We start from the raw sequence: 72,089 nt of genomic DNA, 5'->3' as shown, positions 1-72,089 counted from the left end.
GGTTTTCCGGGTTCTTCCTCCACCATTAATACTGGCCGCCATGTATAGCCTATCTTGTGCTGAAAAATGGCGTTACACCCTACAACAACAACAACAACTACATTCTATACGACCATTTTGAAAATATTTCTTTCGGTACATCTGAGTTGATGGTTAGACCAACATACTGTTTTTACTAAGTCTTTTTATTGTGTCAAGTTGATGCTCTCTGACAGTGATTTTGACCTGAAGTCGAGTATGACCTCCTTGGCAGCAGTATACTCATCCTAAACGGACTGTATTAAAAGACTTCTTCGTATGTCTTCTTGGCTCCAAAAGAAAATTGTGTAGATCTGGTATCCAATATGGCCATCTACATGTCCGTCTTGAAAATGTTTGTTTTCTTACTTCTACTAAACGGAAACTCATATTCACATTTTTCACACCAGAAGACTTATGTCTAGTCTAAATAAAATGGAGATCTGACCGTCAGTGTAGGTGTCGCAGTGACATCTTGAAAATGTTATTATTGCTATTTATCCTGGAGGAATGGTCATATCTACATTGTCCTTCCACCAAACGACATCTTGTGATGTCTAGTTGGTTCTAAATGAAAATGTTCTCAGTCTGTCTTTCAATATTACTACGATTACCGCCATCTTGAAATCTTGTCATTGCTAATCATCCTAAACGGAAAGTCATTTTAACATGGGGCTTTTACAAGAAAACTTATGTCTAGCTGGTCCTGAAAAAATGAAACAGTTGATGCTCACTATGGCTGCCATCAGCTTAATATTGTTATCGCTGCTTCTCCAGGAATAAGATTCGTACAAGATGTGTGGTTTTCATCAAATGACTTCTTGTAATAAGTACTTGATTCTAAATGAACATTATGCCAGTCATACATATACCATGGATGCCACGACAGCTATCTTCACAATCGTGTTGTTGCTAGTCAGCTCGACATGAGATTGTCAACAAAATAATCGTATTGATATTTACTTGGTTCGAAATTAAAATGCTACCAATCTGACTTCCAATGTATCCGCTACAGCATCTAATCTTATTGTCACTGCTTAAGAATGGAATGGAACACTCGGCGGATAAAAGAAAGATATCACCTTATATTGAACTTCTGGAAATTCTTTTCGGGCAGTAGAACGTCAGTCTGTTCTAGGGACTCATGTTTTTATTTTTTAAGCCTTTTATATCTGTTAGGAATCTATGGTCTCAAACTATGTATAAGAAATATACAAAAAGGACAAGCTTGTTAAAATAACCAAATACATTTATTTTTCTTGGTTAGAAAGTGAAAATTTAAGAGGAAGTTAAAGCATTTTGATTAAATCCTGACTAATCTTAATTGTTCTATCATAAGTCGAAACATATAGAGTGTCCCGAACGAATTTAGTATTTAATGTGTTGATGCATCAATAGCTTAAGTGATCTGATGTGCCAACAGTCAAATTAATATAAGCCATAATGTCCTCGAATGAATTTACAACAATACCACAATAGGGGTTTTGTTCAAAATATCAATGAGTACTTTGTAATTCAAATGAATAATTTTGAAATAAATAATTACTCTCAAATTACATCTGAACACAACAGTAAATAAATTTACAGACTGAACTTAAAAGAGGAATGAATAATTTTGTTTATCAGAAACTTACATAAAAAGTTAAGACACTAATATATCCAAGCTGTGGGACATAGACTCGCTTCCAGAACTTTATCATGTATAAACGCCATGTCAACATGTTTACAAGATTATATTTACAAATGACCATTAGCTTAAACTGCAACTTACAATCATGGATAATAGTTAAGCATACAATACAGATATACATATAATATATGAACAATATTACGCTAACTTCATTTGTTGGCTTTAAAAGTCGTCTAAGTATAGCATGGTCTTGCAATAATTTTGTACTTGAGACTGTGAAAAAATTTCTCAAATAAATCTTAAATTAATTTACAGAGAAAACTCATTTTATAACATCAATCATGCTATTTTGATTGCAAGACAAAATTCAAAATACATGTATGATCAAAGGGGAGAATGCTGACGTAATAAGTTATCATGATTAAATGCAACAAATATTATCCAGGAAAGCGAGTGGGTGCAGCGCTACCATTATACAGTTGTATACCGATTATTAGTTATCTCAAATATCACTAATTTTTATTAAACGCCTGTAATGCTACAGTATTTTTTTTTACAAATATTAATTTTAGGTTTGATGACATGAGATCTTCGTTTATGTGACAAGCAGGGATCGCTGTCAACGTTAACAACGGAATCCAGAAATAGTAATGTGAGACCAATAATATTCTACCATATGAGGCCCAGACTTCAAATGGAATATTATGAAACCGCTTACATCTTCTTGACATGAGGACCGCGCTATGGCTATATGAAACATTTAATATGGCATGCCATAACTGTCATTACATATATACCTGTTTGGAAACTTCTATAAATTAAAGAAGGATACTGCCGTGTTGTATTTGCAATGGCGGAGAAGAAAACTCAAAGTAATGAGACACTCTCCCTCATGCTTTGTGATGCACTGAATGACATGGGCTATGCCGATAAGGATGTACAATATCGTGTACATTTTTACGAGCTCTATGACTTTCTGTTAAATGTACCGGAAATAAAATGTCGACATATGAAATCAGTCGAAGTATGATCACAGGATTATCTACTTTTAGAGAAGGAGATATGGACTGGATGATATGTGCGGAGAAAACTGTGATTGCAGACGACCTTGCAATATATTTTCCCGAAGACAGTGTCGTGCTTCAGATGGAGCATACAAATTGTCCTCCGGGATTTTGCAAACTTCGGCTTGAATCTTATTTTAGTTCAGTTGCACAAATCGACATGATTTTAAATACACATGAGATTATTTTTGTTTTCCCCACAAACATTTATTTTCATCCGAATGGGGAAGTGTACCTGTCCAGCGAGAAAGTAAAATCACTTGCATCTGATGTTCATGACTTAGAGAACCCCTACCTCGGTAGGAAGACTATCAGTGGTAACGGACCAGCCATTACTCGTACAGATGAACCAATAAGACTTAACACGGACTATATGTACTCCATACCATCTCGTAGTTTACCAAGATCTATGAAAAACGGTTTTTAAGAAATAGACATTGACCGACTAAGAGTATGGTTTTAGACATAACTAAGGCGGGATGTGAAGTTGTAACCGTTGGATTTCCCGGTAGTGAGGAAGAGCACCTTCAGTGGAGACTGTCATTCTCGACAGCAGAGAAAATGTTAATGCAAAGTTTGAATAGTATACAAAGAAAGACCTATGTCCTTCTTAGGATTTATTTTAAAGAATGCTTAATGAGACTCTTTCAAACTAAAGTTCTTTCCACATACATTGTAAAGATGCTGACATTTTGGATGTGTGAAACACAACCCCAGGAACTCTGGAAAGATGATCTTCTGGTTGAGAGATTCGTTGATAGTTTAAAATGGCTAAAGCAGCGTGTGGAAGAAAAACATTTTCCCCATTATTTTATTAAAGAAAGGAACATGCTGGCAAGTCATATGACGAGCGAAGATAAATCACCTCTAAAGAGCCTCTTATCTGAATGCATTGACTTGGTTTTTCCATGTTTGCTTGACTGCCCGTCTCTTGCCATGAAACTTGGGAAAGCTCCCTATTTGGACTGTGGTGTTGCACAGGGCCCTAGCGAAATATTGTTATATAATGGCTTCACAGAAAAAAACCATCTGTATGAAATTATTTTGAATGAGGTTAATCTAGTTTCGCCTTATTGCGGACTTTCAAAAGCAACTTTGGATGCATACAAAGAGTCTACAGTCGAAAGAGATATTTTGCAATATCTTTTCAATGAGCAAAGCATCAGGGAAAAATGTGATGCAATCGTCAGGATAGTAAAAATGTCAAAAACTAATTGGGATAATTCGCTGGCGGTGGCATTTCGTGATATTTTGTCAAGCTTAAGAGACAATCCAAATATGTTGAGTGTATCAGGAACAGTGAAAACTGCATTATTGTATCGTTATATTCAACAGCCTCTGTATCCTATGGCAAACAACATTTTCACTTACGGAATTCTTCATAGACTAATCACATTGGTGGAATCGCAATCGGTTTGGTTCGTTCGTAATGAAAAAGCGAAATACACGAAATCGATACGTGTCCTTGAAGAAAGAGATGACATTCCAATATCACATGTACTAAATGATTGGTGTCTTTGTGAGATTGTATTCACTGGTGATAACTTATTATTGCTACCCAGAGGATTAAAGTACACTTTGTATCGTTTTCTAAAGATATTCAAAATTGGATAAAAATTGACTGCATGGCATCGGTGTACTATCTGCAAACTCTGGTTTGTGAACAGCTCGGGAAAGAGACAGAAGCTAGCGAAGCATTTGAAAAACTTCTTCTCGGGTCGATAGGAAGAATAACTAAATGTTTCTTAATCTTTGAGGACAGAGAAACGACATTGAGTGTGGCAGGCCATGTGTATATGGAAAGAAAAAACTATCGTTCAGCCTTCATTGCAATAAAACAGTCTGTATTCTTTGGGAAAAGGGTGATGGCATCGGTTGATCCAAGTTTTCTGCTCTTAGCAGTTTTGTTTAACAAGGCATTTGAGGCAAGGAAACTTCTGAGGCAGCTAAATGTTCGTGTGTAGTAAACTTTCTAGCCGGAAATTGGATTGCAGAAATTCAGGTGGAGTCACCTTTTCATCTGGGCAGAAAGAGACCCGAACCTTTATTGAGGACCAGGGTTTAAATTGAATGATTTAGAAACTTAAAATATATTCCCCGACCTTAACGACAGAATTAAAATAAACGAACGAACGGAGAGAGAATGGATAGAAAGATATCAGAACGAGGGATGCTAAGATTTAGGTTCACTTAAATACGAAATCTGCTGCGTCGATAATTCTAAAATTGTAAAAGTAATCACTTGACATGTATACAGGAAACTTTGGACTGTGGCGTTGATCTGTACATAGAGAGTTTAAATAAATCAGTTCGTCACTAAAATGACCATGGATTATAAGCTGTTTTACTTAGTACCTAGTTGCTAATAAGTGAGGAAAAACCTACATTGGCAGCATATGTATAAAATGCATACCTAAATCTAAATATTTGCAACAAATCTTTAAAAGAACGTTGTCACCTTTATTGTAAATTTACTAAATTAAAATTTATGGTCATAAACTATTTATTCGAGAAGAAAGACAACCAGCAAGTGTTCTAAACTTCAGCAAATACTGTTTTATACTAATAATTAAAGTAAATATTTAATAAGGAACTTACAGTATTGCGAATTAAATCCCAAACGAGTCCCCAGAGTTCTATAACAAGCCTAAAGGTGTAGATTATTCCAAATGGATTCTAGTTGTGTTCCGAATGAATTCCAAACCTGAATAAACTCATGTACCAGATGCCTGGAATAGTGCTGATGTGCTTACAATATTGATGTATCACACTGACATAATCCAAAATATCCTGTAATGAATTCTTAATAATTGCAAAATAGCAATGTAGTCCATAACTCAAAGAACACTTTGTAATTCCTATTACAAATTTCAATAAATAAGAATGACGTTAAAATGTGGAATAAATCTGAAGTAAACATTAACATAAAATGCAAGGACACGATAACAGTACCAGGATAATGGTAATTTTCCCATGACAATCATATACAGCTTGCTTCTAAAATATTCCTAATTTTTAAAACAAACCAAATCTTTAATTTAACACCAGTAAACATGTTTACCTCTAAGTAATAATTATCTTAATTTTTAAACAAAATTCATCAACAAGTATTAGCTAAGTAATAGGTTTCTAAAACAACAACCAAACGGATGTGAGTAGCCAGGTAGTTCTCTATACTCAATACTGACCAATGTCAATCACACAATACATATCTAATATATATATATATATATATATATATATATATATATATATATATATATATATATATATATATATATATATATATATATATATATATATATATATATATATACACATACATACATACATACATACATATTATGTATATGTGTATGATACATATTATGACAGGCAAATCCACTGTATTTTAAATTCAGCTTTTGATTAAATTACATATTGTATGTTCATTATCTGATTCAATATGTGTAGTTTATGAATTTAGTTTTATGACCAGTCAGTTATTGAATTCCAAGTTTACGAAGTGTGTGTAAAATAATATCTGTCCAATTTGTCTTTTAATTTTTTTTTATTTGATATGGCTTTAGCTGTAATAGTTTCAGTGACATTAGATAAATAAAGTTTCTGCATATATATGTTCTCTTTTATAGCTTGCATGCTTTGGTGTCCATAAACAGCTTCTTTTTTATTTATTCTTAATGTGTGATTTATAGGGTGGAATCGATGCTATACTGGGAATACGTGACAAATATTATGTATCAATTAGGTTTTCCCAGTGAACTGACTCACATCCAGGCATCTGTTTTGCGCATTAATCAGGTTTTATACCGATGTTTAGAGAAATAATCTCAGTTTGGGCTTTTTACCTTCGACACTGAAAGATGTTTTGTTGTGGCAAATTTGAGTTATATTTTAAATTTTCTTCAAATTATTTGGATTCTAAAAGATTAATTCGTTTCTCTGGAATATTTAAGTGCTCATACATAATTCTTGGACAAAGACATTTATTGAAATTTTATTCGGAACTTAAACACCAGAACATTATTTTCCGTGGTACAACAGAGAACTGTACACACCAATATATATATATATATATATATATATATATATATATATATATATATATATATATATATATATATATATATATATATATATATATAATGGATAATTCCGGAGGTATTATTAATATTATTAATATTGCTGCTACAGCAGTTGTCACTGATGAAGGTCTCAGCATGTCCAGTCATGCTTCGTTGAGTAATGTTGATAATGAGGGAGATTATGACATGTACACAATGCATGGTCATGAGGAACTTTCCTTTGTAGAAGTGATTTCTACTATTAGAAGTCGCCTCTTTTCAACGTGTAAAGCCCTGGAAAGAAAAATGAAAGAATTGGAAAATACATTTTTGCCGACACTTGCTGATTGGGAAATATGCACGGCATCAGGAATGAGACAGTAATGATCATGTTCGACAATCCAGTGCTGCAGTTACTCAACACTGTTGTACGCAGGGAAACAGCAGCAACTCAAATGCTAAATGTCAACCATACCTAAAACACATTTCTAGTAACACACAAGAAGTTGCGTCTATTCACAGTGTAAACACCTCGCCATCACCTGCAATACCTATAACATGTAGTAGTCTTAACCAGTTCCCTCAGGTGTTTCCAAGTCACATGTTGGTAAAATGCAGTTCAACTTATCTCAAAATGGTTCTATGATTGTCAAGATGACCTTGAAGAATACTTTGAACAATTTGAAATCTTTTCATAAATAAATGGTGGCAATTATCAAACCTATCTTGTACTTAGCTGGTAGCCTAGAAGGTAGTGCGTTTTCGTTGTTCAGATAGTTAGAAAGAGACCAGAGGCTTGACGTTTAATTGCTTGGTACGTGCTCTACACAATTTATTTGGTTCAGAGAATAAAACGGAGCTTTACCGAGCTCATCTTCAAGCCAGAGTTAAATCAAATGAGGAGAGTATGGCAGAGTTATCCCAGTCAGTTAGTAAATTGACTAGACAGTCGTGCCCTAATGCTCCACAGTCACTAAATAATATTTTATCCCTTGATCAGTTTATTGATGCTATACCCTATATGGACATGCGTTTGAGATTACGAAAGGTCAGGCCTAGAGATAGTAAAGATGCAGACTATCATCAGACTATCAGATTAGAATCATTCAAGCTGACATAAGGGACACTGTCAGTCTTGTAGATAAAAATGATCGGATAAATGATCAAGACAGGGATATGAAAAACAAGTTGCAATCTGCGAAAAGTGAAATCTTGATCTTGACACAAACGCTGTGTGAATTGACAACAAAAGTGACAGATCAGGGACAAAACCAGAGTCTTGCTGCACAAAACGAACAATATAAACAGTTCAATTCAGGCTCTAAAAGTGGTTTTAACAATATCGGAAATCATAGAAATAAAAATCAGAAATGGAACAAAAACAAGGGGCAGAATGGTCAGGGAAACCAGCAGATGTCGATATTAGGGGCCAAATGTCGACAAACACAGATTTGGGGCCCCAACTATATTACCTGTAAGCTCTTTTACAAGTAATGAGGGTTTATTTGTGGGTAAACATGTAAACCTCTTCCCTGGAAACATGATGGTGGATACAGGTGAATATGTAATCATAATTAAGAAAGAATTGATTGACCAATGGTCTCCCTCGTCACATCCAGAACTAAAAAATGTTCTTGTTACTCTGGTTACTGCCACTGGTGAGACATCCCTATTTTATGCGAAGACTTTAGCATGAGTCACTGTTGGAAAACATACCTTTGTTGATACATGATTGGTAGCAGATACTAAGAACGCTGAGCTTTTAGGCATGGACTTTCTCTCTGTTTCACGTTGTGGGGAAAATTTGCTGATGCTTCATCCTTCATGTATACTCATATCTTCTTATAGTTAATTCGTAGTTAAGAGCACCTGGGATAAAACGATAGTACAGAGAAAACCTGTTTATATTTTATTTAGTGGGAGAGTTAATATTATTGAGCCTTGCCCTGGTTTCATGGAAAGGAAAGGTTTACTTGTTCTAAAGAGAGTAGTAAATATTTCTAAAGGAACCATACCTTTGCGTGTTGCAAACTTAAGTAGTGAACCGTGTAAGGTTATAAAGGTACCATAGCTGCAACCTAAGAACCAATAGATGAGCACTATTTTCATACTGTTGAAAGTGTCAGTTCTATTTACCAAACTTCAGTGCCAAATAACGCCGACTCCAACAATACCTGAACATCTGAAAATGTTGTTTCATAAAAGTAGTCAGAGCTTAAATTCTGATCAGAAAACGCACTGAAGGCTTCGACTGATGATATTGGGTGTACCCATCTTATACAACATGCTATTGATACTGGCAAAGCACGCCCAATCAAGCAAAATCCAATACGGATGCCACTACCTGAGAAAGAAATTAAGGCTTTGGCTAAGTATGGTATCATTGAACTCTCCTTTAGTCCATGAGCATCGCCTGCATGTTTAGTGAAGAAACGTGATGGTAGTGCACGTTTTTGCATTGATTTTCGTTAGGTGAATGAGGCCACGGTGAGAGATAGTCAACCTTTGCCACGCTCTGATGACACTTTGAATGCTTTGTCTGGTTGCAAGTGGTTTAGTACTTTGGACTTAAAAAGTGGGTATTTGCAAGTCAAAGTTGCTGAAAAATATACGCCTAAAACATAACAGTTCCTGGTTGTGGTTTATGGCAGTTTTGTGTTATGGCGTTTGGATTATGCAATGCACCAGGTTCTTTTGAGAGATCGATGGAGCATGTTTTGTCTAGTTTATCCTGGAAGATTTATTTGGACAGATGCATGTAGTTCTGCTTTTCAGAAATGGAAAGACGCCCTAACAACATATCCTATTTTAGTATGTCTACCACTAATTATCATTTTATTATTGACACTGATGTTAGTAATTGTGGATGCAGTGTTGTCCCAGTTTCAGAATGAGGAAGAGAAGGTGATAGCCTATTACAGTAAAACTTTCAGTAGATCAGAAGGGTATTATTATGTTACTCGCAAAGAGTTACTTGAAGTTGTTTCCGCAGTTATACACTTACACCATTATTTGTATGGTCGACTCTTCACAGTGCGCACAGACCATATGCACTTCGCTGGCTCTTGAATTTAAAAAATCCTGAAGGCCAAAATGGCCACGTGGCTTGATAGTTCGTTTGTTTATGATATGAAAATAGAACATCGTGCTGATCGCATTCATTCAAATGCTGACCCCTTGTCTAGGCGTCTTTGTCATCAAGACTGTTTATTCTGTTTGCGTGCAGAGCAAAGTTCTGAAGTGATGATTTAGTCTGAAGCTTTTAAGCAAGTTGGATCACAAAGTGTGTGTGAACCCAGGGTCACACTGATGGTCAAAGTTTTCCTTGATTAGTCTAGAAATGACACATCTTTACTCTCCTCAAATTTGAGAGTGAGCGTGATTCTTGTCTAGATATCCTTTTACTCCGATATACTGTTAGCTAGAGAAACCCCATAGGTTTACAACACATTACGGAGAGATACAATTACTAAAGTGCATGAAATACCAATTGAGATGTGTACTGTGAATATTGCTGACTGTTTAGATATGCCATCTTACATGGAGTTAACAACATAAACCTCATGGAAAGCAGGGTATATAACTCCCAGCAGACAGATGTGACGGCTGACAGACACACTAAGTGCAGTTGTTGAAAATGTTTTGATTGATTCAACAACATTCAGTGAATGGATCGATATGAACACACAAGATGAATTTTTGTCAAGAAATATTCAAGATGTCACTGTAAGATACAATTTAGATGTACGATCCGTCAAATATACAAGTAACTCCTTGGTGAGGGAATCTGAGAAGTATTCGCAAGAGGGTAGACTAACAAAGGAGAGTATGGCTGCATTACAAAAGACAGATCCTGAAATTGGTCAGATTCTAGCAAAGAAAGAGTTTGGACCTAAGCATCCGTGGTCTGAAATAGCATTGTAATGCTGCTATGAGATGCTTTTGGCATAGATGGAGAAATATTGTACCGAAATTGTGAAAGTGATGTAGGGAAGATAGTAGATTGGAAAATAGTTTGACTAAAATGTTTGAGATCATTAATCCTGCATGAATTGTATAATGTTCCCACTGCAGGACATTTAGGCATAAAGAAAACTTTGAATAAAGTTAAAAGTCGATTCTTTTGGTATGGTCTATCTGAAGATGTTCGTCACTGGTGTAAAGTCTGTGATATCTGCATATCAAGAAAAGGTCCAGCTAAAAAATTAAAAGCTCCTTTTAAACTGTATCAAGTGGGAGCCCCGTTAGAAAGAGTTGCGTAAGATCTTCTGGGTCCTTTACCAAAAACTCAAGCTGGTAATACATATTTGCTTGTAGTCTGTGATTAGTTTTCAAAGTGGGCAGATACTTACTTCATGAGAAACATGGAAGCAACAACTGTGGCGAATAAATTGGTTGAAAGGTTTGTTAATATTTTTGGAGTGCCAAAACAACTACATTCAGATCAAGGTCCAAACTTTCATCACATGCATTCAAAGAAATGTACAATATTATTGGCATTGAGAAAACTGGAACCTTCCCACTAAGACCACAGTCTGATGGTTTAGTCGAAAGAGAAATCTATAGAATTTATGTTTTCAACTTTTGTCTCTAAAAACCAAAGGGACTGGGATACCTTCATTACCTTGTTGATGATGGCTTATAGAGCTTCTGTGCATGGGTCCACATGTGTCGCTCCATCTGCTATGATGTTGGGTAGAGACATTGCTTTACCAGTTGATGTTATTTTCGGTAAACCTGAAAATGAATCAGAAAGCTTTAGTTCTGTTTATGCCTATGATCTCGGGAGAGAATTTCACAAATTCATGGTTATGCAAGAAAACATTTACGGATTGCTGTTGTAAGAATGTTGATAAACTATGATAAAGGAATAGTACTTAAACACTTCGTGTGCTTGATTACTACATAGTCCTGCAGGTAAAGTCGTTTCTTCAAGAAAAGTGAAACAAAACTGGAAAGGTCATTTCATTTTGATTAAATGTAGCAATGATTTTCTTTACAGAGTTCAAGATAAACCTAAAATGAAACCTAAGGTGGTGCATCATAACAGATTAGAAGAATATCATGGAGAAAATAAACCTCTTTGATTTTCATTGCCATTACTGAATAAAGTTGATACTGATGATAAACCTGATATTAAAATGGTACTGCTTTAACGTTATATGTAAACATACCTCTGTATCTTTCTGGACTGATGTGTTGCTGTCTCGCAGCAGGATGTGCATTCTTTACATTCAGAGTCCACTTAATTTTGTACATATTTAGATCGGGCTAAGTCCATATTTCAAACCAGGCGTGTGGTTTTGATTATTGGTGGCAAAACCTCCACGAATACCATGTGTTCTAGTGATTCTAGTGCTTTTTTGTGTTTTTGTTTCATTTGGTGAACATTGTGCCTGAGAATGAATCTTAATTGTTATCGACAATGATTGTCCATTTTCGCATCATCTTGAATTATCTTCGCCAGGGAACATTGTCCCTTGAAGTCCTTCCACGGGAGAGAAGATATTTACGACAGCTTCCTGCAGAGTTTGTATTGTGTACACGTCTTTTTAAATCCAACTTCTCCACCTCCATAAAGTTCGGTAAACTTGACCAGGAACTGTTATGACAAAATGTAACACAGTTTGGTATGCAAACGATGTTGATTGAAAATACAGTTCTGCATTCTCTTCAGCGTCCGTACTTTGCTTACTAAATTCCCCTTTGATAACCTTAACCGAATTTTAACAAGTTTACCGAGAACTTTACCCAGATCACCGAGAACGCAGCTCAGTTTTACCGAGCTCTCCCAGATTTATTTACCCATATTGGGATGCCTTTATTTCAATTCCAATGCGTGTTTCTAGCGAAATGGTTACGTTTGGTAGCTTTAATCCGTTTGGGGTTCAGTGTATTACAATGGTAGGGAAATCCCAACCTAGTTTTCCGAGCTCTATCATATATTTATAAGGTTCCTTAGCAGTGTGTTCCAATGATGTAGGGGGATTTTCCATTCTATTAATCTATATGGTACTTTTATATATATTAATGTAGATTAGTAGGGGATCTTCCATGTAGTAAACTCGCTACTTGCTAAATAATTTTACATATATTGAAAATTCACGTGAGAGCAAAATAATTTGAATGAAACACACGAATAAACAAGTTATTTAACCTTAATTCACTATTTCTCTTCATTATTATCCCTCGCGCCCAATATCTTTGTCAATGTAATTAACTATTTTTGTAGCGTCAATTCCTGAAACAGTTTTTGTGCTCTGTGTGTGCCGTTTTTCGAAGAACACCATAATACTATACGTACAGCTTTAAACATAAACTCGAAACGGTATTTGTCAAAAGCTGAAAAGGGATGGTAGAAAAATGTACACAATATTTGTAATAAATGTATATAGGAATAAACATTTTTCTTCGCCAGTGAACATATTTGGATTTTACTAGAAGTTAACAATTCAATGTACATCTGCACGGATGATTTATTCCAGAAGTACTTTTGATTAATGTTGATACGCGAAGTAAGTCTGAACATACCTCCACGTTTGTTTGTACCCCGTAAAAATTTAAAAGACGAAAATCACAAATGAGATAAAAGATGGCAAAACTTAGTCAGTTCATTTACTGATTTATGATTTCAAACCTGATGATGCCCAGTAGGGACCCTAACACCATATCGTCTGTGAGTTTCATTCCAAACGGAAGTTTTCAATGTAAATGACGCACTATTCGCCAGTCATTTCCAGTTCCTGGACAAGTCCATTTTCAGCGAAAGGGTGTATGTACGACTGCATATGTACGTAGAAGGAAAATACTATGTTGTCTGTTTCCGATATTTACAATGTCGAATAAAGCAAAAGAAATGAAAGACAATTACAAATTTGCCTTTCACGTGGGTTTAACAAGCAAAGTAATTTTTATGTACATGTGTGCAAAGGATATAACTCTAAACTCTCAACAATATGGTAATTTACGGAATTATCCGGCAGTTACCGAATAGGATGAACTACGTCACAGTGTTGTCTGAGGAAATCAACATTCCCGTAGTGTACGCAACATGGCGTACTATGTTTAATAATTGTAAATACTTAACATATGCACTTATTTATCCATTCTACGCAGTCTATACTCTCAATATTTTAAAATTGAACCTGTACCCGTGTACAAAGTTTTACATATAGATTGTGACTATTCTTTACAGTCATGAATACAAATTAAAACAAAATATAGATATACATAAGAGAATAACAAAAAAAACATTGTAAAGTTCATAAAGAAGTCCGTTTTGATTATGACCATGCAGCACTCATACACAAAGATACATAAATGTATATTAACCTTTGATGATAGAAGTACATACCCCACCCGTTCTACAAAGATTAATATAACTTTAAATTCCTTTTTAACTCCTTTATCGATACACGGTTGATCTTGAAACATTAGATTTACATATAAAACGTCACAATAAGACAATTTTAAAAAGGTCCTATAGTTTTGATTTTAGTCATCCATGAAGTGTCCGGGAACATTTCAATACTGATAGAGCAATCAACTTAAAACCAAGGTTTGTTAAAATTAGGAACTATGCCTTAGGATAGGAACAAATATATTTAAAATGCATTTATTAAACAAATACAAAGCAGACTGATATTCTGCACATACAATAAACAAATTCATTCTTAATTACTGAAAAGTCCGAGAACAATTAAGGAACTATTACAATGAATATGCTTCTTTCTCATACAATGAAAACAATTAAGAATTGTTTTCAAAGCACGCAGATGAGGTGTAGTCTTTCTAGTGAAGGTTGAGTGTGTGGATGAGTGAACATAATATAGCTGAGTGAACATAAGATAATCCATAATGGTCACTCCCCCGATCCAACAGCCGCTATGCCTTGCAGAAAGGCTGGAGGTGGCATAGTCCATTCTGGATTAGATTATGTGCCGCAATGTGGGCCTGCGTTAGTCGGGAATGCATGTCATCGTATCTGATTCTGGCTAAGTTGAGTTTGGGGCCGTGGTTGATATGGTATGTGCCCGACTAACGTCCGGTTGAGGACTCTGTTGCTGAAGTTACCGAATCCGCCGTTTTGACGATAGCTTGTGACCCAAGGCAATATTATTTAAATTGGGTGGAGCTTATCGTTTGACAGAAAACTATGCATTCGCACCAATCCTTATATTTGAAAGAAAGACAATCACGCCTAACTTCTGACTGTTCGAGCAGACAATATTCTTGCACTATTATCAGCATAGATTTTGTCTTAGTATGACTGGATTTGTGAGCTAATGGAACAACTCATAATGAACCATGACGAAGTAGTGTACGCAGAGAAAAGCATAATCGAACATATGTTTTTGTTCGGGATAGGAACGTCTATTTATTGGGTTCATAATTTCTAGGCATTAGCTCGAAAGATCCTCATTCTAGTGAAAGAATTATACCACCACCCACAGTGGGATGTCCCTGTCCCACATCTATGCATGATAGATTCAATTAATATTGAATATCCCAAGAAGCTAAAGTATATGCTCCAGAACAAAAAGTATAGAATTACGTTTTTTATATACTTTATATAGGACATATATAAATACTAGAGGGATGTACAATTATTTTCAGGATTTGAGACAGAATTAAAGCTGATAAAAGTTCTACGTTTCCCATTCCTCTTTGTGAGGTGAGAGGGATTGTTGATTGGTTCAGTTCCGTGTGTAACTGATAGTGTTTGTGCTAAGCAAGACAACAAAATAGAATCTGAAACTGAAATCAATTCATATTTATTTGTTTGTGAGCTTCAGCAAACCTAGCAAAATTCAAAACGAGACTAAAAGTATTCTTTATTTCCAATCCACTGTTTTTACATAATCAACCCAGTCACAATTCATATCCAGTGATCAATTTATAGGATGTTTTCAAAGTCGTCATACAAAAGAATTGTACAAATAATAGTCTTCCTTACAAAGTGACTCTGATAAGAAAGCACGAGATTCCTTATGGCTTAAAATGAACTGTCCTTGTATAGTAGTTTCACTAAAACATGTCCTGTAAATTATTTAAAACACTGGGAATGATGCTACATGTGTTAGTATGTAGAATGCATTCGTTGCCTTTCATAAAATAGTTTTTCAATCTAATTCATAAGTAATAGAGAATCAACAAGTATTTTGGATAAGAAATGCACCCTAAGTCTTTCTATGTAACACATTAAAAGGTTGCCAGATATGCACAAAGTAGTCAATCATCACAATGCAAGCTAAATCTCTTGTGCCTTTGTTATTTATATTAACAATGATTATCTTTATTACAACTTTCCTGCTGCGGAAAATTGTCAAAGATTGTCACAAATCAAATATTCAATAATAATCTTATCATATGTGTTCTGACATATGTGTTTGTAATTGTTAGGTAACAAGTTTGCAGTTTGCATTTTAAGTTCAGTTTATTTTATATATTTTGACTAAAATTCAGAGGTCTGTACAAAACACACAAATATAAACAGAAACCAAGTATAATAAAAAAAAGAAATTCCACTTAAGCATCAATACAATCAGTTCATTACATTTCTTTCCAATCTGCTCCATTAAGTCGCAATAGAAATGACCTAGAAACATTATAATGTCAGGATCTGTAACCTGTGAATGAAGGTCCACTCCTGAAATAGAAAGTACAGGAATTTTTCAATATTTTAGAATATTTTCCCATCTTACTGCTGACTGCGCCTTTGACTGTTCAAATCCTATGAATTCGTTCAGTTTTCTTGGTAATACGATTGCTGTGTTTCTGAAAAGTGGCATGTTTATTGGTACACACATGGAGTGAAGTCAATTTGTTAAGTGAAGGATCATTTGTTTGCTTGTTCTTAAAAGTCGTCTTTTGTTTCAACCCCTAACTCTTTGGAAACTGGTACTCTACAAAAATTAGCAACTTGCAAGTAAACTAAAAATCATGATCATTCTGAGTTGACAGCTGTCATATTTACCCAGCATAATGTGCAACTGACTGCACAACGGTTTCGTAACCGACGTTGCATAGCGTGTCTGCAGATGCCATTCTCTTGAGGATTTTTAGTGCAAATTTCAGTCTACATTGTTTGATGTTGGCCGTATATTACACATGGGTAACGCATGGTGGTGGTGGTAGTAATTTTATATAAACGGTAACAATTTATCAAAATAAAAGCAAACGAAACAAAGCAGATATCCCGCTTTTTAATAAATGTCAGTCTGATGAAATTGACAATCATATATGGTTCTTTAATTTTGACTTCCGTGAGGCGTCAGTAATTTAAAGTTGAATAGTTTCTATTGTGAATACACCCTCATTCAACTAATGAAAGTGCTGACGAATCAATCTCGAATGTAAGATTGTGAATTTGAGCATACTAAACTGATGCATACTTTAATTGCATGATTTCAGCATCATGTACATGCATCGGACATCATGCTTATGCAATATATGGGATCACAATTCAGTATACCGCATGAGTGATATTTGAGATATAAAATATGGCTTTTTAAAAGTGCTAAATATTGTAAGATATTTTAACTGTAATTTCAATATTCCAAAAAGTAGACTAGACGACATTCGGTCCAGGTTTGAGCCCATAGTGATGTAATTCTAAAGCTATTTTGATGCTATGGTAATTATAATTTGCCTTTATAATATTGAACGCAAAATACCAGAAGTGTAAAAAACATGTCATACCCAAAGGTGCTACCTCCTGATCCTGAAATGAAATAAAGGCATAATGGAAATAAGAAATGAAAGATGACCTCATATAATATAGCCATGCTACTAATATCATGAGGAAATAGGCCATTGATATATAAGTCGTCTCATGAGGTTTTTTGTTGTAGTCGATACGCAGCTGCCTTTAAACCAACTGCCAGAATACTCGTGCTCACTGAAATGATATATTCTGTCTCAGCATAAAACATGCTGTTGTCTGCCACGTCAAAGTTTTGAACAATCAGATTGTTTGAAAACACACATCGCTATTGCTGACCAGTTTGTATAAGTCCTAAAGATTCAAAGAGTTGTACGGATTTAAAATATTCTTTTAAATGTGTGGAAGGCATGTCAGATCATTGATATTGCTATACAGACATGCACAACAACATTTTGCTACCTCGGGTAGTTTTTGCTTTATTTTGATGACAGTTTGTTCTGACTAGGCCCACTAATACCAAATAGGAACCCCCTAAAATTAAACAAATATGATAGAGTCATCTACGGACGTCGGCTTGGTTTTGCAAGGTTAACAAGGTATAAGCCAGGAAAAGCTCTAAGTCTCAGAATTAAAGAGTTTTAAAACATAAATTACATAATCAAAAGAAACAAATATTACGTTGTTGTCTGTAGTTAAATTCATTGATATTGGGACCGGTCATATTGTTTACACAAAAGGTAATTAACTGTTCGTGGCTTCTTAAATTCGTGGTTTGCATAAATCACGAGATCTACAAAAATTCATACCCCATTAACATTATGAAAAGATAAGAGTGTCCCTCCAACCAGTTTTGCTTCATAAATGCGTAATATCAGTTCTATTCATCTAAACCAACTGGATGTACCTAACCTGTTAGAAATATTTTTTCTCCAGTCAGAACGGAAAAGAGCTTTCATCTCTCATGTATACTCTTTAGCTTGAGAACGATAGTCAGCTGGACAGATCTAAGGAAGCACATATATCTTATTCCTAGCATTTAAGAAAAAAAGGGGTAAAAATATAAATTGGGCTTTGGTAAAGAAACCAGTGCTCGCCGATTGCTTACCACTAGGGTTTTCAGATCCCGATGTTCCAAATGTTTGAGTTACAAATGTTGATCCACTAGACTGAGCCAGATCGCCAAAGGATTGCAAATCAGAGGCTTGAACTAGACTTTCAAATCTGGGGATGCTGCTACTGCTGACATAATAAAGAATTTCAGATATTATTACCACCCGTGTCTCATTGCTGGTTTAAAATTGCTGCAGTTAAATATAAAAGCTGTTAATATTAGGGTATGTTTACTAAATTTAGGCATACATAAAATAAGCAGAAAGCTTGATTGTTCAGTTGAAAACAATTGCTTTATATTTTCAATACAACGGGATAAATATTGCTACAATAGCTTTAAAAAGATATATAATTTCCTGATGTCAGTCAATTTGTATTCGGTATCGTTGGCGGACCAGTGCTAGTTGTACGTAGAATATAATAGGAGTAAGCCACAAAAACTGACATAACATGTATCTTTAACCCAAAGATTTGCCAGGAAGCTGACATCTTGGACAAAACAAAGAAAGGAGAAGGGAAAAAAGCACCAAATAAACTAGACCTCTATTCTAAAACATATTAGCCCCAAAATAAGAAATTCGAAAACAAATTATACTTTGATATATTTGCAGTTAAATATAACCAAGCTTTCTACAAGGAGAATTAACACACACTTTCCAATTTCTTTGCCTACTATTATTAAAATTTATGCGATGACGATGTCACAACTTACAAACGTTATTTCAAATTATCAGAATGTTTGCAAAGATAATTAATACGTGTCTGAAATTCCAATAATGTCATACAAATATTAATAAAATAGGCCTATTAAAAGTTTGAATTCGTCTGTATCAAGTGTGTTGTGTTAAAATGATGATAACAAGAATTGTGTAAAAGGTCCAAAAAGGAAACCAAAGAAAAGGATTGAAAATATTGCTAACATTTCATCTGCATTGAAATTGTACTATACCCATCAAAGTTAATTTGTCAGCTGTATTGGTGTTTGTCTAAATGTCTAAAAGTCTAGTTAAAAAAGTAATGATTTTGTTAAAAGATTTGACAATGATCATGTATCTAAATTTTAAAAATACACGAAACAAACCAAATTTAGTTCATCTTACGTGATTTTTTTTTCAAACTTATTTACATGGCTTGGTCAGAAAAATCTAAATAAAAAAACAAAAAAAACCCCAAATGTGCATAGTGTCTCGACTCTTGAGTCTAAAACAACGTAAAAAAGAGAAGTAATAATAAACAAACTTTGCATAATTGAAAATATAAATTTATTTCCCTAATATACAAAGTGAAAGAATTAAACATAACCTTAAATATGGTGAATGAATTCTTAATATCCTAAAAGGTTTAGCGATTAGAATAGTTCATAACAATCCGAATAAGTCCGAAAGGTGTTCCGAATGATGACTATATTGTACTGATGTACCAATAATGCAAACTATTCACTACGATATTAATCCAAATGTCGTTGAATGTTTCACAATAATTCTGTACAGATACTATATATTCAAATAGTCTTTAAATGAATGCTACAGCAGAATAATTCCAACAAATTGTTAAAATTGAATAAATGAATCAACCTCCCCAATAAATCTTCCATGATCAGAATCACTATTAAGAATGCATGAGTCCGCTTAATAGTTCTTTATATATCATGCAAACACTCAGTAGCAACAAACTGCAATACAATACTGAATCATTCTACAGATGTCGAAATTACTTTACAGTAAACAAGGGTCACGTGGTTTACTCTAGATAATTAGGTCAGTTGGCTTTTTCATAAAACCCATGACCTCCATTCTAAGATCTCGTATCACTGTTGGACCACTTGATGTTTATTTCACCTTAAGACACAGACTCATTCATGTGATATTAGCATTACAAATGTTGGAAACTAAATGACCCTTACCTATCCTATTATTATGACAAAAGGCATATTCTACAGATAGCGTAACAACAGAAAATTGAAACACGAATGAAATGGCCTGACAATTCAATTCCGTCATTGAATATAGATGTCCATTACCAAAATTCATATGTCTGTCTAATGTAATTTTGCAAACTTGTGCTCACAAGTTGTACGTCAAAAAGTCCATCAATTTTAAAATGTATTGATATAATGGGCAATATGTTGAATTATATTAATAGTTGCAAACGGTTGCGCCAACAGTCAAACATATCTCACAACTGGAGTGAGCATTGTGCGATCATTTGACAACTATTCTTGTAACTATAATGTCTGTCTACTGTGTACTCACAAATTATATATGGAGTACCAATGCTATTGTTATAGCGTTTGCTGTAATATAGGCAATTGAAGAAGCAACAAACAGGTATCAATCTAAAACACAATAAAACATCCTTTCCAATCGTTGGAATATAAACGAAGTTTTGTAGTACCTCTGAAAATATAATTTCTGAAGCTTCAATAACTGATTCTCACAAAAATAAATGATTTCACAGTTTGATATCTGACCTAGCAGGTTGATGTGGGGTGGCAGCCTGCCCAAAAAATGGGCTGTCCAAAGCCAGAATTTAAACCATTCGCTGTTCCCTGAGCGGTGGTGGTATTGGTCGTGGAGTCCTCCTGCACAATATATTTGTCAGCTTGCTTCTCATCTTCTGTCAAATGTCTCAGTATTGTCATGTTGAATGACTCTGCTGTAGGGTTGCTGTTGTTTAATTGGACAGCATCATCAACAGACATGCTTGTCGATAGTCGCTGCATTGACGATATTGATGAAGTTGTTCTCACCTGACCAATGACTAGAAATTTAAAATCAATCCATTTAGGTTATAGCCATTAATGATTATGATCATGTAAATTACTCAGATGAGTTAATCACAAGATACTGATTCCCTTGCATTCAATGGAAAGTGATTGCTTTGACATTCGCTATCATGTCCCTCAAACAAAATTCTGGAAATACAAATTATATTTCTGGAGTATATTCATGCTTTGTTAATGAATTAGGGATTATTTAAAATATTATATCCTGTATGCTCGCAAGAAATATAGTACATTGATAATAGAACTGGAATATCGTGCATATTTTCAATTCTGAACATTATGCTAGGATTTGGTCCTATGCACATGTAAACATTTACACCAATATTGAATCCACCGTGTATAATATATAACACTGAAAGGTAGTCTGTTACATTCTCTAAGGGCAACGTAATTATTTACATTACGTAAAATACTATCATATCGTTTACATAAGAGACTTTAAACACTTTCAATATATTCCGTCACCTAAATTCAGAACCACGACGTAATTTTAGATCTATCATATTATTACATATTTTAAATGAAGCCTTACAACTAAAGCATCCAAATTTTTAAAGTGTCCCTGAAGTTACTCCATTGTGAATTACAATTAATTTTCTCTTTTCCAAGCCACCATTTAAGTGGTATTAGAAAATCGTTCTATTATATGCATCTGTTGTAATGCTATCGCTGTATCGGCGCGATTAGCTACATCATCAGCAAATAAGAATGATAAAATATGAGTGTCATTTTCTCATACATAAATACCACTACTATAATTATATATCAGTAACCAAATCAAATTATAAATAAATAAAGGAACCAATAGGGGACTAAAAACACAAGCGGGTATAGTCTTAAGTTATTGGATTTAAACATAATCTCTAGTTAGATTACATTTAATTGAAAATGGTTCCAAATTCTCATCGATTCTTCTTGATTCAAGATACATAATCATTCAGTTCCTTATAATTGCATTTGAACGCATTATTTACTGTGAATGCAATACGTATAATTTTGTTTGGTGGCCTTTTACAAACTATTAACTGTGAACTTCAAGACCTTACGAACAAGTATCCTTCTACAGAAACAATAGGAACCTTAATCTATTCCATTAATTTATGAACCAACGAAAATGACATTGCTTTTTATTATCCACCACTTTTGTATATACCACGGGTTAATACAAATGCAGTTGAGTTGAAACTTTTCAATACATATAATTCCACTATTTAACCCACTAATAACTTGCTTTTTATCCAATCAATTTCATGCAAAATTTCTCAAAAAAATACTTCTAACGCCATTTGTTCTTGTATACAAATACACCACCGAAAATAAAATTGATGTGGATGTTACTAGCTGCAATGAGCTTTAAGTCCTAATAAATATTGATCCTTCTATAGAAACAATAAGAACTATTAAATTAATTTATGTACTCATGAAAATTTCATTGTTTTGCTTTAACCGTTCTTCCACAATGTGGCCATTCAAATGCAGTTAATGCAAGTGAACCTTTTAATACGCGCAATTCCACTATTTCCTCCACTAGTAAACAGTATTTTACCCAATTATTGTTATGCAGCATTTCTGAAGGAAATAGTGTTAACCTAATTTACACATAAATAAAAACACATCACCACAAAAAGTATAAACCCAGATACGGCGGGACAAAATGCTCAGGTAGATTCAGTTCTTTACTGTTCTTTTTGAAAACAGAAGTAGAAGTAAAATTATAGAACCTAATATGCTAGCACATTAAGCAACTGCAGATCAAGGCCTGCCATAACTACTATTAGTTTAGTGTTATGTACGAATAAGCAGAGTATTGATTTGGGGATATAAGTAATACACGCCTGAGGTCGATTGTTCTTGATGCTGCGAAATACCGAATCCTAGATAGCCAACTCCTCCAATTGTTTCGCTGGAGAATTTCCCACCAGAAGACGATGCTGTCTGAGAGGATCCATCGGAACGGAAACTTTTGGCACCTTGATTTCCAAACAAAGCTGAAATTAGACGAGTCTGCATCAAAATCAACAACTCCGCTCCCCCTGTTGATTACTGGCAAACCCGGAATCCCGTAGCCATCAGTGCGACATTTGGAGCAGCCGACAAAATAATGAATGGTATGGACGATTGATTGCAAAATATAGGGATACACCATGACGTCAGACCCGGGTGTGGCTTGACAGGATTCACCTAATGGCTGAGAGACTATTTCTAGCAACCACCATTTTGATGAAAGAAATATTGTTATATTCGAATCTCACACAAGCTGGAAAATACAACCAGACTTAAGTATGTTTAATTTACTAGAATTACCCTCCTTGATGTGCATTATCATGCCAGTTTTATGAGTGTATTTTATTTATATCTGGTTGCATATAAGGAGAGTTAAACAAACGGGTAGCAGAAATCACAAACTTCATCCAAATGTGACAATTAGATTACACTGACCTATATTATATATAATCGAGCTATTCTGTTTGCGATGCATCAACATATCATTAATATGAGTGTTGAATATATTTAGGTCATAAGAACCAGGATGCTGAAATAGCATCAAATATGTCACTCAACAAGAATCTTACCTCAGTGATCTAGTATTTTTTCGTCTGCTCTCAATGAGATGCATCGACATAATTTTTTATATATGTATATTTCGTTTGTATCGTGTGCTTGATCTTTGACTGTAAATGAGGATATACGTTTGGCCTGTATGGCTATTTTCATGCCATTGTCTTGTTCGTAAGTTAAAAATAAGTCGTCTACTGATATCTGTGGTAAAAGTTAAGCCTTATTTACAAGACTTAGAATTATTTGCTTTTGTGTTCAGATATAATCGACAGGAGTTATTTATCTAAATTATTTATTGGATTATTTATTATTTATTGTGAATTGTTTCAAGGATAGTCTGGATAATAACATTATGATACAACAAGACTGTTGGTATTTTCACCTATTCAAGACTATTGGTATCTTAGCATTTTCAATATCGGTATTCATTTGGAACATTCTATACCTTTTGACTTGTGATCTGGCGTTTATGATTATTTGGGATTTAATTCACAATCGTGTTAAAGGTTCACTTTTATTTCTACGGAACAAATGTTGAATTTTACGAATTGGTTTTGCTTCTTTCTATTACGCAGTTTAATACTGTAGAGTCACAACACTGTCTATCCTGAGTATATATGAAAATGGACCAATTTAATTTGGATGTAACAAGTGAATGATGATACAAAAGTCCCTTAAACGCAAAACGGACGTCGGAGTGACTGGTATGCCTTAGTTTATCTTACGGAACGACATCAACATTCCAATTTGTATACGTACAGGGTAAATATGGTCACGTATATTATGGCATCAAACATGAATAGCTTAATATGCAAATGTTTTCAAGCTTGAACATTAGAGTATAATTGAAAACATGCTATGTATTCACACACTAGAAAATGAACCTATTTTTGTAACTGTAAATTAAGCTTAAGTGCTTGATATTTTAGACAAAGTCGTATTTAAATTTCTTTACAGCGGGTGGGGAGTTTAATGACTTAAAGAAAGGCCATACATATGTCGCTGTGTAGTATTTTCTATATCTACAGCCACTTACGTAATAGCTTAGCATTAGTGATTGTCCAATCTTGTAATGTGTGAGCCAAACTGGGAGGTTTATGGCCTGGGTTCAAATCTTCAAGAGAGTTGTATTTTCTACGTTACGGTTACAGATTTCCTCACTTCTAAATTATCCATTAAAGTGAGATATATAAGAGTCGTATAAACTATTTGGCCACTTCATAAACCTAATAGCTAATGGATCTGCATTGAGTCAAACAAATTGAAATTGTTGAAAGTCTCAGTAGTAAGGCCTATGTAAAATTGAACTTATTGAAAGTCTCAATATTAAGGACGATGCAAAATCGTAAAGAGTTTTAAAGTACACTGATTTCAAACTTTGTAAACTGGTGAAAGAAAGAATATGTTAAAAGGCGTTCATGTTTCCAAAACATGTCTAAAAGAAACATGTCATCTGCAATACTAGTTTGCAACGATACTCGAATTCATGACGATTTACCATTACCATGACTTGCAGCATCACTGAAGACATGGGGGGAAGCTAACACATTCTGTCGTACGTTTTCTTTACCGGGGATTCTATCGGCACCTTCATATCTAATCCTGCAAGAAGAGGAAAATGGAAAAGGTTTTGATGATGTACTAGTGTGATACTGTCCAAACCCAAAGCCAGCATATGGTGTCTCTGAACGCCTGTACGATAACACGGATCCTGATGTACTCTTCTGTTATCGACAAGTGGGTTCGGCAAATGTGTGTGGATAGGAAAATTTCACAAGAAACCGTTTGGATGATAATTTATTTTCCTTCAAACAGACCACCATCCTATCATGTATTTAAATAAATGGAAAGACACCAGCTCAAGAATGGTGGGTAATGTATATTAGTGTGTTCGTACATAACCCTGTCACATTTACTACACACCGCTGACTCATTATATTTGTAGCTGTTTTTATAGGCAGTCGTAACATTTTGTTGTATGTTTTCTAGCTGGCCGAAGAGTTTGATTAACGGTTGAAATTACAGTGGTTTCATAAACACAAGTGTGGATTCATATATATATATATATATATATATATATATATATATATATATATATATATATATATGCAGATTTAATAGACACATATCTATTTAGTTTCAATTCTACAAGACCGTTGAATTTCATGTTCAGGTGGAAAATATAGTGCGTATTGAAACTATAAATACCAGACAGTTTGACAACAGATGGTTATGGTCCAAAATGTGAAAATTCATAAAGTGTCTGTTTATGCTCTATGCAGGTCTTACAATTCCCCGTGCGTTCATAGACTTTGCACATTGGCAAGTCAACATGTAATTTCGAATGTAGACTACCAGACATAAAAGACGCAAGATATATATATATATATATATATATATATATATATATATATATATATATATATAGTTAGGAATAAGTTGGTGGTGTAATTATGAATCTTACCATGTACAGATATGTGTCCAATTTAAATGCTAACTTAAAGATATGCATATAAATAATCTTTCTTTTCATTCATATTCTTCTTTCTTTACCGCGCTTTCATCTTTCATCTAAAAGGGACACAAAATAATTGTTTAAACTGCCTACATTGTTTATATTAATAACAATTGTTGAACTAGTGGTACATTGTTGAATGTATCAAATTAATGTATCAGTTAAAATTAAATATGAAAACAAATTAATAATTGAAAATATCTAGACCTTTTGAAATTCTATCCTAAGTTGTGCACTAGATTTCTAATGTGTTTCCCCAAAATGCATTAATTGTGTTAATATAGGAAGCAGAAGTAGCACAATAATATGAAAATTGAACATTTTGGGTTTTGTCACCATTGTCATAACGCAACATAATATTTATCTTGAGGAATATATACCTTTTCATGTGTGTATGTCACCAGACGTTACGTTCTGTACGATGCACATTGCGATGTCGTCTTAGAAGCACGAAGTCTATGATTAAGCGAGAAGACCGTTTGCTATAGTACCTGATCCACATAGTGCGATCGGGTTTTAAAATGCCAGATTTTGTGTATCTACCTGATAGATAAGAAATCGTTATTTGAAAAAGAATTAAGTACTTATAAAGTTTAACACCAGCATTCGTTGCTGAATTTGCTCGAAGAATGCCCTCGTGATGACGAACCCAAGACATACGCATAATATCAACATGCATTTATCTACTGAAATAGGTACCCTCTTTCAAGTCATTATAAGAGCTCCTAAAAGATGTGATATTTTGTACAGACGACTCTTTATTCCAGCATTCTTCGATTAGAATCAAATACCCAGTCATCAAAAGTCATATATGCTAATATCCTGATAGATATCACTAAGGTCACGTGATTGCCATAATATGTAGGTTGTACGAGTAACTTTGCCAAAACTGACAAACCAAAGTGATAATTGGGACAAAGAGAGGAATCGCATAAAACGCATTCTTGAATCAATGCATAAATCACATTAAATCATTCATTTGTACATGTGGCTATACGGTTCTCTGCAACCTTCGCTTGTTCTTTTCCTTCTGTTATTTTGATGACCAAAGTTTGAAAGTCTAATTATATTTTTCTAACCGAAGGTAAGCACCGCTTGGTGCTTAAGCAATATTCGTCCAAGTGACCAAGATGCAAAGATTCAGACTCTTGATCCATCAGTTAAGAGTTCGAGTCCTAACGTAGCTACCGTTAATCATGTGTCCAGTTCCACTTCGAAAATTGGGCATATTATATAGGTTTCACATGTGTATAAATTTGTGTGTGTGTACCTCCATAGTTATCACCACATGGAAAAAAGTGCTGCATTGCTTGTGTTATGATTACATTTTATTAGATGTTTATGATAGAAGAAGAAATATCGAACTTTAAATGTGCTTTTATAGCATAAATGCTCATTTACCTTCTTTTATGCAACACATTCATTTCATGAACTAAATGCAAAACCTGACTTAGATGGAAAGGGTGACAGTTTATGCTAGATCCAAATTCATGACAGAAGCACTGAAGGTGAAGATGCATCAAACTGTTTGGGGAGCAGACCCAGATCTGTCACAGTGTAATTCCACCACAGAGTATGTGTTATCCTGTTTGCATGAAGGTTCTGTGAACAATTTGACTCTAACCAACTGGAGCATTAGGTAATGGGCCATCTCTGCATGCTGCTTGTAGCAACAAAAAGACGGTTTTGAAATTTTAAAGTAGTTACCTTTTTGAAAACTTTATATGTTTACAGATAAGGAACCATGCAATCAAATATCATTTAAAATAAACACGTTGCTGTGGTTTTTCTTGTAATTTTCTAAGTCTAATATCGATTCCCATGTGCAGGTCTTTAAATCTAAACATAGGGACAATTCACTTCTTGTCCCTAAAATAATAGCTGAAATGGACTTTAAAATTCGCGCAGTTTTATCAAATTTATAGCCCAAAATGCACAAAGGAATATTTATGCTGATGAGTAAAATTTAGTTAGTAGGTCACAATTAGTTAGTTCTCGTCAGTGTTTTGCAACAAAAGACTAGTGCCGCATTAAATTTACAGCTGATCCTAAATCGGCATATTTATCGTCAAGATCATTTCCAGTCTAGAACTGTTAACCTAGCCATTGACGTTGCATATAAATATTTATTTTGAATATTTATTTTACGCTATGTAATAAATGACAGAATTAGCAACCATGTCATAATAAATGTAATCTTCTACAAATCTATGCTGCTGATATAATAGGTCAACGGTAAGGTAATATAAATAACCACATGCTATAAAGATCATGTCATTTCTGTCTGCAGGGTAAATTTAGATTTCAAAAAGTTCAATGCCTTAGGTGTGGTTAATTCTGAAAACATATGCTTCTCATTGTTACATATTATTGATTCTTTTAAAAGCAAAGTTTTTTAAATGAAGTGCGGTCAAATATTGGTTATCACATCTATTTTATATTTTCTACCTTCTAAACACCAAAATAAATGTGGCAATATATTAATTGTTACATATAGTTTCTCCTTTTGTATCAGTACTTGTATGTACACAGTGATTTCACTATTTATTTCAGGTGCACCAATTGTGATGCTGTCGCGGTTGCTACGACATGTAAATTGAAAACTTGCAATATGTATTTATCCATGTGGTTGGGCAATCAAGCAATGTTTCAGTATCCAAGGAATATCATGACAATATAGATATCTATACGAAACCACAATGGTTCATATCAGCGAAAATATATGAAATAAATATGATATCTGATCTGGCCTTGAATCCCTTTTCGAGGCTGCAGTTGGTCTCGAGACAGGTCGACAAAACCCAGAAGGTGTTCCAAATGTGGATTCAAAGTTAGTCTTTCCTTGTGTGATGGTAGTAATGTTTGTGGAAATTTCCAGTCCATTATTTTCGTCCCCGGACTGCTTTAGATTCTGATAATTCCCATCATTTGTCAAATTGCTTGATATAGTCTTGTTCGGTGCATCTACTGTTCTATTGTTAGTGAACCGGCTTGCATCTTCAATAGACATGCATATAAATGGGGACTGACTTGATGATATTGATGCTTTTTATATTTCTTAAGCAAAGACTGCTAATAACAAACTAATTTTTAAAGGCTAGATGCATATACGTTACAAGTTATAAAAGATACTCAGATTAATTAATAAATGAACTTAGCATTAAAAAATCAGAAAAAGAGCAAAACTTGAAGCAGGAAGTCCAATTATTTGTCTAAAATTTTAAAACAAGATGAAAGCTTTTGGAATGCTTTCTTGCACATAACAAGAATAAGCAACCAATGGCATTTCCATCTGTGGCTAAATTCTTAGATTTTGGAACGGACATAGAGTTTCCGTAAAAGCAAATTATTTCTTCGTTGTGTCCATAAATTCGTTGTGTGCATAAACCATGAAATCTATCAATATTAATACCGCATGAATAACGATTTCGCAATAATAAAAACAAAGGTTTATCTTTCACATTATTAGTCTTAGACACGAGTGACATCAGTCCTGTTTAGCCAAACAAACCGGATGTACCTGAACAATTTGAAGTCTGTTTTATCCACAGACAGCATGGCAAATTACCTTTCATCTTATTTAAAAATCTTTTAGCCTGTGTATGATTATCAGCTGGACAGTAAGACTGAAAACGTGTTTTGCCTCATGTAAGAAACACAAAAGGGAAAAAGTATGAACTTTGACTTATGCAAAGAAACAAGCGCTCTAAGTGTGCTTACCATCTACGGATTTCAGATCCAAACACTCTAATGGGCTTGTTAGAAGTTCCAGATGGTGAAGTAGCAACGCTTGTGTCATTGCCAAATGCTGTTCCAACCGATTGGGCCAGATCACCAAAAGATGGCGTATTTGATGCTAAAATGTCATATTTGGGAATACTGCCACTGGTGAAACTGAATGACAAACGAATTTTAGATATTAAGATCGCTCTTGCATCATGGCTATTTATAGTCCTTGCAATTAAATATAATGGCGACCCTTCTCAACAAATGTGATCGCTTCTGCATTACTTATCCCCCACAATTAGAAAAAAACGTCACAGTGCAATGGTGCCAAACTGTGTTAAATTATTCTCTTGACTTGAGTTAAAAACAAATGAAAAATAGTTTGAATGAATGTAACTGTTTTGTCTGGACAGGTATTTAATTTTGAAATGTCACGTGATTTTGTTCAAAATATTGAAAACAATTAAAACGCTGTCTGCTACGGAATCTCCATAATGTTTTATTCCATTGTATGTGTGCTTACCATCTAATTTGTTTTGGCAAATGTCAATCAATTTTTATTTAACAATGTTGTTATGTGAGATGGATTCAAGAAGTTTAATTTGGATATATTTGCTAAAATTAGTCAGGCATCAGACAATCAGAACGTTTGATTGAGTAGCCGAATAAACATGCATTATATCTGCAACGTAACTTGAAAATATTCATGCATTAACTATAAAATATACTTTATGTCCTGTATATCTGGTAGACCACTATGGTATCTGAGAGAAATGTATCAGACTTCTTTAACTCAAGAGAACGAGACCTTTACGTGAAAAGCACTCTAACCCAACTATCACTACCACTTAGATGCCATCAGTAGCAAATACTACCCAAGCTTCTACAGCAGCAGGAGAAGAAATAGGACTTGGTCGTTGTAAGGGCTTAAGACAGTTAAAGCTCATCATGTCAAGTCCTTGAGTTTGTCAAAAGCAAATACCCAAAGTTCCTATTCAGGACCACCGACATCTCTAGAGAAGAGATACTACTCAATGATTGCCAAATCAAGTGAAACTTACATCCCTTTACCCGTAATGTTTGAACGGCATGCTTATATGAGTGTGTGTGTGTGTGTGTGTTCATCCATAGTATAACAATAAGTAAAGACAAAGAGACACTTACGTCTTCGTTGGTATATTCTCTTTATGAAATCACAAAGAAAGTTTCATAAATCATCACAAAAGCCTATTTCTTTCTTTTTCTTTAGCTGTCTCTATTTTTGAATTTCGTTACTGCATAGGTTCTTCTTTATCTTCGCTTTCTTCTCGTGGTCTGGATTTCTTGTGTTTCTTGACGGGAATATTTTCTTCATTTTATGAAGACCTCTCCTCTTCTTCCTCTTCCTCTTGCTTCTTTTCGTTGTTTCCTTTTGTCTTACAGTATTCTGAAGACTAATGTTTTTTCTCATGACAATGATAACACGTGCCTTGTTCTATGTCTCTCTTTTCTCCTGTGCGTCCTTTTCTTTGACGATGTTGACATTCTAGAGCCCTATGTCCTTTCTTACGACAGATATAGCAAGTATCGTGATGTTATCTTGAGCGGAGAAGTAGTCCATTGTCTTCTCTGAAGTATCCTTTCGTATGACGCACCACAAAACTATGACCAGAAGTGTAAGCTGTGTTGACTCTTCCATCTTGAGTGTTTGAGAACTGATTGAATATTCTGTCGTTAAGACATTGGTCCTATATATAGGTACCCGCTGCGTTTAAAATCTATTCAAATGAGATTCTACAGTCAAGATGAAACGATCGCACTATTCCAGTAAGAAACCGAAAGAAAGTAAGATGCAACGAAGTGCCTCTTCGTCTCACACACGAGATGAGGTATTGGCTCAAGTCCATGCGAGTGATTTCGATGACGACATGAGTGAGCCGGAATCAAAACCCTCCACATCTACCACAGGAACAAGAGGGAATACCCCTCATAACAATCTTTCGGAAACTCCTGAAAATTAGTAGAACATTTGAGAGACACAAAAACGCACTTCCATAAAATTTAGAACCAGGGCTTACACATACAAGGTGAAATTTAAAGAGTTTAAATCCGATGTGCGTCCTCAGAAAGTAGAAGGTTTCCTCACGATTTGTGGATTTCATTGTTAGAGGAAATGAAATAACAAAGCCAAGCCATTTGAGCCTCTCCATTCATCGTGACATTTTGAACTCGCCTCTCTGGATCGAACTTGGCACCAAGGCAGAATTGATAATGTCCAAGGTGATCTACAAATTCAATACGTTCTGCAATCCGTAGACGGACGAACTTCACATCACCGATAGAAAAGCCAAACATTACATAACCTACATTTCCTCTCAGAAAGCGAGCGTGTGAGAAAAGTGTTCATGGTTGACAACATTCTTAGTATCAAACAGAACATCGTAGAAATTAACAACTCCCAAGACCACTTTGCTTATCTCGAGCCTTCGTCGTGGGTCGAATGTATGACAACAAGAAGAAACTGAGGAATGGAAAAGAGCCAGGACAAACATTTGGCAATCGGACAGAACCAAACAACGAAAAGAAGCAGAACTCCTGTTACAGCAAGCTGGCAATATCGAAAGAGATCAAAGGTTTTACAGTCGAGACCAACACATTCATTTCAGTGAGATATGTCAAGGATTTTTAGCGTCTAAACCATGCATTACGGAAGAAAAAGAACAAATGAATTGTTCTGCTTGTAGTCGAACATTTGGCAGCCCTACGTGATGCGAACAATACCGGATTACGCAAGGTCAACAACATAAAAGTATCTGCTTGTTATTGCGATTGTGTCCCACCTGTCTACATTTCATTTGCACCAACAATGCCAAGGCCCATGTTTTGTCCATGGCAGAAACGATTTCCCTTTGGTCACCAAATTGTCGACTTTGAACATCGATATTACATTCTAAACACAACCCTGAACACGAGGAACAACAGCAGCACAAGTGGATTTCATCTTTTTTATTTCGAATGTATGCATGAGACCGACATTCCCATCCCTAACTTCTGCGCCTGTCAATGGGTTTGCAAGAAGTTCATGTAAGACCCTTTCGTTTATCATTTTCCCCACTAGAGAAAGATTCATGGAGGACGTCAAAAAGATTTCGAGGACCCAGTACTCTTCCCGATTAGATCTTACACACAATCCACGACACTTTCTCGAGATATGAGGGACAATTTCCTCTGAAATATTTGTCAGAAGAAGGCACCGAAGGCATCAAAGTCATGAAGAAAGAAGCCAAAATTATCAACATTAAAGAGGGACAAGTACAGTTTAAAGATTCCATGAGTTATTTGGCCTTGCCTTAGAGTTTAATACCTAAATGACAGAACAGGTCAAAGGGTATTTCCACACTTTTTCAATGCCAAGGCCAGTCACCGTCCCTCCCTGACAATGTCTCCAGCCTCATGACATCAGCCAAACCTGATTTAACACGCATCGTTCCTAATTTGATGAAACAATGGAAACCCATTTCTATAGGAACTTCTCATGCTGCGACAACCTCTTCTGCTTCTTTAGCGGTATCTGCCGCCGCTAAGAAAGGGCCCTCGCCCAAGACCAAAGTCCCAGAGAGAACAGGAGTGTTACAAAGTTTTCTGGATTTATCCAAGCAATAACTGTCACGATGTAATACGATGAAAACACCTCAACGTCGAGTTATACCCGCCATCACGTTGCTACGACGTACCAACCATCAGTGTTCAAATTCCAGTATAAGAAGGCCAGGCGATTCACTTCAGTGTTTTTTCTAAAATGAAAGGGCTGCCTTCTTGTTCATCCAAAACACTGGGACGTATTGTCGGTACCGACGAAATCCAATCGCCTCATGGGAAAACAGATCATAAAAACAACAAAAAAGGAAAGAGTCGATTCCGTGTGTGGAGAGTTTTTGAATGTTTCTAAAGAAACGTTATCTTTGTCCAAAACCAATAAAGTACTATTCGGTAAACATCGGAACGTTCTTCGTAAAATGGTCAAAGAGAAAATACTCATAAGTAAAAAAGATGCTGGTGCAACGCAGAGGAGTTGCACCTATGCTGATAGGACACTGGCTGTAATTAATGTTGAGCCGAGAAGAAAAAATGGAATAGTATCCTTATAAGGCTTGGAGTACACTTTCCGAAGAGAAAGTGTTGAAGAAGTGATAAAAAGACTTTAATCACCGTTCCCCTCCTCTACTGCCTTCTCTGGACAGCCAACGAATCAAAAGCGCTCTTGCCACAGAGTACAAAGACGAAACATAAAGCCACTTACTTGACAGACATTATCAAGAAAAAAGACAGGATTGAAGTGATGACTCATCATTACCTGTGAATAAAATGGATACCTGGGAACTTCATTACATTTCGACGCATATTTCCTACACGTCTTCGTGCAATCTTGAATTGTCAGCTAAAGACGATCTTCCTCATCAAAAACCGAAAGGCATTCCAGTATATATCATCAACACCGATGACATTCATCAAGCGGAACCCATTTGGTCGCCGTCAACAGTTGAAAAGACTCTCCAACCATGCGCAGACCCAAAGAAGCCCCACTTCCACCAGGTCCACAGCTGAAACGAACTCCCAGACATAGAGCTGAGCTGGCGGAGAACCATTGCTTTCAGGAGGAAAATTGGGGCATGGGATGCAATTGGAAAACAGATTTATAACACAAAGGATCACTGAGGATCTAAGAACTGTCTTGGATGCTTTCAAGAAACAAGGAAGGAAGGCTCACTGACAAAGAGAGAGAGAGAGAGAAAACCAACTTCGTACACGATACTGGGTAAGTTAGCACTCTAGGGGAATAATAATCCCAATGTCCTGTCCACCTAGTTGTCGCTATTGTCAACGAGATGATTAGAACTTTTATCATCCCTGCCCAGTTATCCCCATACAGAACTGAATGGGACGAATTTCAGCAAGGGGAGGACTAGAAAGACATTTCATCCACTGGAATACCCTAATGTTTGTCCTTTCTTCAAAGATATAGCGTTCTGAGGCCAACTAACCATGTTGCCTCTTAAATAAGGTTTTAAACTTGCTTTGAAAACCCTTTTAGATTTAACCGACTGAAAATACGATTTTGTTCCTTTAGGCCTTATATCTTAACAATTAATTAGAAAACATTAAGTTCACATTATGCACAAAATTAACAAAATATGGATAGAAAAATCGTGTAACTTAAAGGCGCATGTGACTGATTACAAATGTGGCTAACACAAAGTTGGTAGTAGGGAATAACCCGAATTAGATAACTGGTTAGAATCTGATCTGTTCTTACTCCGCTGCCGTTTCAGAAAAGTTTTATTCAACGTGTGACGTCTCCGTCCGGATCTTTTGTCTCCTTTTCTCTCCTGGGCAAGCAAAGACGAGTCAGAAAGTAATTCTATTCCCGTTCTTCAAATCCTCTTAAGGGCGTGTACGCATGGAATTGGGGTGTCGTTATTTGTGTAGTGTATTCCCATCGGATGACTTGGTAGAACACGACTCTAGTCCGATCGAATGAACAAAAAGTTGTACCATTCGTTTTCAATCCAACAGTAGATGTCATGGTGAATATAGAGCCAGTAAGGAAGCAAGTAGAGGTTCATTTGTACATCTTGATGTGACTGCTCTTCTAAGAGACGAAAAGCCTCTTTAAATAACTCCTTGCTGAGGACACTGAGAGAATGAAGACTACCTGGATCAAGGAGAGAAAGGAAAAGGTGAACAAGAAGAAACAAGAAGAATTCCACCGCCTGAATGAGAAATGGATCAGGGTCCAGGAGAAATTCAGGAAAATGGGCCATCTCGACTAATCCCTGCTGAAGAAGAAAAAGAAAGTGAAACTCATTGAAGCGGTAAAGTGATATTGGAAGACCTGTAGATCAGGGAGGAAGTAAATCAAAACCCAATCAGCCCTCTAGAAAAGATACTAATCTACGATTGCCATATGTATTTTGTCTCTATGTTGTGTGCATGCATGTGTGTCTGTGTTTGTCTATTGAGACAAGTAAAACTTAAAACTTACTATTATCCTTCTCGTTTGACACCATAAACCATTCTGTTCCATACACCCTTTTTCAAACCACATAAATCCTTTTGAGACAATAGCATCCCCACATATTAACCTATGGTCCCTTTTTATCTAGGATTTTCCGTTTGAGGTCAGAAGGTCCCCCACAACATAAATTAAAAGAATTATTGTTTATTCCCGTTTGGGCTCAATCGCCACATTTTGCTACATGGAAGCATTTGAAGAACCAACATCATTTCCTATTGTCGAAAAATAAAATGTTTTAATAACTATGCAAATGTAATTTTTCTTTCTGAACCTCAATAACTGATACTCAGACAAATGAAGCTACAGTTTGATATGTGACCTTGGGTGTTGACTTGGGTGTTGACTTGGGGTGGGAGTCTGTCCAAAGACGGGATCCAAAAATCCAGACGTCGGTCCAAATTTGAATCCAAGTCCATTGGCTCCATGAGAGGTAGTGAGGTCTACCTGCCCAGAATCGTAATGCTCGCGCTGCTTTGGGGCCTGAGAATTCTCATCGACTGTCATATGTCCCAGTATTGTCATGTTGAATGGTTCTGCTGCAGCAGTATTGTTGGTTAATTGGTCTGCGTCATCAATAGACATGCTTGTTGAGAGCCGCTGGTTCGACGATGTTGATGTAATTGTACTGGCTTGGCCAATGACTACAAATGTGAATTAATCGTTTTAGGCATTAGAAATGAAAGATTATGAAGAACCTGTTATCCCGTTACAATCAATAGAAATATATCCATTTGACATTCGCTATCATCTTTCTTTAACTATATTTTGGAAATACAGAGAACATTTTGCACACATATGTATGCTTTCGTCAATGGAATCAGGAATTATCTGAAATACCTTCTCCTGTCTGCAACTAAGAACGTCAAGAAAGTTTCTGCTTTTACGAAGAGACATTGAAGCAAATTGTAAGAACCGTTTAAAATGTGTTAAAGGGAAGTGACATGCCAAATGTCAGGAATATGCACTCATTTAACAAGCAGCATAAACTCCGTGAAATATGTTTGCAGCAATTAAATATCTCTACGCAACATATGATTGGAATACTACAGAATTAAATAATCGTTGTTGCGAAATAATTGACATGTAAATTTGTACTTAATCTCTTATGAAGTAAATATATTCCGAATGAATGTATGTCAACTGCGTGAGTGATTAGACAACAATTTACAATACGACAATTTCCCAAACATGATCAGTTAACCCTTGTTATGCCAATTTTCATCATTTGCGTCTTCAAACCAGCCGACTTGATCAACACAGTTTTTGATTATGTGTAGCACGTAGTTTTCTTTCATTAATTTTTTCACACAGCACCAGAGCACTTAGCTCCATCATGGCTATCCAAGGGTCGACTAGTCTTATATAGTTTTATAGATAAGGTAGCTGGTGATAGCAGCGATATGAGGAACTTCATTACTGGGACTGATCTCTAATGCAACCAGTCCATTGCATTTCTCAGAAAGCTAACGGTTTGTCGGGTACATGTATTATCATACCATGTTCTTTGCTATGTATGCATTCCGATCGTCCCAAAACTAAAATCGTGTTCATTTTCCTGAAATCCGTCGTTTGTCCATTGGATACAATAACAGCTGGAGAAACGTAGTGTCGAAGCAAAAATATAGTAATTCATGACTTATAAAGCCTGCAAATTGCAATAGAGATGCGTTTTGAAGTGGAGGAAGTAAATTATCGTTTGAAGTTCAAATCGGCGATATTATAGGTAGTTGCAAAATTTGATCAGAAGTCACGGAGGTGGAGGGCTTGTTGTTGAAGGGCACAGGCAACTGATTGGGAACCAAAAATATCTAGTAACAAATTCCAGATCAGAGTCATCTGACCACTGATATCCAATTACATAGCTGAAAACTCAGAAAATTTATAGCAATTGAGTTATAGGATACAAGAAATTATTATGATAATTCGAAATGGTTTATCAAATCTGAATTTACTAGTGGCTTGGAAACAATCTTTTGTTGCTGTCACATTGCGTGAACTGTAATACCTAACAAATAGTAATCCTTTTATAGAACTCTTTAGTTATTCCATTAATTTATGTATTAATGAAAATATATTTTTCCATTAAGTTCACTTTCTTAAACACAAGAGGTCATACAAATATAGCGAATGCAAGTGAAACGTTTAATTACGTAAAATTCCACTATTTACCCCTCTAGTAAATGCATTTTATCCATTCTAGTTGATGCAAGATTTTCCATGGATATAATTTTAACAAGTTTTCTCATGGATGAAAAAACTTCTCAAAAGTTTAAAATCATAATACTCTGGCAGATGCTGCTTTTTTACTGTTTTCTTGAATTCATGAGTAGAACGAACTATGTATACCCAAATATCCTTGCACAATCAGCGACTTCATATCAAAGACTACGATAGTTGCAATTATATATGAGCTATGAATTAGCACGGTATCGATTTGTGGGATCTAAACAATACATGCCTGTGGCCAGCTGTTTTGATTGCTGAGAAAATCCGAAACCTAGATGATCCCCTCCTCCAATTGATTTGTTGGAGAATTTCCCACCAGAGATCGATGGTGCTTGAGGGAATTCAATGAAATTGAAATTGTTGGCTTGATTTCCAAATGAAGCTGAAATTAAAAGAGTCTTTTGTATAAACCTTCTTTCAAATCTGCATTTATCTGAACAACCCCGCTCCCCCTGTTGGTTACTTCTAAAACATGAACTCCCTAGCCATCAATAAAGCATTTGGAATAACCGACTGTTATATATATTTATTTTGTATTGTTTTTTTTTGTTTTCTCCATGATCGTTTGTTATGTATATCTGTATTTTGTACTTTGCCTTTGTCCATAATCAAGTTATTCATTTTGAAACGACATAGCTCATAATGATCTATGATTATACAATAAATATTCAGATTATTATTAATGGAGGTAACCATGTTTATTTAAATCTGAGTCTAGGGCATCAGTTTTGCACTAGAAAATTTCTAAAGTTGTTGAAAACTTGATATATTTTAGAGAGGAGACTGACTTAAACCTGTCTCTATTATTACGACTAAGCTTTTATAACATATTGTTTACTTGTAAAAGTATTCAGTTTTGCCGTACCATCAGAAACAGAATCAGTCTTATTATTATGTTCGGTTTTTTATTTAAGTGTATTTATTTATTCACAGTATTTATCATTGGAGTTACAACGTGCTCGATAATATTCTTGGACTGAAACATTAATGTGGAAATATATTGAATTCAGACAAAAACATCTTAGGATTAAATTATTTGACACATCAAAAGACTGTTAACATATCGCCACATTCCAAGCCATTGACACATTAACACGTTTGAGACTACATGCACATCAAACCAGTCAATATTGGAATTTATTTGGAATGCCACCGGAAATCAGTTGGAACTTCATACGTTTGGAATTGTAATAGACCTGTTAGGACTATTTGGGATTTAATTCATAATACTGTAAGTTCATTTTAGAATTTCACCTTGCATTCTAGGAATATAAATTATTTATTAAAATTACAAAACTTGCTTTTTTCGCTCTTCGCTAGTTCTTACCATAAGACTATAAAGTCGTAATTCGAATATATCGAATGGTATGGAAGATTGATGCAAGGTATTGGCCTACACCATGACTATGTGGGTGTAGATAGGACCGACCTGGCTGAGAGACTAGAATAGCAAAAGAACCTCCATTCTGAGGAATAAAATATTGATACAATATACTACTAATTAAGTTACACCATAACGCAGACTTCATCAAATTTATGATGAAACAATGTTTGGTTAATCCAAGTTATTGATGGATAAATGTACGGATGGTGTTGCACGCAAGGCTAACATATGTTTAACATACTCGAGTTGCCCTCCTTAATATGGATTAATATACCAATTTTCATGAGTGTATTATACGTAAGTCCAAAATAACGAAAGTAAAACAAACGGATAGCAGAAAGCAGAAACGTTATCCAAGTGTGACAATCAGATTACAATGACTTACTTCATATTTAGGCGAGTTATCTGTTTAAGATGCATCAAGATGTCATTGTTTAGCAGTGTAGTTGCAATAAGGTCGAATATATCAAGGACATGATAAACGATTTGTTCAAATAACAACAATCACTCAACATAATACCTTGCCAAAAGTGACATAGTCTTTGTATGTCAGAACGTAGTCTTTAATTATGTTATATTTATGTAATTTGTATTGCGTGTTTAATCTCTGTCTGTAATTAAGGCTAGAAGTTTGGCCTATCTGAAAATTCTCATGCTTTTTGTCACATTTGCAAGTTACAGTTAAGTTGCCTACTGATACTTGAGTTCAAAGTCTAGACTTAAATGTAAAACTTAAAATGTCATAGAAGCGATCTTGTTACCCACATCCAGTTCATTTTATTGTGTCTTAGGTTTTTATATAAGATTCGGGTAAGCAATATATTTATTTACTGTTATGTTCAGATATAATTTGAGGGAAATAATTTATTTAAATTATTTCTTAGAATTACAATGTTCTCATTGACTGTTTTGTCTAATTCACTATCGGATTTTATGCATGCATTTAAGGACATTCTGGATTATATCATTGTGATACATCAAGTCTATTGGCACGTGAACCAGTTCAAAACTATTGGTTCATCAGCACATTGAATACTGGAATTCATTCGCAACGTTCCATATTTTTGGACCTGTGATAGAACATATGGGAATATATGGGATTTAATTCACAATACAGTAAGTGCCTTTTAAATTCTACCTTGCCTTCTAAAGAGAAAAACTGTTTGCTGAAATAATAATGCTTGCTGGTTTTGTTTTTTGCTGTTATATTGTTTATGACCATACAGTCGTAACTCATTTTCAAGAGTGTAGGTGAAAGAGATGCATTTAAGGTGTAAGAAGACAACGAGGATACAAAAAGTCATCTAAATGCGAAACCGATGTCAAAGTGGTTTTTATGGTTTAGTTACCCTCACTGATGGGCATCCACAACTTAAAATTCAAAAGTGCTGCAAGGGTGAAAATTAGATACCATTCAAGTAGCCACAAGCCCCGCTTTCGCGAAATGCTGTATATAATTCAAAAGATGTGTCCATTTATTCCCACTCATAAACGAAATTCTGCATCAGGAAACTATAGTTCTAGCAACTGTAAGTTGACAGGATTGACAAAGTCAGATTTCAATTGTATTACAGCGGATAGATAGGTTCGTGATTTAAGGACAGGACATAAATATGTCGTTATGTAATATTTACAGTCAGCTACATTTTAGTTTAGCCAGAGTGATCTTGTATTCTATTGTATTCATTGATTTCAATTCACACATAAAACCGCCCAGCATTCCCAACTATCAAATAGAATTTATTGAAAATCTGAACATATAGGGCCTGTCCAAAAATGCCAACGATTTAAAGTACACTGCATTGAAATATTGGCAGGTATCATTTAAAATTTAGTCATACTGGTGAAGCTAAGGAATGTAATAAAATCCAGGAATTGTTTTACTTAAAGAAAAAAGTATATGTCTGACAGGAACATATATCCTTAGTAATACTAGTATGTAAAAACACTCGAAATAATGCTGACTTACCATTATCATGACTTGTTGCGTCAATGAAGACCTGCGGGAAAGCTAACACATTCTGCCGGAAGTTTTCATTACTGCGGTTTTTATTGCCACCTTCAGATCTAGAACTGCTGGAGAAGGAAAATGGAAATCGTCCGGATGATGAAATAACATGATATTGTCTTTTCTTGTGTTTATTTGTGAAGGGGAGGAAGGGTATTCGTGTTGTATTGGCAGACGGTACAATCAGCGCCGAAAAAAATCACTGCCTATTTTACATGAAAAATATTTTACTTCACTGACAGTCTGAAATATTGAGCTAGCGAAATTGATTACGGTCAATATTTTAATGTGATGACAACATCAAAATTATGCAGCGACAATTATGTACTATACAATAAAGTGTATATAGACCATCTGCATTTCAAATTTCCATTCTTATATTTCATGTTCCAATCAATCACACCCACCCACCCCGCACATACTCACACCAGTACCCCGTCTCCCACTTCCAAACACTAAGGTCTGATTACAAATGTCTCTCTCACACACACACACACACACACACACAAACATACATACATACATACATACATATATACACACACACACACACATATATATATATATATATATATATATATATATATATATATATATATATATATATATATATATATATATATATATATATATATATATATATATATATATATATATATATATATTACTGCATGACCGCAGATAAGTAGTTTCACTTGAAAGTATTTTGAAAATCTTGTAATTGCATTATTTTATTCCTTGCTTTTGACAGCCTCACATGGTCCCGTTGAGCTCTAACAGGGTTATGGTTCCTCTTGCAGTTGCCTATAACGAAAGGAATGTAGCTAAACATCTCGTGAAACTACTATCAATGGTATTAGATGGATATATTGTTTCAAATGGACTCTCAGTTGGAATCAGAATATATCCATCGAAAGTCTGAGGATAAGACGTTCTGTGATTGCACTTAACAATTGTCTGCAAAGGTGGTTTTATAAATACTGGCTTACCATCTCCAAAGCAAAACATATATCCACATGTTTGGTGAATTTAGTCTCAAACGTTCAGAAGATGTTGTCACGGACGGAGATACAGTATGTATCACAATAACTTGAGTTGGGGTTAATTAAAGCTATGTACACTTACGAATGCTTGACGAAGGTGATTTTATAAATGCACACTTACTATTAATAGAACATCTATGACTATTATATACACTATCATATTTGCATTAAACTGTTTGCCAGTCAAGTTAAACTTTGACTATCAATACTTAGACTGACATTGTCCTCTGACAGCGTATTATGTTGTTTCAATATGTTTTTGTTCTTTTTAATTATCAGTTATTGCAGTGTCTTTCCGTTTGTCTGTCCTCAAATGTCCTTTACGATTTGAATTTAAATGTCTGTTTTCTGATATTGATTTTTTTATACTTTACCTTTATTTTCAGCTACACTTATTACTTCTTCAAACGTCATGTCCATTTCCGTTTTATCTGTTTTTGTTCTTCCTCTGCTATGACACACCTCAGTCTTGGTTGTTATACCCGATCACAGGTCAATTTGTTTTTAGATTTAACATTAGACATAATTGTTACTAAACGCCATCGGTATAGTTCATCAAAAATCAACCTTATGCAAATTCTGTCTTGTATCTGCATACAAATATAAGACTGGTATAAACGTTCTTAGAGTTTTGTCTGAATCAGTAAAATTTGCTACACTGAATTATTAGGGGTTGGTGAAGTCATGGAAAGAAGAGATGTTTTAAGTTGCATTAGGACTTAAAATTATTCAAGGCAATTTCTTGAAGATACCTAAATGATTGACAAATGGGAAAACTTCAAATGGTCTACTTCGGTACATGACTGCCGTTTTAGTTCATATTCTACGAATTAAAAGGTCTAGTTATATTTTTGAGTAATAATTTCCGGTTCAGGATGGATCAAAAGATTAATACTTTCAAATAAATAACCCATCAGGAAGAGCATTGAGAGGACATAGACATAATATAAAGGACCCATAGGGGCAAGTGGATGAAAAGTGACCAATAAGAAGTGAGTCTTTACCTTTTCCTTTGTTAGAAAGTTTATTTATAAATATTAAAAATGTAAGTTTAGACCCAGGATATATGGCTCATCATTCTCTTCTACAAATGAAGATAGTAGTTTTCCAAATGGAAATAATAAAAAAACATCTTTAAATCTAAATATTCATTATGAAAAGACCATGAATATATGATAAAATTGTTTTAAAAGGAAGATGTCCTAAAAGTTAAACATCAGTATGTATCCGCTGAACAATTAGATACTTTTGAGAATATACTTTTGATCCAACTGTAAAGATATTATATATTATTACATTCTTGATTTCAATTCCAACCCATCTATATTGTAGTTAATATTTCCAATATGTTTATCCGATGTGCATTAGTGATATAAGAAGCAGCAAAAACATCATCATTCGTAAGAATAATGAAATATTCACAGTTGATTTGACATTTCTAGAACTAGTAGATTACGTTAAGAAGAAAACAATATAGTGGAACTTGTTTAAGAGGTCACCCAATGAACTCCATAAGCGGAGTGGGATCATAATTAAATGTATGTGCGACATTTGTGCAATATTGGTTCTAAATTGTGTTTGATACAGGTAAATTGTTTCTTATTCAAACAGGTTTAGTCATAACGCATGGAGACATTAACATATATCTTGAGCAATAGATAGCTTTTCATACGTGTATCTCACCACAAGTAACGTTCAGTATGATGTAGCATTGCGATGTCTTCTGAAATGCATGCCGTATCTGATTAAGAGAGACATTTGTGTATTATAATGCTGATCCACTCTGCAATCGGACTTCAAAGGCCAAATTTGGGGTGCTTCACATGTCAAAACGTGTGTCTGTGTGTGTGTATGTGTCTCATTTCCATTTTAACGTAGCTTTAACAATTTTTCATTTCATTCCTAACTTAAATACGTGTAGAATTCGCAACAGTGTCATTATTAATGTAATCTCTTGCAACTCGATGCTGCTAGTATACGTGCTGGTAAACGGTGACGTAATATTGGTGACCTCATACTTTAATGATCGCATCATTTTAAGCTGGTTGATAAGGTTTTATATTAAAATAATTATGAACTTAATTGATTCATAGTGATGATTGTTTTCAATTACAACTATTTTTATTAGAGTCCAATCAAATATTGTTTATCACATTTATTTTATTTCTCCTACGTTTCTTAAACAATGAAGTTAATGTTGCAATATATTGATTTTCATTTATATTGTCCACGTTTGGTAATAATACTTTATGTACACTGTTATATCACTAATTGTCTGGTGCAACAATGTTGTGCTACGACACGTGAATTTAAAATTCCCATATATATTTACCCATCTGGTAGGGCAATACCTCATTGTTTTTCTGTTGTGAAAAAACTATCAACGATATTTAGTTCTCATGAAAATATGTATAGATTTCATTTAAAAACCTTAAAGATTCATATCCGTGAAAATAAATTAAGTGAAAATATGACGTCTGACCTATAATCTTTTTTGGAGGTGACAGTTTGTCCAAAGACGTGTCTAGGAAACCCAGTGGGTACTCTAAATGTAGATTCAGAGACGCTTGTTCCACGTGTAACGGTGGAAGTGCTCGTGGAAATTTCCTGTCCATGACTCTCGTCTCCAGGCTGCTTTAGATTCTGAGAATTCTTATCGTCTTCAAACAGGCTTGATATTATCTTGTTGGAGGCTTTTGCTGATCTATTCCTCTGGCCTGTATCTTCAATAGATATACAGATCGATTGGGACTGACTTGATAAAGTTGACGTTTTGATCTTTCTTGACCAAAGACTGCTAATGTCAAGTCAATCTATTTAGGTTATATGCATACAAATTTCTAGTTATAAAACATACGCAGATTAATTAATAGATGAATTGTAAATCCCTAAGGTAAACAGAAGAGAAAAATGTGAAGCCCACACTGAAATTTATTTGTCTGAATTTCTAATGCATTTTAGTCTGTGGCTAAATTAATTTACGTTGCGATGGGTCATATTGTTTTCAGAGAAAAGATAATTGTTAGTTGGGTCCATGAATTCGTGAGCATAATCCATGAGTTCGATAAATTTTAATATCTCATGAATAATGATTTCGCAATAGTAAAACAACTTTTATCTTTCAAATTGTTTGTCTCAATGCATGATTGACATCTGTCCTGTTTAGCCAAACAATCTGGCTGTAAGGCAATAAACTTTCGTCGTCCTTGAAAATCATTTAGCCTGCGTATAACTTTCACCTGGACAGTAAGAAAGAAAATGTGCTTTGTCGCATATAAGAAACATAAAATGGAAAATATATTAACTTAGATTTATGCAAAGTGCGAAGTGCTCTCTGCATGCTTACCACTACGGATTTCAGATTCAAATGCTCTAATGGACTTGTTAGAAGTTCCAAATGGTGAAGTAGAAAAGTTTGAGCCGGTGCCAAATGCTGTTCCACCAGATTGGACCAGATCACGAAATGAAGGCGCATTTGAGGCTAACATTTCAAAATTGGTTATTCTGTCACTGGTGAAACTGAAATAATAAAGCATTTCAGACATTAGGATCACTCATGCATCATGGCTATTTATATTTCTTTCAGTCAAATATAATGATGTCTCATCTCCAGATATTCCATCCCTTCATCTGCACGAAAATATTTCTAATCTCCCTCAATCAGAAACAACGCAATCGTGCGATAGTATATTTAACACAATTGTTATCCGCGATAGAGTTAGGATTCAACAGGTCTAATTTCGATATTTTTACTACTGAGATTAATCAAACATCAGGAAATCAGAATCTTTGACTGACTAGCTGAATACAAATGGTTTAATGTGAAATATTGATACAATACAGTTGCTGTAACATACGTATTTTATATCTTGTATATCTGGTAGACAAACGAGGCTTTGATTCAGCTGCTATAGGGACAAAAGTGCGTATGGTTTTGAAAGCAAAATCACATGTTTCCCTCTTGATTGTGCCAATAAATTGCATTATGTGACACTGATACTGGATATGGTCAAGTGTTCTAAAGCGCTGTCAATTGCACATGACTGACACCTCACCTATGACGCTGTGGGTTCGAGTCTCGGACTCAACCACCGTGGATAGGTGAAAAAGTTAGCCGATATCTGCGTTGTTGGCTCATTTCGGTTTTTTTTTTCTTCGGGTTATTCATCAACCAGATATAATGGCTGTTATGTATAGCCTTACGTATGCCAAACGAATTCGTTAAACCACACACCCGATACTCGATACAAGGAAAGGCAAGACAAAGACAGAAAGCTGGATGACATGAAATTCTGCTTCAAGTGTGATATAAAACATCCCTGACGGTTAGGGAGAAAGGGCAATTTTTGTAAAGACATTATGTGTAAGGACACTTCAAGCGTTATTGCACCAAACATCACGTGCATTTTTTCTGGAGTTGATATTTACTTTTGTGGAAGATATCTTTAAAAGAGTTTATGATGATAAAATATGCCATATTTTGATTATGATGTTGAAATTCTGTGTTAAAGGAACACGAACTATTCTGGTATCGTGATTAATTGTTTTAACCATTGCGAAAAGTCTCAGTGTCATCGGATGACAGGTTTTCTATAGACTGCGGTGCCACTACACTTTATTATATTCACTAAATTAAAAGCGTATCAAAAGAAGTAATATCAGGCTTCCAGATGGTATCAAGTAGAAAAGATTTATTTATATATCATTCAAAGTAAAAGCCCAAACCGCGGAGATTTTGAGAACTGATTGTGTTAGATAAAACAAACAGATGGTGCCTGATTCGGATCTCAGGTCAGGAAGTTACGCTTTCTCTAGTAATATCAATTCCAGAACGGACAGTTTGAAGTAGCATGCAAGGAGATAAAGTTTAAAATTTTACATAACTTTAATATTTATTTCAAAAGATTGTTTAGGAGGTATGACAGCTTGGACAAAATGAATATAATAAACAAACACACGTGTTGTTGGAAAACATTTAATAAAATTATGGGTCCAGAGATTAAAAACTGTGAAACTTGAAAAGTAAGTTTGATAAATTGTTATAGTGGCTGTACATTATAATCAAGCTACCTATGCGCTAATTTTAACGTGCTTACCAAATTTAGGTTTACTTCTTCTAGCATAATTTACACAGGTTTGCACAATGTCCGAACTTTTGAGGAGCGTTGAGAAAGTCATAAAGTGCCTGCAAACCCATTTATGTCATCCATATATACACTTATATGCATATACAACTTAACACGTATATATGCAACGTGTTTTGTTTAATCGTCATACCAAGGTTTCGGTCAAAAAAGTCCAAAACTAAACAGAAAAAAAAGAAAACTATATAAATTTTAAAAACTTCCTAACTACCCTCAACATTTAAAACCGTCATACACACACGTCTCCCAAATTTCATTTTAGTGATGTTTCCCTATTTGTCAATAAATTTTCGCCTAAACAGATTTAGGATATGTAAAATGATTTGACGTGCATTTTTAAATAAGAATAATACAAATATCCCATCCAAATTTAATTGGCCTAGTTTCATTTATCTTGAAACCCGCTTATAAAGTTTGGTCAGAAGAATCGAAAGTGAAAAAGAGAAAGATGTGCCAAGACGATTGAAACAAAAAATATAGCAAAAGCGTCTACTTGGTTAATCCATAGTTGAACATAAATATCGTTTACAAAAGTTCATATGTCTGTCTAATGTAATTTTGTCAACTTTGGCACGTTCTCCTTCAAAAGATCCAAATGTTTTTAGAATGTATTGATACAAAATGGGGCAACATATTGACATATAACAATAGTTACATGTGTTTATTACAAAAGTCACGCTATCTCACAATTAGGGTGAACACTGATTGCTTAGTTGGTCACTTTACTTGTAACGATAATTCTCTGTATATTTTTTTTATGGTTCATGAATGATATTGTTATCGGTGTTGCAGTAGTCCATACATTTGACGAAACAACCCAGTAAACATTTATCCATCTAAAAACAATACGTTCTCTCGTGCGAGATCTCAATAATTGATGCTCAAGAAAATTAATTAGTAAAAAAATTTATATCTGACCTTGGGTGCTGGATTGGAGTGGCAGTCTTTCCAAAACTGGGGTCCGAAAACCCACAAGTCAAATTATATCCAGTCTCTCCCTGAACCATACTGTTGACGGTTATGGGGTCCACCTGACCAGAAAACTCGTCACCGATTTGATTCGGAGACTGAATATTATCGTCTACTCTCAGCTGTGATAACATTGTCATGTCCAACTGTGCTTCTACAGGGGTATTCTTGTTTGACTGGTCAGCATCATCAATTGACATGCTTGGTAAAATAGCCTGTTTTGTCGATGTTGATGTGGTTGGTTGACCAGTGCCTACAAATGTGAAACTAATTTATATAGGCTATAGAAATTAAAGATTATGATCGTGTAGAAAACTCAAATCAATTAAAGATGAAATGGTTATTTTCTTACAATCGATATAAATATATCCATTTTGAAGTCCACTAATACATTTACCTAAATATTTGGAAATTTAAATAATGTTTCTCGAATATTTTTCTGCTCTTTTCAATTAAATCAGGAATTATCTAAAATAACCTTTCCTCTGGCTGTAGCCATGAACCTAAACAAAATTCCGAGTCTAAAAGCAGAAATTGAAGCCAAATCTAAGAACTGTTTGACATGTTTTATAAGCAGATTTGCGTCATTAAGCCAGACGACATGACTGATGCTATCAATATATACGAGTGAATTTAACAATTAAGATAATCCAGTGAATTAATTTTGCATCTAATAATAAGTCATACTGTATAATTCAAAAATCGTTCTTGCGAAATAATCGAAGTGTACATTTTTACCTATTCACATACAAAATAAACATGGTCCGGATGAATTAATGTCGACTTTCTGAGTTATTAGGTAACAATTTACACTTGGATATCAAATACATTGCAGGAAACTTAGACTCTTGATAACAAGTGACGTTATAAAATGTATGATGTCATTATGATACTTTGGAACAGCTTAGCAACTGTCAGTTCAATAGTTTATGGGATAACATTTTTGTGGTTCTTATAAATTATGAACGTTAAGAAATAATATATAATAATTATCCTATACTACCACTAGCAAGCGTTAGCTTTTCCATTACTTTCTTGTTGTGACTGTATGGTCGTAGACTAAGAAACAGAAAATAGCGAGAAGCTTATAAGTTTTGTAAACTTCAACAAATGATTTTTTTCTCGATCGAATAGAAAGAGAAACTGCTGATAGTAATGTTAATATATATCTATATGGTACTAAAAGTCATATCACAAGTACGAAAGCATAGATTATTCCAAATGAATTTTAGTTGTATTCAGAGTGATTCCAATCTCGAATGTACTGCTGTTCCAATATACTGGCACTTGTTGATGTGTTAACAATCTTAATATATCACAATGAGGTAATCCAAAATGTCATTGAATAATCCTAAAATAGTGATTTAATCCGAAAGTATTACTGAGCACTTTGTTACTCCAGTGAATAATTTAAATAAATAAATCTTCTCAAATACTAACTTAAATACAGCTAAAATTAATTTTAATAAGACCGATGTTAAGATATGGAATGAAGAATATCTGTTTCGATGTAAAACCTACGAAACAATAACAAAGCTAGGATGAGGGTCATTTTCCCGTAACATTTATCTCCAGAAAATTCAAAGGTGTATAAGACGTCGAGTCTCTTACAAACAATTTAGTAAAATAACGTTTAAAACAACAGGTACACCAGGAGTTAACAAAGGTAATATCCATATCCTGAAATCAAACAAAAGTAAACATGTTTATCTAAAACAAATAACAATATAGTACAAAATCTATAATCATAGCCAAATATTAGCTGTGTGATTTGTTGTATATGATAAAAGACATTAGTCAGGTAGGCCTATCTCCTGTTCTCAATTATGGACAGATCAGTTAAGTTAGTTATGTTGTGTCGTGGGTTATTTTGACATAGGTCACTTATAACGTATTGCGACTTAGAATAGTAATACATCCGTAGCATGGATGTAAGGACGAGAGTTGTTCAATTAATTTATTCCTATCTTCTTATTTTTTTAAGTTCATGTTTTACTATCAGTCTTCAGATGTCTTTGATGTTGTGTTTTGACATAACTTGAGAGTAAACTATATATATGGATTATTCGACAGAATTACAAAGTGCACCATGACTTTCGACTTTGGACTTAAATACTAATTTGTGGTTATTGTGAATTTATTCAAAGAAGTTTGGGACAATGCCATTGCGACACATCAAGTCTGTTGGCAGATTAGCATATTCCTGTAGTTTGTTTCTCAACACTGGATTCGTTTGATTGTGAAGAACGTTTTGGGATTAGTTTGGATTTGTTCAAAATACTGTACATCCCTCTTAAATGTTCATTTTATAACTGAGAGAATTAAATTCTGTGTTCAGTTTTAGAAAACATGTTGGTTTGCCTTCTTACTGATACTTAATTTAGGACCATAATGTCCTAAATGAAATTGGGGGCTTGTCCGCGATTGATTTTGAAATTTTAATTCATTTTATTTCCGAATGTTTCTTAGCCCCTAGTATTTTGAAATCTCATAGTTAGACCATCAACCTTTCATAAAAGCATCTATAATTTAGAGGTTTGTGTCTAATCCGACCATGGGTATTCAAGAACTACAATTTGCTGGAGTTTGAAAGCCAGTACAAAAAACATATTTGTCAAAACAGGAAATAAAAAAAAATTATTTGAAGATTTAGTGGGAAAGAATATGTTTGATACAAGTGCTTTGGGTTTAGATTGTTAACTTCAACCTGGCTCTGAACTGAAAGTTCTATAATTGAAATTAAAAATTCAGATGCAAATATAATTAAAGAAACTGAAGGCTCAAAAGGAAAAGACGGAATTCCAAAATTAAAAAGAAGAAAAAGAGACAAATGCAAATGAAAATTCAGAAAGAAGAAAGAGAAATGCAAACGAAAAACCACAAAGAATAAAGAGAAATGCATATTAAAAATGCAAATGCAAGAAGAAGAAATGGAAATGCAATTGAAATTGAAACATTTGTAAATGGCACAAAAAGCACTCCACTCATGGAAATTAACGTTTTGGTGTTCGCAAAACTATTAGGTAGTACATCCTTTTAAAATTAGAAGCATATAACTATTTTCAACATTATAAACGAATTGCTGAACTTTGAAATGTCCAGACCGCTCCGGTGGAATAGTCGTTAGAGCGTCAGCCTCGGATGCGGAAGGTCGTGGGTTCGATCCCCGGCCGAGTCATACCAAAGACTTATAAAAATGGTACTAACAGCTGCCTCGCTTGGCATTCAGCATTATGAGGTTAATGTTATGACTGGTTGGACTGGTGTCAGGATAATGTGACTGGGTGGGATATCATGCTACATGTCTGCGGCATGATGCTATAGTGCTAGACATCACTATAAACTGCAACATTGCATATATTATAGTAATATGACTGAAAAATTGATAAAGCTACTTTAAAAATCCTAATCACATCACATCACATGACAGTGAAATGGCCAAGGGAGCACTTTACATTGTTACTACAAAGTGTATGTATTGGCTAAGCTCGTGACGTCTATAATTCACTGTCAGGAGAACCAGTGGTAATTATGATCTGGAATTGAAGCGTTATGAGTATCCGAGTCATATCGACAAAAGATTTAGGAATCGTAGAAAAGCAACTGACCAAAATGATTTGCATTGGAAACCAAACGACTGTTTATAGACGGATTTCTTGCAAAAATATTAAATTAGATTAAGAACCTTACAAAACTAAATGTATTCGAAGAGTCCAATAATTGCAACGATGGTAATGGCAAGGCATATCTTGATGAGCAATGTGTTGAAACGTTAGTTAATGCTGCTCGTATAGCGGACGAATATGCATTGACTCCGAAAGTTTCGTTTCTCAATAAGGTTTCCTCTTAGCAGGTTCTTAGTGATAATTCATCTCAGGGTCATACTAGTACTTCCAAATATCAATATGGCACAACTTATAGGAATAATAACTTCAGATAAGTCCTACATAAAGTTATTGCAAGCAAATAGGGCACGTTATTTATAATTGCTATAAATTAAAATATAAGCAACAGAAGAAAGACAAAGCTATTCCAAATTCTCTCATTCCTAAGAGTTCAACGGAGAGGAACATTAACAATGCCGAATTTCACTAACTGAATACGAACACTTTCATTAAAGGTCGACTTTTCAGATAAACTCAAAGTACATGATAATAAAAGACTCTGTGAAGCTCATGTGCCCCTAATATGTTGATAGGGATAGGTTTGGCAGAATCAGCAACATGTTGTTTAGATCGTTTCGACACGAATTGTTCATAATTCTACACAATAAATTAAGACTGAGGTTTGTATGACGAAACCAATGTATTACTTTCAATAAATTTCCGTGACCTTGACCTCTTATCAAACAAGATCATTTTTAATAACATTGTCTTTATTCTGTTTTCTGTTTTGTTTAATTTTTAGGAAACTCAAATCTCATGGCGTTTCATCACTACAGATAAGGATTTCTGATCAGTCTTATCAGATGTTTGATTTTCAACCTTGGCTGAGCACCAACTATCCTATAGTTGTTCTTTTTCCTTTCCGAACTCAACATGGGGCTGTCCAGTTTCTTCTTTGCAGTTCCTAAACATTTGTCCATTTGCGCAAGGGACCAACCCATAAACCTACGCAATACATTATTTAACTGCACCACAATTAGCAATTTCTTGTCCTGACTGTGAAGTGCATACTTTACTAGTTTTGCCAGTAACTATACCAATGTTCTCTTGATAATGTCGAGTTTTGAGTTTTCTTAAAATGAGGATTAAATTGATATACTTACTTGTCTTTAAAAGATAACACTAACACTTATATTGTGGGAACCTCAGAACCTGAACTTGTGTGTAAAGAGCGTAATGCTTTCAGCTTGCAAACTCTATTTATTTTAATATGTATTGAATTTCCCTTTCTTCTCCGTCTTGTACTTTCCTCTCTTCAATTTATATATGCATTTGCAATTTTTATCTCTTCTCAAACTTTCATTTTCCACTGTCTGCAATTTTATTTCGCGTTCTGTTTCCTGATTTTGACTATTCATCGTTCCTTGTAGTTAAAGCAGGAATTAATTTATTTGTCCACTTTTGATGACATTGTTAAAGCTTGTTGGTTTCATTAAGATTTCTTAAATATATGAAATCAAAATAATAGGTACATAAAAGAAATTGAAGTTGTCTTAATTATTTTAAAGAAATTCGTAATCAGGACGAGGCTCCGATTTTCTATTACTATTCTATGGTTTAAAATAAGACAAGAGAAAAAACTAAAGACCAACAAGGTTTGTATAATTTAAGAAATAATTTATATCCCTAGACTACAATTTAAAAAACTCACAGTATTGTGAATTAATTCCCAAATAGTCCTGAAAGTTTGATCACAGGTCCAAATGTATATAATATTTCGAATGAATTCCAGTAGTGTTCAGAATGAATTCCAGTCTTGCATATACTAATGTACTGATAGCCCGGAACGTGGAGATGTGCTAAAAGTCTTGAGGAATCACAATGGCAGTGTCCAAATTGTAGTCAAATGAATTTACAATAATCCCAAGATCGATTTATTTCGAAAGTATTAATCCTCTCAAATATTAAAGGAAACACGAGAAAATTGATTCTACTATGACTGATGTTAAGATATGGAACGGGAAATTTATGTTTGCTTCTTCCCGATATATCAACCTATGTCATGTACAGAGGAAAACAATTAGATACAAATTATTGTATTAAATGCATCCTAAAATTTTGTAGTGTAATCCCTTTCCTTAGTAAATGTTCCTTCGAAACCTGATGCAGGTCCGTGTATTACTATGGCAGTAGCATAACCCTATATATCTGTTAAACAAACGGTACTCATAGAAGGGCAAGATATACATAATAAATGCAATTTAATATTATCAAAGCAATAAGAAAATACAAGTGGATTTGTATTTGTGTTCATGATTCTTTTTGGTCAAGAATGGCGTAATCAGCACTTTTTGTTGCTGTTGCTGTTGATCTCATTCCTTTGTGCGTTTCTTCTAGATTTCGATTATTTCATCAAAATATTTCGTTTGTTTCTGTTTAGAGCTAAGAGGTATACAAAAGGCGAAGAGCTTCCAAAGAAAAGAATACAGTCTCCCATACAAATTGAAACTTTTGAATGTCAGTTGAAAGAAACAAAAATTAACAATTAGGTGACACCATTAAGTTGATTTCACTGGCAACGCCAATCTGTCGTGAGAGAAAAAAGCGTAGGGATCAGCACATAATCCAACAAGTTTAAAATAGTTGCATAAATATGTTATCAACTCCGTTGCTAGTTTTTGATGACTTTAAATATGTGCGATTCAGGCAAAATATTAGTTTTAGTTCTGAAGGGACTAAGGCCAATTAGGAACAAAATTAAATCTATATTTATTTCACCTATTTCATTAAATCTTTATATCATATGTACTTATGTTGCAGAAGATAAATAGTAAATAAGGCATTAAAAAACTTAAATATATTTTCAGAAACTTTAATTTATCCTTCATAGGGGGCCAACATTGGCCCTTATCGAACCTTGTTCTTTAAGAACATTTATACAATTTAAAGATCGAGAAATATAGAAGAAATCAAACTTATGTTATCACAATGGTCCAAGATAACTTATTTGCGTAAAGAGTCTTGCTAGGTCTAATTGACTAATTACAAATCAGAAACTATTATGAAGAAAAGTACTGAAAAGTGTTTGCTTTTAAAAACATTCGTTAGAGATATATCGATCAACACGATGAAAAGACTAGTCTGTACTAAAGAATATTATACGGATAATTAAAATTTAATTTTTTATGACTTCCTGATATGTAGACGTTTTGGATACGGCTAATATGAAACACTTATCAGTTCAAACAGGTTCACAAATATGTAATACTTTCTTTTGTAATTAAATGTGTTTAAAGGATATATGTGGTGTAGAAGACAATAGTATTTAAAGAATCATCGCTATAATTAAATTCGAAGATCATGTCACTATCTTTCAACATCTGCACACTTCTTAAATAAAAGTAATCAAACATTGTACATGGAACAATTAGCTTACTAGTCCAATTTTTCCATATCAACTAATCCCCGTGGAATAGTGTGCTATCAAATAAAATGTAAGGGTATAACAATAAGAAACATAATATATGTTCGTACATAGCTGACTATGTCAGTTATCCTACAATTAAAATTGCAAGATTTGTATTGAAAAGGAATGTATATCTTACACACAGGGTAATGGATACGTGATGTTAGTTCAAAGTATTTTTGCTGGAAAAATATTTCTTGGCAAATATATTTACATTGAATAGCTTCGATCGAAAAGGTTTCTTTGAATACCAGCATAGATTCACTTAAAAAAACGAAAATTAGACAAGAGAACGTATGGTCTTCCTTTAGAGAAACGGCATATTTACATGTACAATTATTTCAAGCTTGTTCTTGAATTAAATGGCACATGTGACTTAATATCTCAAGAGACTGATGATATTTTGAAATTTATGGAATACTTCTGTAACTTCTGATCGGTTGCACCAGCTCACGTGAATAAGCCCAATTCGAAGCAAAATCAGTAGTGTGAGCTGTCACGCGTGGTCTATTGTAGAAGTCGGTCGCAATACACGGTGTATATAAGGAAATAGCTGGGTGCTCTGTTTCATTTGTTTTGGAGTCATTTACACTTATAGTGTTTCTGTTATTAGTCTACATATGTTCCATGTCGTACTTAAATATTATTCGATAGGATAAACATTTGTTTTGACTCTTCAGTGGAAATAGAATGTGTTAATTATTTGGACTATACTATTATTCTGGAACTATTATAGATCATCTGCATGAATTCTGGACAATGCCATTTTGACAACAACGTCAGGGTTGTTGGGGGACCATTACATATCTGGTTTAGAAATTTATAAGTTATAAAGAATGTATAATACATTTAGGGCTTAAATAGGCCATTATAATGATTAGTTTGGATACACTGCATAAAACTGTACGTTCCTCTTATATATTTCACTTCTAACTTTGACAATTAAATTGTTTGTTACTTTTGACAAAACGTGTTTGTTTTGAACTTTTCTGTTACTTAGTTTATGACCGTAGAGTCGTAACAGTGATGATATTGTTGATGCAAACCTTATTTCATTAATTTTCTGATAGCTACATTAATGTGTAAAATACAACATATATAGTATTGTATAAGATGTATGATTGAACGTCTTCAAGTTTTATTAAACTAAGTTCTGTGACAATGGTAAGGTGCTGGAATGGTTAGTGTATTGCACTCACAGTCCATTTATCTAAAATAAAATGTTTACAATTGCCATTTGCGTATAAAATTGCCTTCTCTTATGCAGATATAGTGATCATCTGTTGAATGTTTTTCCACATTCATATGCGAGTCTTTTCTGATTTCTATCTCGGATCCATTTTTTTATTTACCACAATACCATCTTAATTTCGTTTTTTTAATGCACAATCTCCTCGTCCTTTGGAAATTATAGTTTGCTTTTTCCATTTGATCCAACAGTGTGCCTCTGTTATACATCGCCTTATTTTTAACAAGACAACACACAAAAAATTAAAGATTTTGCAGCTTAGTTCGATATTTTCGGAAGTAGGTTATTTTTCTCCTCTCTTTTCTTGTAACTTGACTAACTTGAATATTTCTTCAGTGAAGATAAGATAATAGTATCTTGAGAGCTAATATAGTTTTGTATTGTGAAATAATTCTTAACCTTTCTTTGATAGCACATTATTCCGCATGGATAAATGGTAAGGGGAAAAATAGAATAATAAACTGATTATTGCCTGTTATAAGGTTTGATTTACGCTACAATAATTTACAGAAAATGCGTGATCTTAGAATTTAAGGCTAACATTAAACCACGCTGACATACCTAAAAATAATGGCCTTGATTTAGGCCTATGTAATTGTTATTGTATTAAACAAATGTAGAAACCATCATTCGAAAATTGTTCTTCAGGTCTCTAGAATTATTTTCATACAATGAATTCCATATACAAAACCATCAAATATGATTGGTTCTTGTTGAGCTTGAACGTTTATCAGTTGTATTCAAATAAGTCAACGTATCATATTTAACTGCTAATAATTTTTAATAGGTCTTTAGACTATTCTTAGTACAGATTAGCCTTTTTATTTTATCATTCGATTTAACTCATAAGAAATTAGAAACAGAAGCACATATTTGATTAAGTTTATTAATAATATTTTCTGATTTGTTTGTTAAAAAAATAATCTTGTAATTTATATTAGACCCAGAAAGATCCTTTATAACAATGCTTTTCAAAATGTTTGAAAACGTACTTAGTTAATTAGGGCAACATAAGCTTAATTTCTTCAATTGTGTCTCGCTTGATTAATTATGCCATTAGTTTTATCAGTTTCCTCACAAAACGTACCTGTGATTTGTTTCAACCCAAGAGGCCATAACCTTCCAGTGCTAATGGTTAGGGCAATGAACATAGCACATAACTTTATTACAGCAAAGTTAGTTTTCAATGATTTTCCAGTAGCAGATAAAATAATTGTGGTATAAACTAACTATTGGGATAAATTATTTTATATTATCAATTTGAATGCCTTTTTAATCTCAGGATTCATCCCAATCATATCTCACTGAGTCTTAGCATACGAAATGGGAAGCGTAGTGATAAGGAATAACCATAACTCCAACCATTCCTGAAATGAAACCATTTTAAGTGTTCACAGTGAGAAACTGATTAATATCCCTTTCAAAATATTTCAATCCATTCTATCAACCATTTGGAAAAACTAATAAATAATGAATTTTAAATAAATTTCCATGAAACCGAGAATAGCGCTTCCAAAGCGGACCGAAGGAAAGACCTTCTTACATATATTGCACTATGTCATAATTATTTACTTTATTCTGCCCTATATACTTCTTTGATCAGGGTAAATCCAGTTTGTTCTGCAGACAAACCGTTAACCTAATTACTTATCAAAGATATTGGCCTTCCATTTCTGCTCCAATAATCTAGTGTAATTTATTTCTCATAAGATTTTTAAAAAAAACATTTCTACATCCACGGACAATAATGCTACCAGGTTGCTTGAAGAGTCTATAAACATATTTAACCCGTTTTATTTTAAATACATTCTAAAATATGTGATTTTGTCATGTCCATATAACATTTATCTCTACTGGCTAATGATATGCAGTAAAACATCGATTATGCAACGTTTTTGAAAGTCTCTATTACTTTTACACTCATACCTGAGGAATGTCACCGCTTAATTAATGACTTGTGGACATATAATATGGCTTAATAGCTGTTCCTGGTAAATTAATTCTTAATATATTAAGACGCTGACTGATAATTGTGTTCCTTTAAAAATATGCTTCATTTTAACTATCGATACGACGAGTATTACCTTGGATATTAAACACGTCCGAAGATTCATGTGAGCTATAGTTTTTATTTTTTACAGAACACCAAAGATTACCTTCAATAAAAGCGAAAATGATCTATAAAATACAACAAGCGACGTGATTTCGTTTAAACGTTCCTGTTAACTGATTCAGCTGAAGGCGGCTGAATGCTAGTGGGTGTGAAGAGAGAAAATACTGTCGCGAAAGAAAGAAAATGAAATGTGTGTTTTTGGATTTTAACGCAGCTTTAGCAATTTTTTCAGTCATATCACTACAATGTCTGCAGTTGTGGGGGTTAGATCCACAAATGGGATAATTAAGTCGCAGCATTTCTGAACATGCCAGATATTCTCCTTTCCTTTGATGGATATGATTATTTTCCTCATGGATACTGTACAAAATAACATTCGTAGTTTTGCTCCTGAACAAAGAGAAATCATTAGAATGAGCTCTTACAGATTCGAATAAATTGTGTAGAACAATTAGACCCTTTACTGCATAGGATAATTATTTTGAAAGTGTTAAAATGCATAGACATTGGTCGACTACCCATGTGTTAATGAATGTGCATAGTACAATACTACAGGGGCCCACAGTGGCCGAGTGGTCTAAAGCGCTCTCCGTTACGGATCACTGCCACCTCACCTCTGTCTGCATGGGTTTGAGTCTCGGATTCAGCCAATGTGGGTATGTGGGAAAGCTTGCCAGTAGCTTCTCGTGGGTCGGTGGTTCTTTCAGGGGTTTTCCCGGGTTCTTCCTCCATCATTAATACTGGCCGCCATATATAGCCTATGATGTGCTGAAAAATAGCGTTAAACCCTACAACAACAACAACAACTGCAATACATCAAATAATTATTTCAGATTATTAAGATCTTCTAAAAGAAGTGTCACCTTAAGCTGGACGTGTAGTTGGTTCAATAATGAATAAAACAATTCTGTTCCACTCTGTACCAGTAGATACCCTGTGTCAAAAGTGTAAATATTTCGGCAAAAGAAGGACATTGCTGTTCTGGACTAATTGAAGACCTTACCATGCCATGGCGTTTGTTTTTAGTGTTCCAACCAAACAACGGGGAGGAAGGAAGTAAGCGACGCTGTTCAGGATTAATACCAATTTTTTTTTAAAAATGAACTGTCTCTACCTACTAACCATTTCATTGCATTTAGGAGGACGCGTTGTGTGTGTGTGTGTGTGTGTGTGTGTGTGTGTGTGTGTCTGTGTTAGTAACTCCTTTTTCCGATTGTATTTATCAGCATGTTCGTTTTGGACTACTTGTGAATAGCATATACAGCAAAGGCGTTATCACCGCCAAACTTTGTCTGTGAACGAAATACGTTTTTTTTCTTCCTAAAAGTGTTGAGAGTATTGATACACAAAAAGTTTTGTAACTCCCTGCAAAGAAGACATTCGTCGAAATTTATCCAAGTTGTATACGTACGAAGAATAGAATCTAGCCAATTGGTTACACAAACAATTTTACTACTTTAGGGATTTACGAGTCTGGATATGCATTGTATTAGACTCTTGGATTTTAGAAATATCTGACTATGCCAAAGACATTGATTGTTTTCTAAGCCAGTGCGAGAAGTGAACATGAAATTAAAGACAATTTTAGAAACGGTGGTAGAGGAAAAACCTGAAACAGAGGAAGAAATATTAGAACACGAAAACCAAAGAGTGTACAGTGATTTTTACAATAGACACATATATAGAGAATATTGTACACTGACTTGTTTATTTGCAACTTTGGTGATTTTCGTTTGAGTCCACTTACGTGCTGTGTCAGTTTTATCTAATGTTCCTTTGTGTTTAATTTCTTGAAATGTAAAAAATATTTTGCTGTTGTTGCACTTTTTGAGCAAACCTTAAACGTCTATCAAATATATAATAATGTCTTCTTTCGATGACATTAATCTCAAAATTCTTAGCCCCAAAGTCATAGTTGCATAGGTCTCATTATCTTTCCCTGTTCTCAAAATGATTGACGAAAAATTAGATCATCACAGTAGGCAGGACTTGTATCTACGCATTCTGTTTAGCATGTTGACTGCTCGACCCAGCGTTTTAGGCAAAAATTAATTTGTCAAACGTTTGATCGAACGTAAATCACATTCCTTTGATAGCCCACCCCAAAGACTCACATGATGCTACAAAGAGTGGCAATACGATTACACTGTACTCATGTTAATTCCAGAAAGTCAAAGAGAGTCAACTTTGTTTGTAGAAGGCATTCCACGCAAAACGGACGGGGTCATATCAGACTTTGAGAGAATACAAAGATAAATTAAACTTTTGTTTTCTCGAAAAGGACATTATGGACATTTTACAAAGTTGATTTCGCCAAAGTAAAACATATCGCACCACACAGAAAATACTCATAATGTGGCAATGCTTATAAGTCCAATAGATAAACCTCAAGTGCAAGTTTTAGACAAACAGTAAGGAACGCCTTGACTTAATTGTGTGTACGACGTTGCCATTCAAACACCGCATACATATTTACTCATCGATTGAAAATCAAACCCTCCCGATTATTTGAGATTTCGTACCAATTGCTTTCACCACTGGTGTCAAGAAGGATGTACTGTCATTTACACATCCCCATCGGCATCTATCTAAAGACAAAGCAATAAACACACCCCGAACCTCTTTTTTTTTATTTATAAAAAACAGTATTCATCAGTATCTCCATTCAACCTGATCCTCCTGCCAAATTGATGCACTAAAACATTCACAGGTCCGTGTAAATTTATAGGACGCCGGTCCCAAAGAAGTATTCCGATTGTTTCCTTTGAAGCACGTTCGTCAATTACTTGAAGGAATAATTCAAATACTCCAACAAAGCAAATGCGTCTTTGAAAGACATAAAGTAGCCTTGTCACAATTGGTAGATCCAAGAATCGAAACTCAATTTTGTTTTTTAAATCCAATGAAATTTGTTCTTTAGGTCGTTATAGCTTCGCCATCATAAACCTTCATCTCCATATATGTTTAGCCACTTATCGTTTGTCTCTTAAATGTCTTATATCACTGATATCATCCTTAATGATTTTATAGTATTAATTGAATAAAGTGTAGAATTTCGTTTCAGAAATTACTTGACGTTAGTAAAATATAAGTGTATCCTAGGATACTACATATTTTGATCACCATGACACATCGTAACAAAAATATACTGCCAACATCTTTATCCAGTTGAATCTTTTTCTTTTAATAGATCTTTTTCATGATGCTCAAGTAATATACAGTATATATTTCCCTTTGTTACGTCTAGGGGCTTAAAAGTACGTAATAAGGCAAGGAAAACCCACCAAGGATTCAATTTGTCCAAAAATGTTTAATCAATTTTACACTAACCCTGAAACTATCCAAAGTTTATAACACCATGCACGGTAGAATCACAATTCTAAATCGAAATGATTTTACTTCAGGTAATCCAAGGAAAGCAGATCACTGAATTCCTAAAAGGTTTCACCTAATGGAAAAGAAATAATTAGATATTCAAGTCTTTTAATAAATTCACATTATAAAGTACGACTGTTTAAATTAAAGATTTTTCCACTTTACTATATCCAACGACCGATTATTATAAATAAATCACTATTTCGTCTCAACGACTCTTACAGAATTGGCATAAATTGAAGAATATAATATGTGTCGCGTGTATTTGCATAATAAAGTGTCAACGAACTCAACAAATCAACAGTATCTGATTCATTAAACAATTCTGGAACTTATTTTGAAATAACTCAAACATTCATGTTAAGACCTTCTCAGGTTATTGAATCAATCAACAATCAGGGCGTGCGTGATAGCTATAAAGAGCAAATGCACTACTAGCGCTACGTGATGCTTATGTGACCTCCATTCAAATTAATGCACGGCGTATTTGACTTAAACCATTACTAACTTGACCTTAGCAATCGGCCTTGACTTATGATGTTGTTTTAATTATTTGTTCCTTTAATTTGGTGATAATACAAATTTGTTTGCCGTGTATGTGTAACTCATTAATTTTATAATATGCTGTTTTTCAAAATCGATCACATTCTAGAAACTCGTATTTAAACAAAATCAAGGTTTTGGTTCTTCTTATTGGTGCTATTTATGCACAGTCGTCTAAAGTGGCCAAGTGTGTCTTACACACATTATTTATTCGAGTTCCATACTTAAGTCCGATAGTCCTCAAAATGTTAAATGATTCGTTTAAATCTTTACATTTTACAAGTTACTCTTTTTTCTGTTCATTATGTTTATTCAACTTTGCAATGTCATCTTGCTAACCTGTATAGAGAAATCTTCTTCATAAAATATGCCTTATATACCTTCCTCTATAAGTCTTTTGAGTTTGTAAATTAACGTATCGTTTAAAATGACTTAAATGATTTAAACTATTTTCTCCCTAAAGTAGGAATATGCCCATTGGCAAATAATATAATGTAATTTTAATTTCCTAGTTTATTTATACTTTTACCTTTAGGCGATCCTAACATTGCTCTTTTCAAATAATCGAATAGTTTTATTAGTTTTCTTCCTTCCTTGTTTCAGGTTAGTCATGTATATTTCCTCAGTTAGCGATGGTAAAACTCAAACCTGTCTTTTGCTTTCATTTTGAGTGAATTACTTCAGCATTCAAGTCTTCATAGTTTTTATTTAACCTTGTCACCACAGATCCTTTCATTTTTTAAATTTGTTCTTTATGATTACGTGTAAAACGTGTAACGCTGTTGATGGCAATCTACATGATTAACCGATACATTTTGTACGGAAATATTTCTTTCGCGTTCTTGTCAAAAGTAAACAAAGTTATTTTTAAGTGAACCTTTCGGCTTATTTTGTTTTCTCTTTTGTTTAATTTGGTCCAAACATCAATTGATATTGGTGCATAAAACTGGACTTTCAAGACAGTAGTAAGCATGTCCACCAATTGGCGTTATCAACAATCAATCATGCCATACTTCCATAACATCAGCTTTTATTTTCAACAGTCTGAAACGTTTTTCAGCCTTGAATGCTATCCGATTTTTCTATTAAGGTGACTTGAAATCTAAAACAGTTATTTATGATATAGAATCATCATGACATGATTTAAATTTATGTTTTGGTCAAATCATCATTAATTGATGATGTAAATCCTAATTATCACAGAATTGTAAATGTAGTCGAAAGTAAATGTGTATATTTATCTACTTTAAAGACTTAATTAATTTCTTCCTGATATCACACACTCTTAACCACCCTGATATCAAAATTTACGACGCTGATTTCGATATTATTATATTTTTTGTGTTCTGTAAATTTGAATCTTTTCAGATGATACCTCTCTAGAAACTGTTAAATTTATAACAGTATGACCCTGTATTATTATTTATGTTGAGGAAAAGATTTTAAGTTATTTTGCGCACCAACTCAATGCAAAATCGAGCAATTATTATGTGTTGAATGGATTTTAAGTTATGTTGGCTTCATTTAAAAAGTCACAGGTGGTCCGGACATTTAAATTACTTTAGGAATCGGGAGTTTTGAATACAATTTATAGATGTATTTATTTATTTATTTTCGATATGGGTATAGCCGACAGAAACGCAGAGTTTAACTATTTATGTGGTTTGAATCTCAATTTCTACACTGTTTAATTTTCCAAAAAATACGTCGTACTCAAATAAACATCATTTTACATTTCTATCCATCCTATCGATAACGTTTTATAGCGTAGGATTAATTAATTAGCTTTGAAGAAATCTTCAGAATTAACACAAATAGGATCATTAGATTGTCAATGAGTTGACATTAGCCAATCGGATGTCATAAATTTGACTTCAGTGTTCGTTTGAAAGTGAATATTATTTATAATCTCAGAGCCATCTCATGAAGTTGCATTATTTACATTACATAATATCGTTTGTACCATCTCCATATGCTAATAGTTCCTTTTCTTTTTCATTTATTTTGCATATTAACGAAATCCAAGCACTTCCCCATACCAGTATATTTGCATAATTTTGTGCCGTTGATATTTCTTTGGCTACTGTTTTATTTAGTATTGTTTTTATTGTTATATTACATACTTTTACACCAAACTAACGCACGACATCCAAGCTAACCTAACAACTTGCTTACCTCCTACCGTAGAACAACTCTATAACTGTCTGCGTTCATTGCTTGACAAACATGCCTCAGCTACCAAGTGCAGAGTATTAATTCAAAAGTGTTCTCCATGGTATAGCAGTGTTAGGGACCAGCTTCGCACTGCTAAAAAGAGACCGCCGTAAAGCTGAGAGGCTCTGGCTTTCCACCAGACTCACTATTCATAAGCAAATATATGAAGTCGCTAAGAAGAATGTCACAAATATAGTCCATGCAGCGAAATCAGCCCACTACACTACTAAGATCATGGAAATTTCCAGCTGCAAAGAGCTCTTCGAGATTACTAAGAAGCTAATGTCAAGGAACAAATCAACACCACTTCCAACTATCTTCTCTCCAGTCGAACTTCCGCAGATGTTTGCAAATTTCTTCCGTGACAAATTACAAACCATTAGAGATAAGTTTGACACCACAATTTCAATTGACTCGTCGTCACCATACAGCTGGAATACAGCATTTGAGAGGCATCCATTAGCAGCATTTGAACCTGTCTCTATGGATTTCGTACGTTCAATCCTGATAAAGAGTGCTCCAAAAGTCATGTGAACATAATCTAATTCTAACATCACTGCTGCTTGAGTGCCTAGATCCAGTATTGCCTTCAGTAACTGATGTTATTAATACCTCTCTCTCATCCGGGGAATTCCCATCATTTTTCAAAACTGTCATTGGAAAGCCTTTGCTGAAGAAACCAACACTAGACCATAACGATTTAAAGAACTACCGCCCAGTTTCTAATCTCCCATTCATATAAAAAATCTTAGAAAAGGTTGTTCTATCCCAGCTTGTATCACGTCTAAATTCAAAGTCTTTTTAGCAATGTACAATCTACATTTTGCCCTTACCACAGTACTGAAACTACTCTTTTAAAAGTAGTTAATGACAATCTCTCTGCGTTTGATTGCGGACAGATTACTGCCCTCACCCTCCTTGATTCGTCTGCAGCATTTGACAAAATTGACCATGATATATTACTTCACTGTCTCCAGCATGTATTTGGCATTTATCATACTCCCTTACTGTGGTGCAAGTCCTACTTAGTCAACAGGACACAAATTGTATCTGCAAATGGAATACACTCCAGCCCAGTTGATCTATGTTGTGGTGTTCCACAGGGGTCTGTTCTTGGACCTGTTCTCTTCATTCTGTACACTCAGTCGCTCTCAAGAGTCATAGATCATCATCCAGTGTCTCACCAATTGTACGCTGATGACACCCAAATATACAAATCTAGCCACCCAACTGAAGTTGATGCTACCATCCAAGGGGTGTATAGAGAGGTGCATTTCTGATGTGAACTCATGGATGACGTGTAACGAGCTGCAGATGAATGATGATAAAACTGAGGCCATTCTGATCACAATGCAAAGACTTTCTCATTCAAATCCTTTACCTCAAACAATGCCTATCAGCAACGCCAGCATAAAATTCACACAGTCAGTGCGAAACCTAGGTGTTACTGTGGTCAGTACTCTCACATTGCACCAAAATGTCATGAACATATGCAAGGCTGTATATCTTGAGCTGAGACGCATCAGCTCAATTCGCAAATATCTTTCAGTTGATTCCACTAAAACACTTATGTGTTCATTTGCACTTTCAAGATTGGACTATTGTAACTCAATTCTGTCTGGCTCATCTCAATATCTTCTCCAGAAACTTCAAAAAGTTCAAAACACAGCTTCTCATATCATACTTCGAGTACCACGATCAGAGCACACCTCCCCGCTGCTCTGTACCCTACACTGGCTATCCATTCGATCCAGAATCAAACACAAAATTTGTTCTCTGTGCTACTTTTCATTGTCGGACTCTAGTCCAACATACCTATCCGACCTCACCCAGTTGTACACACCAGCAAGATACTTACGCTCCTCTTTTGACAATCGTTTACTCATTATTCCAAGTATGAAAACAAAGTCATATGGACAGCGTTCTTTTGCATACCAGGGCCCAGCAACGTGGAGTGAATTTCCCACTGAACTTAGACAGAAAGATACAGTGATCACATTCAAGAGGGTTCTCAAAACTCACTTATTTCGACTGCAAGAACAAACTGAAAGACCTAATAACGTTTCCTACCTTAAATATTCTCAGCATGGTGTTTGTTTTTGCAATAATATTATTATGTTTGTTTTATCTTATAGGTGTTGTCTAATGTTGTAAAGCGCTTAGAGCTTCTAAAGATTAAGCGCTAAACAATGTCCTCATTATTATCATTATTATTAAATCTTCCAAAAATATTTGAAGGATTTAATGCAAAAGGTTTGAATGTCATTTCCTTGCAGAGCAGTAACAAGAGATGATGTTTCAGTTGTTCATCCAATGAATGATAAGATTTATATGAAAATGCAATTATTTTTTTCCTTATATTCTTACGGTTCAATACATTTCTGCGTAGGTTGATGTAGATAACTCTTTATTTACAACAGTATAAATGTAAATGCTACAATAATGGGAAGATCTGGGTGCAAGTCTCTGTGCGCCACTTCCATTTTTACTACTGTTAATTTTATCTGATACGCTTCCTTGCTGCTGTAATTTGTATGGTTCAAATACGTATGCTGCATATGGGAAAGTAAACAATGTAGCTACAAACAAGTTGCATTTGTCGTTTTCGGTAAACATGAAATGTCATCATCTCTCTTCTTGTGAAGACGTGTGCATGCCAGATGTATAAATATTCAACTGTTATCAATTATTTTGGCCAGTCTTCAATGAACTAAAATACGAAACGTACCACTTAATTCTTCGGACCATGTAAATCTATGTCACATAAATCAATTTTGAATAGAGTAACGCTGTTGAATGCAAGGATTCAAAATGAGTATGTTGTTTAATATGTTGCTATATATACTTAACTCAAAATGCACTGTATTAAAACGATGCTTTATTCCAAGAAACATCAAATTTAAATGTCGAAATTGCGCCCCAATGTGTATTGTTTCCTCATATTAAAAGTGTCGATCTGCTGTATGTAATGCTTAGAAACTGTTGCATCAATATATGCATTCACACAATGTAGGATGGTCAGCGATGTACGTAGACTTGACCTCGATATTTCCTCTTCAGTGTCCGTTACTAATGTGGTGTCTTTTTAAACCTTCCTTCAGTATTCAGGACAAGACCAAATCTAAACTCTACACATTCATTTCACTGTCGGATTATTACGTACACTTAATATGCTGGTGTACAATGCGCACCAAATTTGTATTTTAACATTTTAAATTTGCCTGCAATCTTCATGAAACTTTAACTTTTATTTCATCTACTTTTGACTCAGTTTGTTCAAATATTGCACGATATATTCCGCTTTTGAATGAGTCTTTTTCATTATCATGTTTGGTTGCTAGGCGTCCGTAACATTTGTCCTTTCCCATAAAAGTCACCTTCCTTAAACGAACACCTCATCTAGCTTGCAGAGATTTTGAGTTCCCATTTCATATATCTCTATATCCCATGTTCCCCATAATTGCCACGTGCCATCGCAAACAAAGTTGTAATTTTCACTTCTAATTATTTATCTGCATTTATTTTACCTCCCCGTAACAGCCACGTCTGATACGTTTTCAATGTTTCCTTCCATTTGTCGGAAGACAGGTATATAACGTGTCTTTAACATCCAAGTAAATTGTTCATTACTTCCTTTTCATATACAGCGTATTTCCTTAACAACCACTTCTGTTTATCAGCTGTGTTATTTTCCATTCACTTATATATATTTATCTTATCTATATTTGCAACTACATCTTAAGCTAAAACTGTTTGTAATGTTCTCTTCCTTTTGTATATATCTCTCTCTATTTTATATATATATATATATATATATATATATATATATATATATATATATATATATATATATATATATATATATATATATATATCGCATCTCGTTTAGTAATCCCATTTATCTCTTGCAATGTTGTAATTTCCCTTCCATTTATCAAAATATGTAATATTTCCCTTCCAAATACCTCGTTATAGCTAGCTAGGTTGTAAGTCTGTTTTCAGTTGTCAATCTAGTTTGTCTAGTCTTCATACCAACATGCCAATTACATCTTTTGGCTAGCACAGCTTTTATTTCCATTCCCTTTATCCATAAGGCTTGCAATAATCGACTCGTATAGCTAACATGCGAGTAGTTCTCCGTTCCCTTTCTTTATTATTATGTCACATATGACCTTAACAACCACTTTGTTCACAAACAAATCTAATTCCCCCGACGGATGTCATGTAACCTGTGGATGCAAATTATTAGCAAATGCAACCAGTTACATAAATCTGCATATTGCAGTGATATTTGTACTGGAAAGCAGGACTGCGATGATATAAAAGACACGTTCACAGGCGCTAACACATCAATAGGTAACAAAGGATATATTTACCTTGTTTGCACTTTTCTGCACTTGCCATTGTGTAGGTGACCGTCCCTTCGAAGACAACTGTAGAAGCAAGATGACAAGTCAAGATTTCTTCAAGAAGCGTATTGCAAAACCTATTCTTAAAGTATGAAATTGCTCATAAAAATCACAAAGCTGACAGAACCATCAAATGTTTTTAGTCTGTTATTTAGTTCAATTGCTGTGTCACTGTTGTGTTGCTAGGTACACATTAAATAGTGTCGTCGAGTACAAACTGATATCGATATGTATCCAATGCAGGTTGATTCATGTTTATCTTTTGACATAAACAATGTACATCCTTCTTGTGAATCCCCACAATATTAGGTCCAATATGTCAAGCAAGTTAATTGAACAAGGAGGCAAATAATTAAGACAACGACTCCGGAATTTTAAGAAACGTGTCCGAGTAAAAAGAGATACAAAAACAGTATAGGAAGTATTGAGAATGCGAACTCACTTGTCGTTCTTCGAGATCTATATAGTTCAAATATCTACAAAAAGACAAGTTAGTGAATGGAAAATGTGTGTTAGTACCAAAGAGAAACTTTAAATATCATGTAAACCTCAATTAGCGCACAAGACATTACAAAAGTGTGCGTTCAGAAAACTACTTGTTAAATATATGGTACATAGTAATGATACTTTATTTATTGTACCTGTAACACGATCATATGACACTTGCCATTAAATGCAAAAGCAGTTTCTTGCACGTATAGAAAGCATGTCTGCTATTTTTGCAGACGATTACATGATTATTGGACTTATATACGTATGCTTTTAAGACACCAATAACTGTCATATGAGCTATATATATATATATATATATATATATATATATATATATATATATATAGAGAGAGAGAGAGAGAGAGAGAGAGAGAGAGAGAGAGATAGGCAAACAATTATGTAAATTGTGAAGCGTGAAGCGTTGTGTCTGATACCATTCTAACCTTGAGAGGGGCAACTTACGGTATCAGAGAAGTGTGTTCTTTAATTATATGTGAATACAAGTTTTGTCGTAAAATTCTGTCACTTTATATGGTAGTACATAATGGATTTCATTTCGTGCAATAGGAGGACAAAATCTCTTGGTGACAATAGATAAGAACGATAAAGCATAAAATGACACCAACAACAGTAACATTAAACAAAGCTAAATCCCTAAAGGAAAGAACTCGCACGAGATGTCAGATATGATACCCATCTGTAAGTTATTGATTTTGTAACGTTTCTTTATGCTTAAAATATATCATACAAGCAGACATCCACGATATAAGAAAACAAATTCAACTTTCTTTAGAAACCAGAGACTGTCATTTATGTAATATTGATATTATCGCGTCTGTATATACATCTAATGTATCTTGTCGTCATTCAGTTTCAAACAGTATTCAGGTGAATCGAAAAACAAAGCAGGAGCAATGATCGATAGCGTACTAAACCGTAATTAAGGAAATTAAATGAAAAGGTTCAAATTAAAAAGTAGCGATACCACAATCAATTAAGAATGTTATAGGTAAGACATGCTTTCAAAACTCTATTCACAGTCCTTTAATCCATATATAATTATCATATGGGCAATGTAACCATTTAAAATGAATATACCATATATAGTCCCTTTTTTTTCAAATTGTAACTGTGACATAATACAAATAGAATCCACAATATTCCTACGCCCAGTTCATCCATGCGACTTAATCGTGTGAAATCTGTTCCAAAAGCTCAATACGGTAAGACATCTGTAATTCATCAATAATAGGTCATTTCGTTTATAAGTGAATAACATATTCATCTCACCAAGCTTTAGGAAAATGAACGGTATTTACGATAATATAAAATAGCTTACGTTAAAAACAGACCAAGTCTAGTATTACAGTACTATATATACGGCATTCTTTGAACGTGATATTGAAAGTAGAAATTGAGTTCCTTGTTTCCTCTAATACAGTAGTTTTACTTTGTATACGCCTCTCGTTGGTTTTGATTGTATAAACTCTGCAGTTCCTACCTGTAGTCTTATTTACACAGTCTATGGATATTTTTTCAGGTAAATTAAAACAAATATTGTCTACTGTTATATATTTATATCCATCTGTTACATAAATTATAACTCCATTTCTAGAGGTATTTGTTCTTTCGGGGATGAGTTATAAGTAGATCTAAG

The 72,089-nt window shown here is 34.4% G+C and overlaps 2 protein-coding genes and 1 long non-coding RNA gene across 3 annotated transcripts; all 3 read right to left on the bottom strand.

Moving 5' to 3' along the window:
• Positions 1-14,590: 14,590 nt before the first annotated feature.
• On the bottom strand, positions 14,591-18,663 carry LOC149780177 (uncharacterized). The gene is made up of 3 exons (XR_016414884.1): positions 18,548-18,663; positions 17,478-17,499; positions 14,591-16,425 (listed from the first exon to the last, which is right to left on the bottom strand). It is a non-coding gene; the product is annotated as an uncharacterized LOC149780177 (long non-coding RNA).
• Positions 18,664-23,047: 4,384 nt separating this feature from the next.
• On the bottom strand, positions 23,048-36,823 carry LOC149780176 (uncharacterized). The gene is made up of 3 exons (XM_089936343.1): positions 36,512-36,823; positions 25,401-25,498; positions 23,048-23,325 (listed from the first exon to the last, which is right to left on the bottom strand). The coding sequence occupies exons 1-3, from the start codon at positions 36,772-36,774 to the stop codon at positions 23,123-23,125; spliced, it is 564 nt and encodes a 187-aa protein (XP_089792469.1). The 5' UTR covers positions 36,775-36,823; the 3' UTR covers positions 23,048-23,122.
• Positions 36,824-38,603: 1,780 nt separating this feature from the next.
• On the bottom strand, positions 38,604-70,100 carry LOC149780175 (uncharacterized). The gene is made up of 6 exons (XM_089936182.1): positions 69,908-70,100; positions 48,916-49,219; positions 46,200-46,372; positions 45,336-45,576; positions 41,772-41,878; positions 38,604-38,800 (listed from the first exon to the last, which is right to left on the bottom strand). Exons 1-6 carry the CDS (start codon positions 69,933-69,935, stop codon positions 38,604-38,606), a joined length of 1,050 nt encoding a protein of 349 aa, XP_089792308.1. The 5' UTR covers positions 69,936-70,100.
• Positions 70,101-72,089: the final 1,989 nt, after the last annotated feature.

The sequence above is a fragment of the Sinohyriopsis cumingii genome, chromosome 16 (assembly GCF_028554795.1).
Source record: "Sinohyriopsis cumingii isolate HCF-2022 chromosome 16, ASM2855479v2, whole genome shotgun sequence".
Lineage (NCBI taxonomy): Eukaryota > Metazoa > Mollusca > Bivalvia > Unionida > Unionidae > Sinohyriopsis > Sinohyriopsis cumingii.
The sequence above is the reverse complement of the archived record's forward strand: the minus strand, read 5'-3'. Positions and strand labels throughout refer to the sequence as shown.

What these genes read in the sequence shown, in the direction of transcription:
- LOC149780176 (XM_089936343.1), bottom strand. Translation starts at nt 36,774, where the DNA reads ATGTCTATTGATGACGCAGACCAATTAACCAACAATACTGCTGCAGCA. An exon ending in CACCCAAGTCAACACCCAAG is followed by an intron (nt 25,499 to 36,511) that starts GTCACATATCAA and finishes CTCTTCTTGCAG; the next exon opens with GATTAGATATGAAGGTGCCG. An exon ending in CAGTGATGCTGCAAGTCATG is followed by an intron (nt 23,326 to 25,400) that starts GTAATGGTAAAT and finishes GTCTAATTTCAG; the next exon opens with CTTTGTTTGGAAATCAAGGT.
- LOC149780175 (XM_089936182.1), bottom strand. Translation starts at nt 69,935, where the DNA reads ATGGCAAGTGCAGAAAAGTGCAAACAAG. An exon ending in TGCAGAAAAGTGCAAACAAG is followed by an intron (nt 49,220 to 69,907) that starts GTAAATATATCC and finishes TCACATTTGTAG; the next exon opens with GCACTGGTCAACCAACCACA. An exon ending in ACCTCCAAAAAAGATTATAG is followed by an intron (nt 41,879 to 45,335) that starts GTCAGACGTCAT and finishes TTCCTTCTCCAG; the next exon opens with CAGTTCTAGATCTGAAGGTG.